We start from the raw sequence: 70,258 nt of genomic DNA, 5'->3' as shown, positions 1-70,258 counted from the left end.
AGCCTGGGGGCCCAGGGGAGGGGCTGAAGCAAGCTGGGACACTCCTGCTTCGCCCGGGTGTCAGCCCTGTGCCCAGGGGAGTGAGCTGCGGGCCCAGAGCAGCTTGCGACCCACGCAGCCGGCGTTAGCCTTGGGGACCACGTGGGCATTTGTGAGAGAGGTCCGGGCCCGTGCCCCCCCGCCCCGTGCAGTCCCACAGGGGCCCCTGACTCACCCTTCCCCAGCCCTTGCTCAGCGGTCCGGCCCCTCTGGCTCCCCTGAGTCTGCGCTTGGCCCCTTGCGGGTGGGGTGGGCGAGGAGCCTCGGCTGTCCCTGCCTCGTGGCCCACCCAGGGCGCCGCCGCCTCTGCAGCAGTAGCAGGACCTACTGCCAGCTTCTCAGTTCCTGTCTCGGCCATTTTCAGGCCCTTGAAGACTTTTGCCACTTTTCTGACTTTTTTTTTTTTTTACCACATAAGGGCTTTTTCAACCCCAAAGCACATCAGATGCAGGATGGGAAGTGATATTCGACTTTCCGGCTTCCAGCGCACACCCCTGACGCGCGCGGACTGCAGGGCCTGGGTCGGGGCGTCCCTGGGAAGCTCAGCAGGTTCAGCCCCGGCGAGCCCCGCCCGTGCGCGTCCCCGAGAGCCGGAGGCCCCGCCGCGCGCATGCCCAGCCCTCCCTGCGCGCCTGCGCCCTCCCTGCGCCCTCTCCTGGGCCCTGAATGTGCTTGAATGACAGCTTCACTCCAGGGTAACCCGGAACCTTCAGAAGGCCGATTCTGCAAACAAAATGGTGTAGAAAGAGGAAGAAAGCATTAGTGCAACAAAACTCAATTGCGCTTCGTTTTATGTACGATTTATTTACTTTTAAAATATTTATTTTTTCTGTTTTTAGATTTATTTTTCTACTGAAAAATTGTTTAGTTATCTTGAGGTGGAACATAATTCTTCATATGACTTTTCCCATTTAAAAATGTAATTATTTTTAAATATGGCTTTAGGAATAAATTACAGTTGTTAAAATGGAGATACATATTATTTATATTTATGTATTGATTATTGAATGGTATATACGCAAGCAACATACACGTGACTATACCTACGCATCATGAATACACAAACCTCCCTTGTCTCAGGCCATACTTACTCTGGATTAAAGAAGTGGAAAAGTTGGCAAAGTGTCAGAGAACAAGATCAACACATGGAAATCAGTTGTGCGTCTGTATACCAGACAGAAACAATTTAAAACGGAAGTTAAAAGTACAATACCATTTGCAATAACATACAAAACAATAAAATACCTCGTAATAAATGTAACTTGGGAGGCAGAAGACTTGTACTATGAAAACAGAAAAACAATGCCAAAATAAATTAAAACCTGTATAAATGGAAAGACACCCTCGTGTATAGTTTGGAAGATTTAATTCTAATTGATTATAATATCTGTAGTATTCTTGGGTTATATATGATATTTTGATATCTGTTTAAAATGTGTAATGATAAAGTTAGGGTAATTGGGATACCCATGACCTCATACATTTTTTATTCTCTGTATTGAGAACATTACAATTCTTCTAGCTATTTTGATATGTACAATAAACTATTAAGCATAATTTTCCTACTATACTGCATGTGATAGCTCATTCCTTCTGACTGTATTTTTGTACTCCTTAACCAGCTTCCCTTCATCTTCCTCTCCACCATTCCACCCCAGTATCTGGCATCCGCCATCGTGCTCTCAACATCCACAAGACCCACTGTTTTAGCTCCCACATATGAATGAAAACATGCAATATTTGTCTTTCTGTATTATGCTTATTTTACATAACAGAATGATCTTCAGATCTATCCATCCTGCTGCAAATGACAGGATTTAATTCCTTTTTATGGCTGACTAGTATTCCATTGTGTGCATATACAATATTTTCTTTGTCCTTTCGCCTATTGATGAACACTTAGATTGATTCGATGTCTTGGCTATTGTGAGTAGTGTTGTAATAAACATGAGAGGGCCGATGTCTCTTTGATATACTGATTTCCTTTCTGTCAGATGCATACCCAGCAGTAAGATTGCTGGACCATACCAAACGTAGTTCTAGTTTAGTTTTTTGAGGAACCCCCATACTGTTTTCCCTAGTGGGTGTACTACTTTACATCCCTACCAACAGTGTATGAGTGTTCCTTTTTTTCCACCTTCTCATCAGCATTTGCTATTTTTTGTCTTTGTGATAATTCTAAATGGGGTCAGATAATATCTTCTTGTGGTTTTGAATTGCATTTCTATAATGACTAGTGATGTTGAGCCTTTTTTCATGTACGTGTTGGCCATTTCTTTTGAGAAATGTCTATTAGGTCTTTTGCCCAGTTTTTAATTGGGTTGTTTGAGTTTCTCATATATTCTGGTTACTAATCCCTTGTTGGATGGGTAGTTTGCAAATATTTTCTCCCATTCTGTGGGTTGTCTCTTCACTTCGTTGATTGTTTCCTTTGCTGTGTAGAAGCTTTCTGGCTTGATATAATACTATTTTTCTATTTTTGTTATAGTTGTCTGTAATGTTGAGGTCTTACCAAAAAATCTTTACCCAGATCAGTGTCCTGGAATGTTTCTCCGTATTATTTTTTAGTAGTAGTTCTATCGTTTTGGGTCTTGCATTGAAGTCTTTAATCCATTTTGATTTGATGTATGTATATGGTAAAAGAGGGGGGTCTTGATTCATTTTTTTCTGTATGTCTAACTTTCCTGGCAGTATTTATCAAAGAGACTGTCCATTCCCCAGTGTATGTTCTTGATGTCTTTGCCAAAAATGAGTTGGCTGTAAGTACGTGGATTTATTTCTGAATTCATTGTTTTATTCCATTGGTCCACATGTCTGTTTTAGTGTTGGTACTGTGCTGTTCTGGTTACTATACATTTGTAGCAAAATTTGAAATCAGGCAGTGTGATGTCTTCAGCTTTGTTCTTTTTTCTCAGGATGGCTTTAGCTATTTGGAGTCTTTTGTGGTTTCCTACACTTTTAGGAATGCTTTTTTCTGTTTCTGTGAATAACATCATTGGTATTTTTCTAGAGATTACATTGAATCTATTGATCACTTTGGGTGATTTACATTATTCATTCTTCTAATCCATGAGCATGGGATATCTTTCCATTTGTGTCTGTGTACCCCCTTCTTCTCTTTCATCAGTGTTTTATAGTTTTCCTTGCAGAGATCTTTTACTTCCTTGGTTAAACATATTCCTAGGTATGTTTTTTGTACCTACTGTAAATGAGATTACTTTCTTGATTTCCTTTTTAGATTGATCTCTGTTAATGTATATAAATGCTATTGATTTTTATATGATCATTTTTTATTCTGAAACTTTATTGAGTTAATTTATTGGTTCTGATTTGTGTGTGTGTGTGTGTGTGTGTGTGTGTGTGTAGTCTTTAGGTTTTTCTAACTATAAGATTGTGTCATCTGCAAACAAGGATAATGTGATGTTTTCCTTTTCCAGTGTGGATACCCTTACTTTCTTTCTCTTGTCTAATTGCTCTGGCCAGGACTTTGAGTACTATATTGAATAAAAGTGGTGAAAACAGACATCCTTGCCTTGTTCTGATCTTAGTGAAAAGCCTTTCCATTTTTCCTTGTTTAGTATGATATTAAATGTGGGTGTATCATATATGGACTTCCTTGTGTTGAAGTACATTCCTTCTATACCTTATTTATTGAGAGTTTTTTAAAAATCAGAATGGATGTTGAATTTGATTAAATACCTTTCAACATCTATTGAAATGATCATATGGTTTTTGTCCTTAATTCTGTTGATTGTTATGTCATGCATATTGATTTGCACACGTTGAACCATCCTTACATCCCTGGAATGAATCCCACTTTATTACAGTGAATGATCTTTTTAATGTGTTGTTAAATTCAGTTTGCTAGTATTTTGTTGAGAATTTTTGCATCCATGTGTATTAGGGTTATTGGCCTATAGTTTGTGTGTGTGTGTGTGTGTGTGTGTGTGTCCTTGTCTGATTCTGGCATCAGGGTAATGCTGGCCTTATAGAATGAGTTTGAAAGCATTTCCTCCTCTTCAATTTTTTGAAATAGTTTTAGTAGAATTGGTATTACTTCCTACTTAAGTGTTTGATGAATTGAGCAGTGAATCCATCAAGTCTTGAGGTTTTTTTTTTTGATGGGAGATTTTTCATTAGTGCTTTAATGTTGTTACTTATTATTGGTGATTTCTTCATGGTTCAATATTTGTGGGTTGTATGTGTGCAGAAATTTATTCACTTCTTATCATTGTTTTCCAATTTGTTGGCATGTAGTTGTTTAGTTTCTAATTATCTTTAGAATTTCTGTGGAATAAGTTGTGATGTTTCCTTTTTTATCTCTGCTTTTATTTATTTGGATTTTCTCTCTTTTTCACTGGGTCTGGCTAAGGGTGTTGATTTTGTATATCTTTTCAAAAAACTAACATTTTGTTTTGTTGATATATTGTATTTTTTAGTTTCAATTTTATTTATTTCTTTTCTGTACTTCATTATATCTTTCTTTCTATTAATTTTGCTTTTGGTTTATTCTTACTTCTCTAGTTCCTGCAGTGCATTGTTAAGTTGTTTATTTTAAGTCTTTCTACTTTTCTGATATAGATATTTATTGCTATGAAGTTCCCTCTTAAAAGTATCCCATAGCTTTTGATGTGGTGTATTTCCATTTTTGTTTGTTTTAATAAATTTTGTAATTTCTTTCTTAATTTCTTTATTGATCCATTAGTCATTCATGAGCATGTTGTTTAATTTCCACATATTTGTACAGTTTTGAAAGTTCCTCTTATTATTGATTTCTAGCTTTATTCCTTGTGGTCAGAAAAGATACTTGATATGATTTCAATTGTTTTAAATTTCCTGAGACTTGTTTTATTGCCTAACATGTGGTCTATCCTGAAGAATGTTCCATATGCTGAGGAGAAGAATATAAGTTCTGCAGCAGTTGGATAAGATATTCTGTAATAGTCTGTTAGGTCCATTTGATCTAGAGTGTAATTTAACTCCAATGTTTCTTCGCTGGTTTTCTGCCTGGATGATTTGTCCCCTGTTGAAAGTGGGTGTTGAACTATCCTACTATTATTGTATTGCAATCTATGTCTCCCTTTAGTTCTATTGGTATTTGCTTTATATATTTGCACGCTGTGGTGTTGAGTGCTTATTTATTTCCTCTTGCTGAATTGATAAATTTCCTTTATCATAATTTTCTTTGTCTCTTTCTACAGTTTTTGACTTAAGATCTATTTTATCTGATATGAGTACAGTTACTCCTGCCCTTTTTTGGCTTGCATTTGCATGAAATATCTTTTTTATTCTTTCACTCTCAGTCTATGTGTGACTTTATAGACATAATGAGTTTCTTGAAGGCAGCACATAGCTGATTTTTCTTTTGAAGAAAAGTCATTCAGCCACTCTATGTCTTTGAATTGAATAATTATTCCATTTACATTCAATGTTATTATTCATAGGTAAGGACTTTCAACTACCATTTTCTTACTTGTTTTCTAGTTGTTTTGTAACTCTTCTTTTCCTTTCTTCTTTTTTTTTTCTGCCTTCCTTTGTGGTTAAGTGGTTTCTTCTGGTTGTATGTTTTAACTCATTGAATTTTATTTTTAGTGTACCTATTATAGACTTTGGCTTTGTGGTTACCATGATTCTTACAAAAAGCATTCTATAATTATAAGTAGTTATTTAAAATTGATACCAACTTAACTTTGATGACAAATGAAAAGAAAGAAATAACCAGGAAAACCTGTATGCATTAACTCCCTTCTCCCACTACATTTTAAATCTTGATGTCACAATTCATATTTTTAATATTGTCAATTTCTCAAATATTGTTGTATTCATTTTTACTTCAATTGCTTTTCCTTTTAGTCTTCTTAGTAAATACACAAATAGTTTACACACCATGATTACCATATTAGTGTAGCAATCACATTAGCATTATTTTCTTTCAGTTTTAAAAACCCTTTCTAGCATTTCCTGTAGAACATGTTTGGTAGCAATAAATTTTCTCAGCTTTTGTTTTTCTGGTCAAATTTTTATCTCCCCTTCATTTTTAAAGAGCATATTTGCTGGGTGTAGTATTCCTGGTTGACAGTATTTTTTCTTCAGCACTCTGAATATATTGTCCCATTCCCTTCCTACCTGTAAAGTTTCTGCTGAAAAGTTTGCTGCTAGGCATATTGGATCTTCCTTACATGCCATTTCCTACACTTCTGTCACTTTCAAGAGCTTATCTTTGTTTTTGACCTTGGAGTGTACTTGTAGCATGTTTTGGAGTATTTTTAATTTGGTGGAACCTGACTGGTGACTTTGACCTTCCTATACCTGGATATTCATATCTTTCTCCAGATTTTGAAAGTTTTCTATTATTATTAATAATTAATAATGATAATTATTATTGTAAGACAGGATCTCACTGTTGCCTAGGCTGGAGTACAGTGGAGAGATCCTGGCTTACTGCAGCCTTACTATCCCAGGTTCAAGGGATCTTTCTACCTCAGCTTCCTGAATAGCTGGAAGTACAGGCATAAACCGTCATGCCTGGCTAATTTTTAAAAAAATTACTGGAGACACAAGAACTCACTTGTGTTGTCTAAGGTGGCCTCAAACTCCCGGGCTTAAGTGATTTTCCTGCCTCGGCCTTGCAAACTCTTGGGATTATAGGCATGAGTGACTGCACCCAGCCTTATGTTTTTGCGTAAGGTTTCTACCCTTTTTTATTTTTCAGTTTTCTCTTTATCTTCAATAACCTGAATATTTGATTTTTGCATGTCATCCCATAGAACCTATAAAGCTTTCTTCATTCCATTTCACCTTTTCCTTCTCTTTTCTTTCCTTTTTTTCCCTCAAACTGTTATTCTTCAAGCTCACTGATTCTTTCTTCTCTTTGGTCAATTTCTGTTATTGATACTGTTTATTTCATTTCTCATATTATTCATTGTTATTTTCTGCACAGGATTTCTGTTTGATTTTTCCCAAAATTTATTTCAATCTCTCTGTTAAATTTCTCTGATAAATTTCTGAATTGATACTTTGTATTTTCTTGAAGTTCATCAAACTTTCTTAAAACTACTATTTTGACTTAATTGTCTGAGAGATTACATATCTCCATCATTTTAGGGTTGATCTCTGGCACCTTAATCTGTCAGTTTGGTGAAGTCACATTTTTTTGAATGTCCTTGATGCTTATGGATATGTGGTAATGTCAGCACATTGAAAGATTAGGTATTTATTTTAGTCTTCACAGTCTGGCTTTGTTTGTGCCTGTCCTTCTTCTAAATAGAAAAAGTATATTCTAAGTAGATTGACTGTTGAGTTCCCTGAGCCTGTGACCACTGCAGCCATATTTGCACTAGAAGACACTCTAAGTCTAGGCTTGCTACAAGTCTTGTAAAGACTCTGAGGTTGACATGGCTTTCCACCTGAGATTAACTTGGGGAAAACCCAGGGAATGTACTTGGGCTGTGTGGGAATGCTGGCCAGGAAGCTGAGTCCAGAAGGCTGTGTCAATGGCCCAGATGGATGTGCCACCCAACAGGTCTCTGCACAGTTGGGCTGGGTTCCCAAGTGCAGCAAGAGTGGCTGAAATTGAGACTGGGTCCCCTAGAAATCTGCTGTTGGAAGAAGGCTTATGGGTCTTTCACATTGGCTCAGGTGGGTATGTATCTCCCAGGCAGTTCTTGCACAGATAAAAATCATTCCATAACTGCAGCAGAAGGGGCTGGAGCTGGGAATGGGCCCCTTTGGAATCTGTTGTGGCACAGAGGTTGGAGAGCCTGATCTTGGTTTAGAGTGATGCATGTTGCCTAGCAAGTTCCCGCATCAATGAGATGGCTCACCAACTATAGCAGGAGGGGCCAGAGCTGAGCCTGGGCCCCCTGAGGATCTGCCGTGGAATGCAGGCTGGAGAGCCTGGTGTCAGTGGCTCAGAGGGGTGCACATTTCCCTGCAGGTCTCAGTATAGATGGGCTAGTTCTCTGATTGTATCAGAAGGGGCCAAGCTGAGACTGGGTCCCCTGAGGATCTGCTGTGGCATGCGGGCTGGAGAGTCTGGTCTCATTGCCTCAGAAGGGTGCAAATCTCCCTGCAGGTCTCAGTATAGATGGGATCGTTCTCTAATTGTAGCAGAGGGGGCCAGAGCTGAGACCGGGTCACCTAAGGATCTGCTGTGGGAGAGAGGTTGGCAATCCTATCAGGCAGTCTCAGACACCCGGGCTGCCACAGATGGGTGAATCTCTCTCTGGGTCCTTGTGCAAGCAGCTCTGAGCTGGCGCCTCAGCTTGGGCGCACTGGGACTGAAGCACAGGGAAGCTGTCAGGTTCACCACTGAGACTGATGTTAGCAGGCAGATGAGCCCTTCTGCCAAGACCCTAGTGTGTGTGATTCCTTCCAGACCCCTTGGCAGGTGGTTTGGATTACAGCCTCAAGGCCAAAATGGGGCCGTAGCCAAACCCCTTGGAAGACTGAGTCATTTCTGGGTTTGAGCCTGGGAGCAAGTTCAGCAGACCAGCCACCCGAGAGTGGGTCTGAACTCTTAAAATGACCCTCCACAGTGTTGGGCTCCAAACTCCTACCTGAATCCTGAGGCTCCAGCAGAGACTTGACTGTGGATGCATGCAGAATTCTTATTGTGGGAGGATATGAGCTAGTTACCTTCTATTTTGCTTTATTGGTGACATCACCTACTTAATATTGTAAAGATGGTAATACTGCCCCACAGTAATCCACAGATTCAGTACAATGGCTCTCAAAATTCCGATGGTTGGGTGGTTTTTGGCAGTATTAGAAAAAATTATACTCAGATTCATATGTAATTACAATGTCTTCTAAAAATTCAAAACAAGATTGAAAAAGAAGAACAAAGTTGGAGGATTTACACTTCTTGATTTCAAAACTTACTACAAAGCTACCATAATCAAATAGTGTAGCATGGACATACAGATAAACACATAGACCAATGAAGCATAACTGAGAGTCCAGAAAGAAACACATATATGTATAGTGAATTGATTTCAACGGAGTCTTAAGACCATTGAATGAGGAAGGAGCAGGCTCTTCCACAGGTGGCCCTGGGACAACTGGATCTCTACATACAAAAGAAAGAAATGGTTCCTACCTCACATTCTATACACAAATCAACTTAGAAATGTATTGGTGACCTACTGTAAGGGCTAATACTATGAAACTCTTCGATAAAACATAGGGGTAAATTTTCGAGGCCTTAGATTCAGCAGTGGATTCTTAGATATGCCACTGAAAGCATGAGCAATGACAAACAAAACTAGATAAATTGGTCTCTATTAAAATAAAATTAAAACCTTTTGTGTAATCTCATAAGTAAACTATTTACTTATGAAAGTAAAAAGATGTATGACTCAATGGGATGAATATTTGCAAATTATATATTTTATAAGTGTCTAGTGTCTCAACAACTAAAAGACAAAGAACTCAACTCAAAAATAGTCAGTGGATTTGAATAGACATTTCCCCAAAGAAGTTATACAAATGGCCAAAGATAACATGAAAAAACCCTCGACCTCATCAGTCATTAGGGAAATGAAAATGAAAACCACATTGGGGTGCCACCTGCCATTCACTGGAATGGTGATAATAATAATTAAAAAGGGAAGTATTAGTGAGAAATTGGAACCTCCATACATCACTGTTGGTGGGAATGTAAAATGGTGCAGCTGCCCTGGAAAACAGCTTCACATTTCCTCAAAAAGTTAAGTGTGGAATTACCACATGATCCCAAAGTTTCACTCTTAGGGATATATAACCAAAATAACTGAAAACAGATCTACAAACATAGTTTCATACCTGAATGTCCATAGCAGCATTATTCACAGTAGCCCAAACATGTAAACAACCCAAATGTTCATCCATGGATAAATGGCTAAGCACAATGTGGCATGTACATACAGCAACATTTTGCTCATCTGTAAAAAGTAATTTAATACTGATACAGCTACAACATGGATAATCTCCTAAAACATTGTGCAAAGTGAAAGAAGCCAAACACAAAGGTCACAATAGATATAATTCTGTTTATATGAAATATACAGAAAATGTATATCCATAGAGACAGAATGCTGATTGGCATTTGCTGGGGCTGGGGGCAGGGGAAAATGAGGGTGACTGCTAATTGGGTACAAGATTTTTTTCTGGGGTGATGAATATGCTTGGTGATAGTTTAACAACATTGTGAATGTACTAAGTGCCATTGAATTGCATACTTTAAAATTGTTAATTTTGTATTATGTGAATTTCACTTTAATAAGAAAAAAAAGAGGCTGGTGTGGTGGCTCACGCCTGTAATCCCAGCACTTTGGGGAGCCAAGTTGGGTGGATCACCTGAGGTCAGGAGTTTGAGACCAGCCTGTCCAACATGGTGAAACACCATGTCTACTAAAAATACAAAAAAAATTAGCCGGGTCTGGTGGCAGACACCTGTAATCCCAGCTACTTAGGAGGCTGAGGCAGGATAATTGCTTGAACCCAGGAGGTGGAGGTTGCAGTGAGCCGAGATCGCACCACTGCACTCCAGACTGGGCGACGGAGTGAGACTCCATCTCAAAAAAAAAAAAAAAAAAAGAAAGAAAGAAAAAAATGGGAAGCAATCGTAACTATAGTAAACACTCAGTAAATGAAATTGTCAGACTAATAAACTGACCTTAAGACATTTCTTTTTCTTTCAGCAAAGGCCTAAGCCTTTAGGCCTAAACATATCATCTTATACATATAAAATTAACAGTTTCTGAGAACCTAGTGTACAGAGCAGTGACTACATCTCATACTAATGTATAATGCATTGAATATTTAAAATTTGCGGAGAGTAGATCTTGTATTCTCACCACATGCATGCACACGCACACAGTAACTATGTAAGGTGATGAACACATTAAGCAGCTGGACTGGGGTCAACATCTCACAGTGTATACGTATAGAACCATCACATTGTACACCTTGAATGCAAACAATTTTCATTTACCAATGGATATGGTTTGGATCTGTGTCCCCGCCCAAATCTCATGTCGAATTGTAATCCTCAGTGTTGGAGGTGGGGCCTGGTGAGAGGTGAATGGTTCATGGGGGGTGGAGCCCTCATGAATGGGTTAGTGCCATCCCCTGGGTGCTGTTTTTGTGATAGTGAGTTCTCGTGAGATCTGGTTGTTTAAAAGTGTGTGATACCTCCCTTTCCCTCCTTCCTCCTGCTCCAGCCATGTATGATGGGCTGACTTCCCCTTCGCCTTCTGTCATAATTGTAAGTCTCCTGAGGCCTCCCCAGAAGTTGAGCAGCATCATGCTTCCTGCATAGCCTGCAGAACCATGAGCCAATGCAACCTCTTCTTTATAAGCTACCCAGTCTCAAGCATTTCTTTATAGCAGTGTGAGATCAGCCTCAAACACCAAGTATCCCTCAATACAGCTGAGAAACCAGGGTAAGCATGTGGACCACGGCAGACCAGGCCGTGAGAAGTCCCGAGTCTCCCCCAGGTCCACCTGTTCTAACACCTGCTGCTCTCCGGTGGTGACACAGACGTGGAGGGAAGACTACACTCTGGAGTGGGGCAGCCATGTGTGATGTCAGCTTCACCACGCCACCCACACTCTAACTTATGTTCACTGAGCCTCACTGCTCCCGTCTCTAAGATGGGAACGCACTGTCTGCCTCCCTGAGTTTCCACGAGGCCAAATGAGGCTGTGTATTTAATGCACGCGTGTGCACAGCACAGAGTTTCCCACACGTGTGTGTTCTTTTCCCTCCCCTCTGCTTTTGTGCACAGACAAGTTTCAAGAGGCAGAGGAGAAGCAGCGGCGGGAGGCCTGCGCTGGAGGCGGAGCAGTACAGGTGGCTGCCTGAGTCTGCTGCCTCTGTTTGCGAAGGAAGCGCTAGAAAAGTAGCTAAGGAGAAAATTGTAGGCTGAGGATCTTCATTCTGAGCGATGTTGGGCCTCCTGTGGCCTCCCCTAAATTTTCCCAGGGCCCCCTCTGCTAGGCCCTCTGCAGTTCCCATCGGGGGTCTGCGCCGTGCGACTAAAGGTATGGACTCGTCACATTCTCACGGAGATTCTCCACCCGCTGCCAGGCTCCCGGGATGCTCCATACTGGATTATTCTATATACAGTGCCTTTTGTTTTTCTGGCTGGTGATTCCATTGCTTTCATTGTTTCTTGAAGGGGTCATGATCTTAAAATTTCTAAAAACTGTTGTATTGGACAGAATGTTTCTTGACATACCATAGCGCTTCGTGTGTGTATGTGTGTGTCCGTATATTCAGTGACTGAAGGCTGTGTGTCCAGCCCTGAGTAGATGCTACATGCCCATTACATTTTTAAATCATTCCTGTGTTCACTACCTATTTGTGGGTCTCACATGAGGAAGCTGGGGCTCAGAATCGTGGAGGCCCTGTCTGAGGTCCCTCAGCCCGTGCCCAGCTGTGGCAGCACAGGGATTCTGGACCTCACAGCCCACAGGGATTCTGGACCTTGCCGTGGGTGCTGTGTTGTGTGTCTCATCCAACAGCGCAGACCAGATGTGCTGAGGACGTTCTGCCGGAGAGCAAGCTCAGGAGCATCTGGAGTTTTCTTATGAGGAATTCCACCATCTTGCCAGTTTGGATTTTGGGAAGCGGCTCTTTCCTGCCAGAGTAATCATGCTTTCTTTTGATGAGGAATGAGGGTGGGAACTACCAAGCTGGCTTTTGGGATGGATGGTGTTGTTGGCCAGGGCTCCCGGGCTGTGTGTCCAGAGGGCTGTTTGATGGCTTCACCATCTGCCCGTCTCCTTCCTGGCCTCTCGGGAGCGGAGTGGGGCTTCGTGGCTTCACTGGAGGAGAATGTGCTTGCCCCAGCTGGAATCCTGGCATGTCTAAACGTTAGTGCATCTTATACCACCCAAAGCTTAGCTCAGTTCAATTGTCGCCTGGGTAGGTGATGATTACACATCCTCTGTGTACCTGGGGAGGCTGATGGCATGAGGGTAGGACTCCTGCCCGAGGTAGGGATGTGTAAATTCCAGGGTGTCCGCTGCCTGGCTTTTGGGTGCCTCCAGGTTCTCACGTGTGGAGTGAGGATGCCCATTTCAGCACCTGACTGAGTGTTTTGATGCCAGAATGACGGGACATGGGTGAAGCTCTTTGCAGATTCCCTCACACATAATATGCAGTCAGTGAAATTTAATTATTATTTTTTATTTGCAGAGAAGTATGTTATTGACCTCACCTTTGAGGAAATGTGAAGCTTTTTGGGAGCGTGTATCGTGTTGAGGCTGGTGAGCATAGGGGGCCACGTTCCTCAGTCTGGCCCAGCCACTGACTGCTTGTGTGTCCCTGGGAAAGTCACTAGCTTCCCCTGAGCTTCAATTTCCTCATCTGTGATACAGCAGGAATAATATATTCCTCATGGGGCTATTGTAAGAATTAAATTAATTCAATAGAAGAAACAAAATGGCTAATTTGAGGTGTTTTGGAGTAGCTATTAGATGAATAATAAAATGGCTAGCGGGAGCTAGAGGGTGGGCAGAGGGGTTTGGGGGAGGGAGCTGTGCATAGAACCCCCCTTGGAGAGGGCGATGGAGAGTGGGGGCAGGAAAGCGCCCACCCAGGGAGAGTTGCATTGAAGACGCAAGGCAGGGTCCAGCTATGGGGAGTTGGAAAAATGCTTCCCAGAGGAATGGGAACTGACACAGAGTCACGTGTGCCCGGAGCTTGGGCCCTACTCACGCTTGCCCCTAACCCAGTCCATCAACCGTGTATAGAGCCTGGGATCTCAGCCTGCAGGTAATGAGCAGGTGAAGACGCTTCCCTCAAAATACATGATGGCGCAGGAGGAAGAGATGGCTGCACTGACCGGGCTGTCTATGGGGACTTCTACCCCTGGTGTCCCCTCACCAGCATCGGGAGGCAGGTCTGGTGCAGCCTGCACCAGGGTGATTCTAAGGGTGGAGATGAGCAGTATTTACCAGACCCCCCAGACGGCCCCAAGGGGAGCAGAGGCCACAAGCTTGGCCTCGTGGCTTTGCAATTGCATAGGGTCAGCACACTCACGGGGAATGCAGAAAGGATCCGTGGGATCTTGAAGGGGAAAACTGTCTCCTTGAGACATGTCCCAGCCCAACATCTGCACCCCTGAGGCTGAGAGGAAAAGAGCAGAGGACACATGTTCCTGACGTGGCATGAAAGCAAAGGTCTTGGTTGTAATTCTGGAACACAAGCGTCTCCAAGGAATACTCAGGAATATTCACCTGCCCTAAAGCATTTCCCTCAAAGAGAGGGAGCAGACGTTCAAAGGTGATTGACCGTTCATCGACAGAACTTTCTGTCCTTACATGCTTTCAACATGTGATTTACCTTAGCATCAACAAAGCTACAAGCAGAGAAAAGGCACATTGATTCTGCCCCAAATCAAAAGATGTCAAAAGCAGAATACATGGTCATTTTCATCTTGACCATCACATTTCGTGTTTCTGTGTGTGTGTACACAAGTACTTGTGAAGGTTCATGTAAACCTGCTTATGAGGAAAATTGTAGACTCAGATTACAAGCATCTTTGCACATCACATGTACTCCAGAAATACGTACAATCATTGATCACCAATAAAAAAAATTTAAGCCAGGCATAGCGGTTCACATGGTGGCACTTTGGGAGGCCAAGGCAGGAGGACTGCTTGAGTCCAGCAGTTACAGACAAGGCTGGGCAACATAGTGAGACCCTGTCTCTACACAAAATTTAAAAAATAATTAGCCAGGCATGGTGGTGAGCACCTGTAGTCCCAGCTACTTGAGAGGCTGAAGCAGGAGGATTGCTTGTGCCTGAGAGGTCAAAGCTTCAGTGAGCCATGATTGCACCAATGCTTTCCAGCCTCTGTGACAGAGAGAGACTCTATTTCATAAAAACAAAATTAAAAAAAAATTTGTATAGAATTTCTAAAATAATTAAAAGTAAGCAAGAAGAGTCAGGAGCAAAGATCACCAGACGCTCAGTTTTCTTGTGAAACAACTTTGCATAGACGACGTATATCAGTTGTAGGCTGCTTATTCACAAGTGAAACTCACAAATAGCCTTTCATACTGTAGCCTCTTTATTGTTTGTTTTTTAACTTTTATTTTAGGTTCAGGGATTCAAGTGCAGATTCATATAGGTTAATTGTATGTCACATGGGTTTGATGTACTGATTACTTAGTCACCCAGGTAATGGGCACAGCACCTGATACGTAGTTTTTTGATTCTCACCCTCCTCTCACGCTCCCCTTCAAGTAGGCCTCAGTGTGTGTTGTTCACCTCTATGTGTCCATGTGTTCTCATTATTTAGCTCCCACTTATAAGTGAGAACCTGTGGTATTTGGTTTTCTGTTCATGTGTTAGTTTGCTAAGGACAGTGGCCTCCAGCTCCATCACGCTGCTGCAGAAGACATGCCCTTGTACTTCACTATGGCTGCGTGGTATTCCATGGTGTGTGTGCACCACATTTTCTTTAGCGTCGTATTCCATGGTGTGTGTGCACATTTTCTTTAGCATCATATTCCATGGTGTGTGTGCACCACATTTTCTTTAGCGTCATATTCCATGGTGTGTGTGCACCACGTTTTCTTTAGCGTCATATTCCATGGTGTGTGTGCACATTTTCTTTAGCATCATATTCCATGGTGTGTGTGCACCACATTTTCTTTAGCGTCATATTCCATGGTGTGTGTGCACATTTTCTTTAGCATCGTATTCCATGGTGTGTGTGCACATTTTCTTTAGCGTTGTATTCCATGGTGTGTGTGCAACACATTTTCTTTAGCGTCATATTCCATGGTGTGTGTGCACATTTTCTTTAGCGTCGTATTCCATGGTGTGTGTGTGCACATTTTCTTTAGCATCGTATTCCATGGTGTGTGTGCACATTTTCTTTAGCGTCGTATTCCATGGTGTGTGTGCACATTTTCTTTAGCATCATATTCCATGGTGTGTGTGTGCACATTTTCTTTAGCATCGTATTCCATGGTGTGTGTGCACATTTTCTTTAGCGTCGTATTCCATGGTGTGTGTGCACATTTTCTTTAGCATCCTATTCCATGGTGTGTGTGTGCACATTTTCTTTAGCGTCGTATTCCATGGTGTGTGTGTGCACATTTTCTTTAGCATCGTATTCCATGGTGTGTGTGCACATTTTCTTTAGCGTGGTATTCCATGGTGTGTGTGCACATTTTCTTTAGCGTCGTATTCCATGGTGTGTGTGCACATTTTCTTTAGCATCATATTCCATGGTGTGTGTGTGCACATTTTCTTTAGCATCGTATTCCATGGTGTGTGTGCACATTTTCTTTAGCGTCGTATTCCATGGTGTGTGTGCACATTTTCTTTAGCATCCTATTCCATGGTGTGTGTGTGCACATTTTCTTTAGCGTGGTATTCCATGGTGTGTGTGCACATTTTCTTTAGCGTGGTATTCCATGGTGTGTGTGCACATTTTCTTTAGCGTCGTATTCCATGGTGTGTGTGTGCACATTTTCTTTAGCGTGGTATTCCATGGTGTGTGTGCACATTTTCTTTAGCGTGGTATTCCATGGTGTGTGTGCACATTTTCTTTAGCGTGGTATTCCATGGTGTGTGTGCACATTTTCTTTAGCGTGGTATTCCATGGTGTGTGTGCACATTTTCTTTAGCGTCGTATTCCATGGTGTGTGTGTACCACATTTTCTTTAGCATTGTATTCCATGGTGTGTGTGCACCACATTTTCTTTATCCAGTCCACCGGTGATGGGCATTTAGGTTGACGCCATGTTTGCTATTGTGAACAGTGCTGCAATGAACACATGGGTACATGTGTCTTTCTGGTAGAATAATTTATATTCCTTTGGGTATATACCCAGTAATGAGATTGCTGGGTTGAATGGTTAAGTTCTTTGAGAAACCACTAAATTGCTTTCCATAACATCTGAACTAAGTTACATTCCCACCTGCGGTATGTACATGTCCTCTTCTCTCTGCAACTGTACCGGCACCTGTTATTTTTTGGCTTTTTAAAAATAGCCATCCTCAATCATTAAAAAGTCAGGAAACAACAGGTGCTGGAGAGGATGTGGAGAAATAGGAATGCTTTTACACTGTTGGTGGTACTGTAAACTAGTTCAACCATTGTGGAAGTCAGTGTGGCGATTCCTCAGGGATCTAGAACTAGAAATACCATTTGACCCAGCCATCCCACTACTGGGTATATACCCAAAGGACTATAAATCATGCTGCTATAAAGACACATGCACACGTATGTTTATTGTGGCACTATTCACAATAGCAAAGACTTGGAACCAACCCAAATGTCCAACAGTGATAGACTGGATTAAGAAAATGTGGCACATATACACCATGGAATACTATGCAGCCATAAAAAATGATGAGTTCATGTCCTTTGTAGGGACATGGATGAAACTGGAAGTCATCATTCTCAGTAAACTATCACAAGAACAAAAAGCCAAACACTGCATATTCTCACTCATAGGTGGGAAATGAACAATGAGAACACATGGACACAGGAAGGGGAACATCACACTCTGGGGACTGTTGTGGGGTGGGGGGAGGGGGGAGGGATAGCATTGGGAGATATACCTAATGCTAGATGACGAGTTAGTGGGTGCAGCGCATCAGCATGTCACACGTATACATATGTAACTAACCTGCACATTGTGCACATGTACCCTAAAACTTAAAGTATAATAATAATAAAAAATAAAAATAAAAATAAAAATAGCCACCCTGCCTCATGCGAGTCAACTCAAGATAGATTAAAGGCTTAAATATAAAACCTATAGCTATAAAAACCCTGGAATATAACCTAGGAAATACCATTCTGCACAAAGTCCCTGGCAAAGATTTCATGACAAACATGCCAAAAGCAACTCCAACAAAAACAAAAATTGACAAATGGGACCTAGTTAAACTAAAGAGCTTCTGCATGACAAAACAAACTATCAACAAAGTAGACAGACAACCTACAGAATGGGAGAAAATTTTTGCAGACCATGTCTGATAAAGGTCTAATATTCAGAATCTATAAAAAACTTATAAGCTAAAAGTAACCACATTAAAAAGTGGGCAAAGGCCATGAACAGACACTTTTCAAAAGAAGACATACATATGGTCAACAAACATGAAAAAAAGTTCAACATCACTGATCATTAGAGAAATGCAAATCAAAACCACAGTGAGATACCATAACCTCTTTATAATAAAAACTTTCATTACACTTTCAGCAGGAATAAAGCTAGGCCACGGGTGTTTGGAAAGGATACATTCCAGGCCTCGGTAGCGTGCACGGCACTTTCCCCTTACCTTAGGCAGTCAGGCATCTTGAGGCCCCTGTCTCTTGCCAGACCCAGGGAGAGGTGGGAGGAGCACAGACAGGAGCCTCTAAGAAGGAACAAAATGTGGGACCCTTGGAGAATTTGCTTAGGATAAACCAGTGTAGGGTGGATGAGCTCAACCATCACAAAGGCAACTCCCATGCAATAACCTCTGAATGGGACACTAAAGAGTTTAAGAAACACCCAAATCTTAAAATGTCCTGGGTGTAACTTTCCAATGGAATGCACTTTCAAAACTTAAATATGCTCCATTGTAGCTGACTCGGGAAAAAAACAAAACAAAACAAAACTGTGTTACTGGAAAAAGGATGGCCTGCCCTAGGGCTGAGGGCTAGGGGGAGGTGGAGAGTGAGGGTCCGAGCCCAGCTGCAGGGGAGAGGGCTTCCCATAAGGCCCATGAGCATCTGTGTGGGAGTGCTCTCTCGGGCCTGGATGATCATGGTTTCATGTTGATGAAAGTATGATAATTATAGCCTTGATAATAATACAATTAGTTTCGTTGTGTTTATTCTCTAACTATGAAGAAAACTTTCATTGGGCTTTGTCTTAAAGCAGAGCATTGGATCTGAGCTTGAGGTCAAGTCATTTTTTTTTTGGAGGTGACCCCAGGAAGCTGAACCCGGGAGCAGGGAACCTACAAGAGAGATTTAAAGTGTACATTATTGAGTTGGTTACTGCTGTGGGCAACTGAAGCTCAATTTTCCCAGGATCCTGTTGAGGAACCAGGAAGAAATGTTCATCTGAAGGAGTCTGAGGCATTTATTCATCAGCCCACCTCCCACTCCCTCACCCTCCATGCCTTTAATTGCCCATAATTCTGGGCTGCCTCCACCTGTAGGTTTAGAAAATGTGAGAAACACAGTGTTTACTTGAGGTAGGATGCCGTCAAGAGTGATAGGAATGTCCATTGTCACTGTAGCTCACACCAGAGCTCGTCAAAAAAGACACAGTCCAGGGAACTAAGAGTGTCTGCGATAGGCAGACTCTCCTGGAAAGGGAGACAGCTCTGATGGGGGCTCCAACCTGAGTCAGGGCAGAGCACATTTGTGCATCTACATCCTGGTTTCCAACCAGTTCTCCTCCAAGAGTGGTTGGTGCTCAGCAAAGACCTCTGAGTGGACATCTAGGACTACAATGATGTGATCAGGTGCTGAGAATGTTCTCTGGTCTCTAAGCTGTGTTTCTCCCACTTTCATCCAAAAGAGCTAGAATCGAATGTACCTAACTTAGAAGAGTCTTCCGAGAGGGTCACCATTTTGAATTCAAGATGGCATCTCATATCACGGATTGAGATTCCCTGGAGAGCACAGAATCTGTTTTGCCAAAAAGATTACCCAGTTGTTGGAAGGGGCTCTGCGTGATTTGTTGAGGAACACTGACCACCAGAATAAGGGAACAGGAATTGATTACAGGCAGCAAGAATGACGCTGGAATGGGTGTCTGTGCAGCTCCTGCCATCTTTCCCGCTGTGCACAGCTCCTTTTGCATCTGTACTCCTCTCCTCTCCTTTGGAGCAGTGTCCTTCTTGCAATTCTTCAGCATTTCTTCATTGGCAGAGTCCGCAGGTTCCCCACTGGGATGAGCCAGGGAAGAGATCTCTTTACCTCCTGCTTCTCTTTGCATAGAAGCCAACAAAATTGGGATTTGAGGAGAGACTGTTCTGTCTGGAGATAAGAATGTTAATGGCACCTCAGGAGAGCGTGTTTCCCAGGGACTGCTGAGCACAGATGCTGAGAACTGGAGTTGTAGAAAAAGGGGTAGAGGAGAGGTTAGGGAGGTCCGTATGCACCACCTGCCCTGAAAAAGTTCATCATGAAAGATGGAGGCAATACAGAGTGGGCTTGGGGAAGCAAAGGCATAAAGCCCATTCATTATACAGGAAGATGGGGAGATGGGAAGAGGAGTGGGCAGAGGAGAATTCAAAGGAGCGGAAGGTGGAAAGAGAGGGAGAGAAACAAGGGAAGCTGGGAAAAGGAGTGGACAGAGGAGAATTCAAAGAGCGGAAGGTGGAAAGAGAGGGAGAAAAACACTTCTCTGATTCTGAGGCCATGATCAAGGGTTTGGTCACCAGGGTTCGGTTTTAGGAAAAACAGACATGTCATCTTCTGAGCTGCTGCTGCTGAGGAGAGAATTGGGGTCCAATGGCAGAGGGAGCTCATTGAAAGGAAGAAGCAGGCACTGGAAGGACATTCCAGATGCACCAAGAGCAGTGACTTCAGTCCGCTCTGGACACATCTTCCAGCCGAGAAAAGGTGGCGTCCCAATGCGCAGCCATGATTATCTCCTCCTAGGACGACACAGATCATGATTATCTCCTCCCAGGGTTAGGTGGAGCCATGATTATATACCCTAGGATTACGCAGGGCCATGATTATCTACCCCAACGATTACACAGGGTCATCAATATCTACCCCAAGGATCACACGGGGCCATGATTATCTCCCCCAGAATCACATGGGGCCATGATTGTCTCCCCCCAGGATCACACGGGGCCATGATTGTCTCCCCCAGGATCACACGGTGTCGTGATTATCTCCCCCCAGGATCACACGGGGCCATGATTATCTCCCCCAGGATCACACGGTGTCATGATTATCTCCCCCCAGGATCACACGGGGCCATGATTATCTCCCCCAGGATCACACGGGGTCACGATTATCTCCCCCAGGATCACACGGGGCCATGATTATCTCCCCCAGGATCACACAGAGCCATGATTGTCTCCCCCCAGGATCACACGGGGCCATGATTGTCTCCCCCAGGATCACACAGTGTCGTGATTATCTCCCCCCAGGATCACACGGGGCCATGATTATCTGCCCCAGGATCACACAGGGCCATGATTATCTCCCCCAGGATCACACAGGGCCATGATTATCTCCCCCAGGATCACACGAGGCCATGATTATCTCTTCCCGGGATCACACGGTGTCACGATTGCCTCCCCCAGGATCACACGGGGCCATGATTATCTCTTCCCGGGATCACATGGTGTCACGATTGCCTCCCCCAGGATCACGCAGTGTCATGATTATCTCCCCCCGGGATCACATGGTATCACAATTGCCTCCCCCAGGATCACGCGGTGTCATGATTATCTCCCCCCAGGATCACACGGGGCCATGATTATCTCCCCCGGGATCACACGGGGCCATGATTAACTCCCCCCATGATCACACGGTGTCACGATTGTCTCCCCCAGGATCACATGGGGCCATGATTATCTCCCCCAGGATCATGCGGTGTCATTATTATCTCCCCCCAGGATCACACGGTGCCACGATTGTCTCCCCCAGGATCACGCGGTGTCATGATTATCTCCCCCCAGGATCACACGGTGTCGTGATTATCTCCCCCCAGGATCACACGGGGCCATGATTATCTCCCCCCAGGATCACACGGTGTCAGGATTATCTCTTCCCGGGATCACACGGTGTCACAATTGCCTCCCCCAGGATCACACGGTGTCATGATTATCTCCCCCCAGGATCACATGGTGTCACGATTGCCTCCCCCAGGATCACACGGTGTCATGATTATCTCCCCCCAGGATCACACGGTGTCGTGATTATCTCCCCCCAGGATCACACAGGGCCATGATTGTCTCCCCCAGGATCACACGGTGTCGTGATTATCTCCCCCCAGGATCACACGGTGTCATGATTATCTCCCCCAGGATCACACGGTGTCACGATTGTCTCCCCCAGGATCACACGGGGCCATGATTATCTCCCCCAGGATCACACGGGGCCATGATTATCTCCCCCAGGATCACACGGTGTCATGATTATCTTCCCCCGGGATCACACGGTGTCACGATTATCTCCCCCAGGATCACACGGTGTCACGATTGTCTCCCCCCGGGATCACACGGTGTCGTGATTATCTCCCCCCAGGATCACACGGTGTCATGATTATCTCCCCCCAGGATCACACGGTGTCACGATTGTCTCCCCCAGGATCACACGGGGCCATGATTATCTCCCCCAGGATCACACGGTGTCATGATTATCTCCCCCCAGGATCACACGGTGTCACGATTGCCTCCCCCAGGATCACGCGGTGTCATGATTATCTCCCCCCAGGATCACACGTTGTCGTGATTATCTCCCCCCAGGATCACACGGGGCCATGATTGTCTCCCCCAGGATCACACGGTGTCGTGATTATCTCCCCCTAGGATCACACGGTGTCATGATTATCTCCCCCAGGATCACACGGTGTCACGATTGTCTCCCCCCGGGATCACACGGTGTCGTGATTATCTCCCCCAGGATCACACGGTGTCACGATTGTCTCCCCCCAGGATCACACGGTGTCACGATTATCTCCCCCCAGGATCACACGGTGTCACGATTGTCTCCCCCCAGGATCACACGGTGTTACGATTATCTCCCCCCGGGATCACACGGTGTCATGATTATCTCCCCCCGGGATCACACGGGGCCATGATTATCTCCCCCAGGATCACACGGGGCCATGATTATCTCCCCCAGGATCACACGGGGCCATGATTATCTCCCCCCAGGATCACACGGGGCCATGATTATCTCCCCCCAGGATCACACGGGGCCATGATTATCTCCCCCAGGATCACACGGGGCCATGATTATCTCCCCCAGGATCACACGGGGCCATGATTATCTCCCCCCAGGATCACACGGGGCCATGATTATCTCCCCCCAGGATCACACGGTGTCACGATTGCCTCCCCCAGGATCGTGCGGTGTCATGATTATCTCCCCCCAGGATCACACGGTGTCACGATTGCCTCCCCCAGGATCGTGCGGTGTCATGATTATCTCCCCCCAGGATCACACGGTGTCATGATTGCCTCCCCCAGGATCACGCGGTGTCATGATTATCTTCCCCAGGATCACACGGGGCCATGATTATCTCCCCCAGGATCACACGGTGTCGTGATTATCTCCCCCCAGGATCACACGGGGCCATGATTATCTCCCCCAGGATCACGCGGTGTCATGATTATCTCCCCCAGGATCACACGGTGTCATGATTATCTCCCCCAGGATCACATGGTGTCATGATTATCTCCCCCCGGATCACACGGTGTCATGATTGTCTCCCCCCGGGATCACACGGGGCCATGATTATCTCCCCCCAGGATCACACGGGGCCATGATTATCTCCCCTGGGATCACACGGGGCCATGATTATCTCCCCCAGGATCACACGGTGTCACGATTGTCTCCCCCCGGGTTCACATGGGGCCGTGATTATCTCCCCCAGGATCACACGGGGCCATGATTATCTCCTCCTAGGTTTATGCAGGGTTGGGGCAGGGTCAATGTCAGAAATAAAAATGGAGCAAAAGGGGGTTTCCAGCCAGGCCTTCAAAACTAATAGGAAATTTGATACCAGAGATCATCAGTCATTGGTTTAGAATCTTTGTAACTTTTCTGTCTCAATATCCTATTTGTTTATTGTGTTTAACAGTAAAATGATGTAAAGAAAAATTGCTATCAAAATATATTCCAGATGAAATGAAATTATATTTGAAGCATCAGTCATATATAAAAAGAAAAACAACCTATCTCGCTACTTTATGTTCTTACTTAACTCTAACAACAAATGAGCTGGTGCAGGTCAGTGGAATTACTGTCTTCTGCAAGCAAAGGCCCTAAGAGGAGGCGTAGAGGCCGAGTGAATGGTATAAGGTCTTAAAGCAAGTCGGTGAGGGGTCAGGATCCTTAACTTTGGTCCCTGACTCTTAGGCAGCTGTTACAACCTTTTCCTTAAAAAATCATTCGTGCACGAATGAAAGTGAATGTTTGTACAAGGCAGGCACTATTATGTAATGAGAGGCACAGGGTTGGGACACGCGCTGTAGGTCTGTGTGACTCCAAATCATTCAGCTCTCTGGAAACTCAGTTTTCTCATCTGTGCTTCAGGTCTGCAGAGACAGGGTGAGAATTTCAGGAGGCCCACAGTGGGTGACCAGTGTGATGGCTTTTCTGTCCTCCCTTTGCTGAATTCCTCTTGGTATGCGAACAACTCCACACTGACTGTTATCAGGGCCACATTGGGGTTTCAGAGACCATATCTACTGTTTTATGGCCAGAAGTAGAAATTTTTGAGTTATGTTAGGTCCATTTTAGTTGTAGCCACTTTTGTGTAGCTTTTTTTGAGTTTGGGTTTCTCTTATAGTTTAATATGCTGCAAGTTTTACACATTTTAATAACATTAAGTTATGCAGTATTAAACTTTTCATAGTGTTCTGCATATTTTCTTTTAGTTTTAAAATTGAAATAGTCTTCAACATTTTAAATCCAGAATTCTTATTCAGGAAAAGCTCCAAACCCAGAAATAACTATTACATTTTGTGCCAACACATGAAATAAAAATATTTCTTTGAAAAAAATTAGCAAATCATTTGTGGTTCTCTTAATGGCTAGTAAGAATATGTCTAGCTTTTACTTGATTATGAAATGGAAAATTGCAACACTTACCTTAAATAAGTAATATAAATTTTGCCAGACACTAAGATCCCAAATTTCCCAGAAAAGCTCGATAACGATGACCCAAGGCAGGAAGAACTCAGATTCCTACGGTTGGGCTGCTTTTGGCTGCAAACAGGGCTCCCACAGGCATGTCTGGCGCGGCGCTGAGGTCCACTGATGGGGGAGAGGGAACTGCCCGGGGGAAGGGCCGGGAGGTGCAGGGCTTTGTTTGGGACTGGTGCAAATCAGGGCCCGGGAGACATTGGGCAGGACCAGAGCATTCATGTCTGAGCTTCAGGGCTTGGGAAGCTGGAGATGGGGCAGCCCCAGGCTTGATGCTCAGCCTGTCCTAGGAAGCCTTGCTGTGTGTGTGGGAGGGTGGGGTTGAGTATTACGAAGGTGGATGAATCCCACAGTGAGGGAGTAACTGCATGTAGCCTTAGAAAATATTTTGAAGTCAAATAATCATGAAAATGTATTAATTCACTCACTCAACCGTTCGGCCATATTTTGTTCATGCCTGTGGCATCCCAGAGACTCTCTAGGTAGGGGGCTGTGGTGTTGACAATGCAGGCTAAGGCCCTGCCTGGTGGCTCTGAGGCTCACAGGTCCTGAGGAGCGAGGAGGATGTGAATAGAGTAGGGATGAATTCAGGGCTCAGGATTTGGTACTTTCTCCAGAAACTCTTTTACAGAGAAGCATTCCAACATTTGGCAAACAACGACAACATTCGACAACCACAAGGGAAGGCCACACAGGAGCGTGGTGCTCAGGCTTGGGGGCGTAATGGGTCCCACAGAGCTGCTTTTATTAACAATAAGGAATTTGACACCCCCGTGTTTGCCCATGAGAAGCAGAATATTGTCTGATGTGCTGAGTATCACACACATATTTTGATCCTCTTAACTAATTATTTGAATAGTGAAGCCCAGAAAAGGAAAGGAGTAAATAAATTCCACCTCGCAAAAAATACAATTTTGCAGTTTACAAAGTGTTCCAGTGAAGCTATGGGATCCCAGATCAACTCCTGCACCCCTGCGCTCCCTAGCCCAGGAGCTGATGCTCTGCCCAGCACACCCCACCCGCGGCTCAGCTGCCATTGTGAGTGTCTCTTTGTCCTCGGTGATGAGTGCAGCGCCTGCCTTTCTGTGTAAGCTACGCTGAAGTGCCCAGTAGGATTTCTGTGAGAGGGAAATATGCAAAACCCCACTGATGTCTATTCCCAGTGATCGAGAATGAAAAAGGCTCACTGTTTTTCTGTTGCACAAGTTTTTCTGTCACCTTAATTGATGTGTGTCTAGTGTAACATTTCCAACGGACAAAAAATACGGGAAACGTTGCACTTTCTTCCTTCTAGCCTCACAATGTATACCACGTGCTACTGTGAAACAGAACTTCTGTGAAAGGACTCCTGGCTGGGCGTGGTGGCTCATGTCTATAATCCCAGCACTTTGGGAGGCTGAGGCGGGTGGATCACCTGAGGTTAGGAGTTCAAGACCAGCCTGACCAATATGGTGAAACTCAGTCTCTACTAAAAATACAAAAATCAGCCAGGTGTGGTGGTGCATACCTGTTATCCCAGCTACTTAGGAGGCTGAGACAGGAGAATTATTTGAACCTGGGAGGTGGAGGTTGCAGTGAGCTGAGATGGCACCACTGCACTCCAGCCTGGGTGACACAATGAGACTCCATCTCCAAAAAAAAAAAAGTCTGTGAAAGGACTCCTAAGCAGGTGCTCAAGGAAAACAAGCTCACCCCTTACTTTGCAGCTGCTGAGTGAGTCAGAGACTCACACCATTGTCTGAGCCTCTGGTTTAAAAGCTGAGGTTTACCGTGAATTATGACATCATCAGAGTCCATGTGGTTTTGATATTTATAAGTAAAATTCTCAAAATGTGAGCTTCCTTGGTGTCATGCTTTGCTGCCGCTGGGGACCCTTGTGGGTAGCACTGCAGGGAACAGCTGCAAACCCACTGCTCACCTGTCTCCAGACTGAGCTGTCAGTCTTCCTCCAGCATTCTCCCACCCTCCCCTCCCATCCAGCCAGTCTCCAAGGACTCCTGGGACACCGGGGCTCAGTTTCCTTCCCTCCAACCCCATGGCCACTCTGCAGCTTGGGCCAGAGGCAGTGGGCTTCCCACTCCCAGGCCTACTTCCCTCCATTCTCTACCAGCAGCTGGAGGGATCTTCTGAAAACAAAGCTCTGAGTGTCTTCTCACCTCCTCAAAACCCTTCAAAACCCTTCCTTCAAAACCTCATGTGACTCAGAGAGCACCCATAGCGGCCCCAACACCCCGGCAGCACCTCCTCACTCGCTGTTGCTGGAGGCAGCCTCACCAGCAGGCCTCTTTCATCTCCCTGAGTGTCCAGAGACTCCCCCTTGCCCCATGCTGTCTGCTCTGGATGGTGGAGGCTCTTCCCTCCCCAGAGCTCTCCTCTGTGTGGATGTTGGGCAGCTGTGGGAAGCACCAGCCATGTGCTGTCCATGGCTGGTGGCCTTCTACTGGGGACAGAGATGGGGGACAGGGGGACGAAGGACAGTGACAGGGGGACGGGGAGCGGGGGGACAGAGTGACAGCCTGCCCGCAGCTTTGCAGTCATTTGCAGGGTTCACATTTGCTCGACTCTTTTTACTTTTTAAATCTTTTTTAAGTGCATGGCTGTGTTGGGTTCACAATTATTTGAATAAACAATCGTTCAATTAGTTTAGTTTTATCCAGTTGTTACCTGTCAGTGGATATGTGATCTAACACAAGCTTATACAAGAAGAATTTGCTCTTTGTTACTGTGTTAACAGTATTTCTTCTACTTATAAATAGATTAATCCAGTAAAATGTAGAGAGGTTAGAGAGAGAGCTGAAACTAAGGTCTGCTGAGTGTTTAACTTGAACACGCTCTTATTTGGTGGCTACTTTTAAACAACTCCAGAAATTTAATAAATTACTCTGGATAAAAGGTTGCTTCCTGTTTCTGAGGAGCTGTCCCTCTTTAGATCAACATTTAAACTTACATTAAGATGTATACTTCTTGGGGTAATTTAAAGTTGAGCTGAGATTCTCTTCTGGATAAGCAGGATCACCAGGTCGGGATGGCTTTTCTCCGCTCTTGGTTCTGCTCACGTTTTGCCACATTGGAGAGTTTGTTCTTGCAACTGTCCATAAGTAACTTGTCTGCTTTTAGAGGTTTTAGCTAAATTTCTCTTCATAAAATCATTCTAGCAAATTTATTATGCAAATGGTATAAGGGATTAGCTTTGCTTTTTTTGTACTTTAAGTTATTCTGTCATCTTTCTCTTACAGTACGTGCCCCGTAGCACCTAAATAAATTTCTATCTCTTATACCTTTTGTTGTGAATACATGTTTTGGTCTAAATACATATAATTGCTAAGTTTTGTTGATTTGGGACTAGTTTGTGTTCAGAGTGCTGGAGTCAATGTGAAGTCTCCCGGGTGTGAGCAGGTGCCGTGCAGAGGCTGCACTGGGCTTCCCCGGACCTGCTCTCCAGGACGCCCACCTCGTCAGGCTCACCCCCACCACACCTGAGCTTCTGTCTGTGGAGGTGGTTGAGGCGGCTGGTGGGTGGCGTGTGTGTGGTCATGGCCCTGTTCAGTTACGCTGTCTGTTCTTAACTTCTGCCACATCCTCCTTTGGCCTTTAATTTCGTAAAGGTTGTTGTGGGTGGAATGTTCTGTGGTCCATTTCTTTCCACCTCAGAGCTACCCCTGGACCTGACGTTTTTGTGTAAATGCTGGTGCTCACTCTGCGGCCGTCGTAGGGTTTGCTGAAGATGGTGGCGTGTGGCCGGGTCAGCAGCAGCCGGTGGGGGCTTCGGGGTTTGTTGATGGCGCAGTGGGCTCCTCCGAGGAAGCGAAGTGCTGCCCTCAGTCCCAGGGGCTGCTGGCGGCACTCGGGCCGGTGACTGCTCATTTTATTGAGCTCATGGCGAGGGCGTAGTGCGGTTTATTGAGCTCAGGGCGAGGCGTATGGGGTAGCTGACCGCAGCCTGGGTCTTAGCTATCATGCTCAGAACACACTAAAGTCACTTTCACAGTTTGTTTTTATTTTAGCGGTAGCTTTTCATGGCTTAGTTGGGGTTTAACTTTATTTGTGTATAATCTTAAGCACGCTTTACACTGGGCTTTATTAATTTGGGTTAAGCCTATGGCCACGGTGGCCGGCACGAAATTTACCAACCCTGAGGGAAATGACTGTAGCTTCTCACACTTCTGCTTTACCACCACATCTCTACCTCCGCTGTTTCCCGCAGGGCTGTGGCTGAGTGGGGAGCTAGGAGCTGCTCCTGAGTGACCCTAAGGCCCGTTGCTTTGGGTCTCCTGCGAACCTAGAGGCCTCTGTGCAGGAACACAGGTACCTGGATGCGTGGCCTCGCAAAGAACTCATGAGGAGGCCAAGACCAGGCTGTGTGCTGATGGTGTTGCATGAACTCAGGCTTGGTCAGTGCCTGGCTTCAGTGATGTCAACGTGTACTCAGAGGAGAAATTGCTGCGCTTCGGTTCTATGTGAGTATCCTGGGCTTTCTTAGTAATCATAGTAAGAAACAAAACAAGTTTTAGTCCAAAAAGCCTAATTTTGAGTGAATTTTTCTGGCAAAGCAGGCTGTGGTCTGTAGGGGCCCAGCTCTGACGTCACAGCAGGTGACACAGGTCAGAAGCAGCCTCCTTGGAATGGCCTCAGCGTGCTGGGGCCGCCTCCCTGCCACCTCGCTTGGCCGGGCATCACCACGGCACACAGTGAGGGACCTTCTGATCCCGGTGGCAAGGGCCGTGTCTCCAGCCTGCCCCTGTGGCCAACCCTGTGCAGCTCTTTTTTTCTTTTCTTTTTTTTTTTCTTTTTTTTGAGATGGAGTCTCGTTCTGTCGCCCAGGCTGGAGTTCTGTGGTGCGATCTGGGCTCACTGCAAGCTCCGCCTCCCGGGTTCACGCCATTCTCCTGCCTCAGCCTCCCTAGTAGCTGGGACTACAGGCTTCTGCCACCACGCCCGGCTAATTTTTTGTATTTTTAGTAGAGACGGGGTTTCACTATGTTAGCCAGGATGGTCTCGATCTCCTGACCTCGTGATCCGCCTGCCTCGGCCTCCCAAAGTGCCGGGATTACAGGCGTGAGCCACGGCGCCCGGCCCTGTGCACCTCTTTCATTTCAGGTTTCCAGTGCATTGAAACAGTCTCTGACACCACCCTGGAGAGAGCAGAAGCCACGCTGGAGTGACCGGCCCTCTCGGACCACAGGGGTGGACATAGCGGTGGCTGTGGCAGGCTCAGGTGGCCACCTCCCCATTCACCCCACGTGCTCCCCGTGGCCTCTCTCTGGCACTATTAACAGCACTAACCCCACGAGTGGGGAGGGTCCCTGCGAGTACAGAAGCCCCTCCGCACCGTTCAGCATGGACAGCCAGTCCGGTACAGCCCCATTGGTAAGAGGCTTGGGAATAAAGGGTGATACCGGGGGGTGGGGGGCTGAGGGTCTCTGACCTCTGTGGGGACGCAGTGGGTGCCACAGTGATGGACACGTCCAGCTGGGCCTGCCGGCTGTGGGACACCCTAAGGCATCATGAGGTTGCTAGTTTTGGCAACAGAGAGGAGAATTTCTGGAAATGGGGTGCCGTAGAAGAAAAGTAGACTGGGCTTGGTCCTCACAAAGGAATTGTCGACTGTTCCTGGTAGAATTTTAACCCTTATATCTGGGAAAGGGAACAAGGAAAGATAAAATCTCCTAACTGGTCAGGCGACTGCCTGGATGGACTGCTAGGGTTGGTTTTTCGGTCTCAAATGTCCCTGAAGAAGTTAGGGGGTTGGTGTTGACAGAGCCCCTGCTGCTGGCATGAGCTGGGTATCCTGATCCCTGGTTAGAAGCTGTTTCTGTTGAATGATATCCCAGAACTATTAATTCTGGAAGCTTGAAAACCACTTATGTAATGTCTTCAGAGCAATATTAAGGGCTGGTCTCCACAGGAGAAATCTGGGCCACAGTTACACAGGATCCCACCCTGTTTCCAGGGAGCATTTGCCTTTTAGCATTTGTTAAGAAGAAATTACAGTTTATAGCTTGAAAAATATAAGGATGGCGAATGAGATCAATGGGATATTTCAGCTTTTCTCCGATTCTCTGTGAATCCTTTCCTTGTCAGTTTCCTGTGAATCCCGGGAAACTTTCCTGAGAAAATAAAATTAATACACAAGATAGACACATAAAATTAACGCATAAATTAACACATATGGAGATATTTATGAAGCATAGAGAAAACTTTATTGCCTGAGGCACGTGCTCCAGAAATGTGATGCGGACTAAACAGAAAGACAGAATGCCGTCTGAAAGGCCGCCTCCACGTTTAACAACTGGCCTTTGATGAAGAAAGATCTTCCAGAACGTAAATTTGCCTGGTATTAATTAATAGGAAGAGTTAATAAGACAATATAGAAGATCATGAATGCCAAATTTTGCTGATTGTAGCACGATAAAACTTTCTCATTGTAGCAGTAAATAAAAAGTGTAGCATCAGGAGAAATTCAGAGCTGGGTTTAGATGAAAGAAAATGTCATCAATAGCATGTCCCAGGATGGAGCCTTTCAAGCCAATTATGTAAAATTCTCTTGTAGAAAGTTAATGTTTATTCATCCATATTATACGCGTTCTTTATTAATTTTATTTTGATGGGATAACAGGTAAGATAAACAGTGCCTTTTCAGATGTCCTCATAACTAGAAGCCTTGGACAAGGGTTCTCTTCTTTCTCATCACACACCATTGTAATAGTGTGATCATCTGGGCACATCTCCTCTGGAAAGGTGGAAAAGATAAGCTTGCCTTAAAACACTCATTTCCCAAATGGCATGTTTTTACCCTCTGTGGTTTGGATCGGGTTGCTGGGAGGGGGAAGTTCTTATAGGTGAGTGTCACGGACAGGAACGTCAATATCAGGAATATTTGTTAGCCACATAGAAATAATTTTCATCACTTCCACATATATTATTTTATGTCATCAGTAGTTTCTGTTAATTTTATCAGGTATTATCATCAAATACAGTAGGTGATTAAAGAGGGTGCAGCCATCTACCTGGGATGCCCGGTGAGGCTCAGCATTCACCCAGACTCACAGGACTTGCGAGGCGGTGCAGGATGGCAGGCAGGCTGCCTTCACATCTGGGCTCTTCCTCAGCGTGATCCACCCCACATCTCACTGAAGCCACGGAACACAAGACACCAACCTACGGACTCGTCAGCTGGAGGTTAATCTAGTGAGAAACACCATCTGTGGCCATTGACTAGAGACAGAATTCAAAGATCCTCTGCAAGGAGTTGCTCTTTGGAATTTGTCTAAACGCTGCAGAGCCCATTCCTGTTTTAGATGACAGGTCTGTTAGCATCAAGGCCCTTAGATCTGGGAGAGGGACCTAAACCTCAGTGTAGGCAGAGCGAACTCGGGACAGCAGCGATGCTGCTTTTATCTCCCCTGATTTGCTGCTATTAGGGAAGGGCTTTCCATCTTGCAGGCACAAGTTAAAAATCACTACCAACCTTTTTTCAATAAAATTCAAAATTACTTTTCACTGTTTCCACAGACTTTACAAAGCCACTTTGTAAGACTGACAACAAACAATAGCTTTTAAAATAGTTTTGGCCCTGATGTGGTTTGGCTCTGTGTCCCCATCCAAATCTCATCTTAAATTGTATTCCCATAATTCCCAAGTGTTGCAGGAGGGACCCAGTGGGAGATAATTCCATCATGGGGGTGGTTTCCCCCATACCGTTCTTCTGGTAGTGAATAAGTCTCACAAGAGCTGATGGTTTTATGAAGGGTTTCCACATTTGCATCTTCCTCATTTTCTCTTGCCGCCGCCACATAAGAAGTGCCTTTCACCTCTCATCATGATTCTGTGGCCTCCCCAGCCACGTGGAACTGTAAGTCCAATTAAACCTCTTTTTCTTCCCAGTCTAGGGTATGTTTTTATCAGCAGCATGAAAACAGACTAATAGAGTAAATTGGAACCAGCAGAGTGGGGCGTTGCTGAAAAGATACTCGAAAATGTGTAAGTGACTTTGGAACTGGGTAACAGGCAGAAGTTGGAGCAGTTGGGAGGGCTCAGACGAAGACAGAAAAATGCGGGACAGTTTGGAACTTCCTGGAGACTTGTTGAATGGCTTTGACAAAAATACTGATAATGATATGGACAGTGAAATCCAGGCTGAGGTGGTCTCAGATGGAGATGAGGAACTTGTTGGGAACTGGAGCAAAGGTGACCTTTGTTATGTTTTAGCAAAGAGACTGGTGGCATTTTGCTCCTGCCTGAGAGATTTCTGGAACTTTGAACTTGAGAGAGCTGATGTAGGGTATCTAGGAGAAGAAATTTCTAAGCAGCAAAGCATTCAAGAGGTGACTTGGGTGCTTTTAAAGGCATTCAGGTTTTTTTTAATCTATCATTTTATTTTATTTTATTTGTAATTTTTTTTATTATAGTTTAAGTTCTAGGGTACATGTGCACAACATGCAGGTTCGTTACATATGTATACATGTGCCATGTTGGTGTGCTGCACCCATTAACTCGTCATTTACATTAGGTATTTCTCTTAATGCTATCCCTCCTCCCTCCCCCCACTCCATGACAGGCCCCAGTGTGTGATATTCCCCACCCTGTGTCCAAGTGTTCTCACTGTTCAGTTCTCACCTATGAGTGAGAACATGTGGTGTTTGGTTTTCTGTCCTTGTGACAGTTTGCTCAGAATGATGGTTTCTAGCTTCATCCATGTCCCTACAAAGGACATGAACTCATCCTTTTTATGGCTGCATAGTATTCCATGGTGTATATGTGCCACATTTTCTTAATCCAGTCTATCACTGATGGACATTTGGGTTGGTTCCAAGTCTTTACTGTTGTGAATAGTGCTGCAGTAAACATACGTATGCATGTGTCTTTAGAGCAGCATGATTTATAATCCTTTGGGTATATGCCCAGTAATGGGATGACTGGGTCAAATGGCATTTCTAGTTCTAGATCCTTGAGCAATTGCCACACTGTCTTCCACAATGGTTGAACTAGTTTACAGTCCCACCAACAGTGTAAAAGCGTTCCTATTTCTCCACATCCTCTCCAGCACCTGTTGTTTCCTGACTTTTTAATGATCGCCATTCTGGCTGGTGTGAGATGGCATCTCATTGTGGTTTTGATTTGCATTTCTCTGATGGCCAGTGATGATGAGCATTTTTTCATGTGTCTGTTGGCTGCATAAATGTCTTCTTTTGAGAAGTGTCTGTTCATATCCTTTGCCCACTTTTTGATGGGGTTGTTTGATTTTTTTCTTGTAAATTTGTTTAAGTTCTTTGTAGATTCTGGACATTAGTCCTTTGTCAGATAGGTAGATTGCAAAAGTTTTCTTCTATTCTGTAGGTTGCCTATTCACTCTGATAGTAGTTTCTTTTGCTGTGCAGAAGCTCTTTAGTTTAATTAGATCCCATTTGTCAATTTTGGCTTTTGTTGTGATTTCTTTTGGTGTTTTAGTCATGAAGTCCTTGCCCATGGCTGTGTCCTGAATGGTATTTCCTAGGTTTTCTTCTAGGGTTTTTATGGTTTTAGGTCTAACATGTAAGTCTTTAATCCATCTTGAATTAATTTTTGTGTAAGGTGTAAGGAAGGGATCCAGTTTCAGCTTTCTACATATGGCTAGCCAGTTTTCCCAGCACCATTTATTAAATAGGGAATCCTTTCCCCACTTTTTGCTTTTGTCAAGTTTGTCAAAGATCAGATGGTTGTAGATGTGTGGTATTGTTTCCAAGGGCTCTATTCTGCTCCATTGGTCTATATATCTGTTTTGGTACCAGTACCATGCTGTTTCGGTTACTGTAGTAAATGCGTTCAGTTTTAAAAGGGAAACAGAGCATAAAAGTTCAGAAAATTTGCAGCCTGACAATGTGATAGAAAAGAAAATCCCATTTTCTGAGGAGAAATTCAAGCCAGCTGTGATACTTGTATAAATAACCAGAAGTCTAATGTTAATCTTCAAGACAATAGGGAAAATGTCTCCAGGGCAGGTCAGAGACCTTTGCGGCAGCCACTTCCATCACAGACCCAGAGATCTAAGAGGAAAAAATGGTTTTGTGGGCACTGAGCTGTGTGCAGCCTAGGGACTTGATGCCCTGTGTCCCAGCTGCTCCAGCCATGGCTGAAAGGGGCCAATGGACAGCTTGGGCCGTGGCTTCAGAGGATAGAAGCCCCAAGCCTTGGCAGCTTCCACATGGTGTTGAGCCTGCAGGTGCACAGAAGTCAAGAATTGAGGTTTGGGAACCTCCACCTGGATTTCAGAAGATGTATGGAAATGCCTGGATGCCCATGCAAAACGTTGCTGTAGGGGCGGGGCCCTCATGGAGAACCTCTGCCAGGGCAGTGCAGAAGGGAGATGTGGGGCCAGAGCCCCCACACAGAGTCCCTACTGGGGCACTTCCTGGTGGAGCAGTGAGAAGAGGGCCACCATCTTCCAACCCCAGAATGGTAGATCCACTGGCAGCTTGCACTGTGAGCCTGGAAAAGCCACAGTCACTCAATGCCAGACCATGAAAGCAGCTGGAAGGAGGCTGTATCCTGCAAAGCCACAGGGGCAGAGCTGCCCAAGACCATGGGAACCTCCCTCTTGCATCAGCATGACCTGTATGTGAGACCTGGAGTCAAAGGAGATCATTTTGGAACTTTAAAATTTGACTGTCCCACTGGATTTCAGACTTGCATGGGCCCTGAACCCCTTTGTTTTGGCCAATTTCTCCCCTTTGGAACTGCTGTGTTTACCCAATACATTTACCCCAATTGTATCTAGGAAGGAACTAGCTTGCTTTGGATTTTACAGACTCATAAGTGGAAGGGACTTGCCTTCTCTCACATGAGACTTTGCATGGTGGATTTTGGGTTAATGCTGAAATGAGTTAAGACTTTGGGGGACTGACTGTTGGGAAGGCATGATTGGTTTTGAAATGTGAGGACATGAGATTTGGAGGGGCCAGGGAAAGAATGGTATTGTTTGGTTCTGTGTCCGCACCCAAATCTCATCTTGAATTGAACTCCCATAATTTCCACATGTTGTGGGAGGGACCTGGTAGGAGATAATTTGAATCATGGGGGCAGTTTCCCCCATACTGTTCTTGTTATAGTTAATAAGTCTCAGAAGATCTGATGGTTTTATCAGGGGTTTCTACTTTTGCTCCTTCCTAGTTTTTCTCTTGCTTCTACCATGTAAGAAGTGCCTTTCACCTCCCGCCATGATTATGAGACTTCCCCGGCCATGTGGAACTGTTAAGTCCAATTAAACATCTTTTTTTTCTTAGTCCCAGGTATGTCTTTATCAGCAGCATGAAAACGGACTAACACAGCCCTAACAGAGCATGTGCTGTTTTTATCCAGTTGACAAATGCACACCCCAGGCGTTTCAGGGGACTGAAGCATTAGAACCTGTGCAGTGTGTGTTTATTTGTTGTTGCCCACGTTTGGGCCTGGCACTGGCACCGGGGAGAGGATAATCCACTTTTACCCACAACCTTCCCAGGGCTCCCTCACCGAGTGCCAGCAACGGACATAGCTAAGCCCCAACTTCTCTGCCCAGGGAACCAGCCCTCGGCACCCACTGTGCTCCAGGACCTCTCAGCAGGAGGTGCTTCAAGTTGAAGGGGTCACTTGTCCTGTCCCTGCTTCAGTGGAAGTCAGATTAAAATGTATACCAGAAGGACATAGAATATCTACCTGGGACGAGAGGCCCCAAAAAAGAATGAAAAACCAAAACCAAAACAAAAGGAACCTGTGTCATTGGGTATTTAGAGTTGACCACATGGCTTTTGCTGGCCTGTGTCTCATGCTTGGGAGCCCTCAGCTCTGTGGATGCGACAGCTTCAGGGTGTGACCCAGGTCTTATTACTGCTGGGTGTTAGGAAGCAGTGATGGCTTCCTCCAAAAACAAAGACTTCCTATAATTTCTTCCTATGTGTGACGTGGAAACCCAATGTCTATATTTTCTATCAGTTACAAAAAAATCACTATTTTGAGATCCTGACTAAATCTTTACCAACAATGTAAAGAAGGACTTAATTCTTGTTTAGAAACCAAAAATCTACCCAAATAACCAATTTCCAAATTACATGGGTCTAGTTGTTTTGTCTTGGTTTGCTTTAAGAGGATAATTTTTCCACATCTATCAAGAAGTCTGATATACAGTAGGTGATTAATAAATGTTTGTTGAATAAATGAATGAATGAGAGTGTGATATATACTGTTAGAGACATTGTATTTTGTCAGTATCAATGATATTTATGATACAAGGCAAGGCATTTTACTTCTGCCTTTAGAGATGAATTTAATTTATTGTGTATTACCATCATATTTATAAAGCCCCTTTCCATCTCTGTGTAGGGCAACTCAACACTCTTTATCAAGAGCAATCTGTGAATTTTGAAGAAAGAACAGACATCAGAAAAAGGAAATCTCCATCTAAAGATAAATTCACCTAAAATTGCCTAGAACATGATGAAAACTCATGCTTTGCTCGCTGGCTATAAGCATTTCTCTTGGGGTGGTTGCACATTTTACTTTCTGGCTTCCCACCCGCTAGGATGCATGCCACACTGAACTTAAATTCCGTGACTAACTGCCATGCACAGATGTCCTGGAGACGAATACACACCAGAAAATATGCCAAGTATCAAATTCACACAAAACATTATAGAACTAGCAAATATTTGCTGCTTTTGGCTGTGTTGGAAATTATCTTCTGTGAGATAAATCTTTTGGCTAAAATATGATTTTTAAAGATTCTCAAATGTTCGAGTCTTCATTTCTGCATTAATTAAATTAAGATGGAGCCAGCGTCTCTGAGAAAGGTCACAAGCTCTTAACTCACGAGGTTGCTCCGAAGTATCTCACTCTGTTTTTACTCATCCTCCTGCGTGGCAAGGAAGAGAAAGAGCCAATAAATAAATGAAATAAACGAACAGTCCTTCAGCCTCAGGCCCAGAACGGAGGTCTCAAGCTCGGTAGAAAATGGGCTGACCAAGAAACCAAGACATGGTGTCTGAAGCACATGGACACCTACAAACAAGAGGCCTGTTCTTTCCCACTGGCCCACAGGGGCCCCAAAGTCTCGCATTTAGACTTTAGGCTCTTTCCTCTTTGTTAAACATATATTGTTGTATTGGTCTTAGAGTTTTATTTTGCTCTCTACGAAGACAATGCCTGTAACCACCTGTTGTATGTAACAGAATGCCACAGTTACTAAAATATGCAAAAATTACTAGACGCAGAAAGGTGAAATTAAAAATCCGTATTGTAGTGGCCACTAAAAAGAAGTCCTACTTCTATCTCCCATTTGCATTAACCCATTTGTGTATTTATTAACTCATTTGCCTGACAGGTAGCGCACATTTCCTGTGTGCCTTCAAAGCTGTGTCATCTCAATTCCCTTCTTCTCCAATTTGACTGAGGGGCTCTTCTAACCCTTCAGCACCCGACTCCGTTCTTGTTGAAACACGGCCCGCCACTCTCGGCAGTCCCTGTGTTGAATGGTGGAGCAGCCAAAGTGGGTTCCGAGAGCCCGCTGCAGCCCCCCACCCACCAGCCCCCTCCTCCTGGCCCTCAGAGGCCCGGCCTGTCCTGCTTCAGTGCAGGGACCCCAAAGCCTCTTCCCTCCGACGGGACACCTCCAGTTACCCCCCTTTTCCTGTGTGTTCCTTTCTCCTGGGGTTTGTCCTCTCCCAGAGCATAGGCAAGCTCCAGCCTCTTCTGCTTCTGAAACCTCTCCTGGACCCTGCAGCCTCCTCCCTCTGACCCTGTCCCTGCCATACTGCTTCCGGCAGCTCCTGCAGGCGTCCCCTTGGTCACGCTTTCCAGATGTTCCCCCAACTTCTGCCCACACAGGGCTGAGGCTTCACTGGAGCTCGGGGACGCCCCACAGAGATTCCTGCTGCTTCCTCTCAAGGCCTGGGCACCTCCCATGACTTCGGGGACAGAGTTCCTCCTGCCTCCCAGACAACCCGCTCTTTCCTGCGCAGGGCTCGGTGCCCTGCAGTTAGTACTTCTTTGTACTCCACTGGCCTCTTTGCAGCGAGCTCCTTTCTTCAGCCTCCACTCTGCATGGCGAGTGGCTGTCGGCACAGGATGCCCACAGGCAGATCCCTCTCAAGCCAACGCCAAGCCCCCCTCCCCTTGGAATAAGCCCATCTTCCCACACCTTATTCCCACCCACCACCGTCAACTGGGGGGTGTCAGTCACCCCAGCCTCCACCAGGCCCCACATCCTGATGACTTCATTTTGAAAATTTATTTTTAAAGTTTTCATATTTAAATTTTAAACTAATAACTTTGTAATTAGGGATAAAACTCAAAACCATAAACAAAGCAAAATTAAATTATCCCAATTTTACCACCCAGAAAACACTAATGCCAATGTTCAATAAGCATTATCACAAACCTCTCCATGAATGGGAAAGAATAAAAGAAGGAAAAACACATTTAAAAATGTGATTATACCATAAATGCTAAAATATAACGAAGTACAGAATTTAATTTTAAATGAATTTGACCAATAAAACAGGGACCTGGACTATAAATAAAGGAGAACTGTCAGAGTTCAGACACATTTTCAATTACAAAAGAAATGAGAGCTCCCAAAATACAGCTCTAAAGTTCGTCAAAATATTAACAAAAATGTGAAGAAGATGGAACTTTTTAAAACCCGTGGTTCAGGTTTAGGTCACACTTAGGGCCCCTGGTTCCGAATCGGAAAATCAGCATCTGTGGACGTTCTTTTATCCCCTCTTCCCTAAGCTCAGGTTGTGTACACGTTTCCAATACATTTCCTATGATCGACATTTTTTATCTTAGTTCTATATTTAAATGGCTTCAGTTGTTTTTCTGTAGTTCAATCTATTTTGACGCACTTCCTGTTTCTGACCTCTTCATTCAGGTTGTTCTCATTCGTGGCTGGATCACACCAGCAAGAAGGATTTTAAAGGACAACTCCTTGGGGCCGTCCAACACTGAAAACGCCTGACCGCTGCTGTCTTTGTGCTTGCAGAAAATCACGGTGGGCACAAAATTGTAGACACGATTTCGAGAGCGTGAGAGCTACTGTTCACGAATCCAGGGCCAGCGTGGTGACCGTCTTCCTTTCAAGCACCTGGCTTGGTACCTAAAATGTTCCTTTTTTTTTTTTTTTTTTTTGAAATTCAATAACTTCATCAGAACAGGCGTTGATGTAGACAGATCTCCATCTTTTTGGTTTTTTGAGTGAGTTTTTGCTCTGTAGGCTGAATTCTTTGGAATTTAGTTCTGAAATCACCCTATTGTTGAGTATTCGTTTCCTAGCCATCTGCTGCTGTCTGTCTTTCTCTGCAACCTTGGTGGGTCTGACGAGCAAGAAGAGTGTGGGCAGCAAAGCCTCGGGGAAAGCCCAGAGCAGCAGAGCAGGGGTGGAAGGAGCAGAGCGGTAGGGGCGGAAGGAGCCGCGGGGCAGGGGCGGAAGGAGCAGCGGGGCAGAGCAGGGGCGGTGGGAGCAGCAGGGCAGGGGCGGTAGGAGCAGCGGGGCAGAGCAGGGGCGGTGGGAGCAGCAGGGCAGGGGTGGAAGGACCAGCAGAGCAGAGCAGGGGCGGAAGGTGGCGGTGGGGAGAGGGGGATGTAGAGCGAGGGGCTGGGGCGGCTGTAGGGGAAACCTAGGGGCATGTTTATCATTGGTAAGAGTAGGGGGAGCAGAACTTGAAACATTTATACAGTAGTTTTTAGCTGATGGAGGAAGGAAGATAATTTCGTGTCACATTCCTGAAAGCTATTCAAAATGGAATCTCACATCACATCTGAGACAGTAAACAAACGTTCACCATGGAATAGAATTTGAAACAAGAAATACAAATAGCTTCCTTTATGGAATACCTACTGCATGTCTGGCCATGTACCAAGTGTTCTGCAACATTTATGTTATTTAAACTGCCCAGTACTTCCATTGCTTCTCCTTTACAGATGGGGAAACTGAGTCATCAGGGAGGTGATTAGCGTGCAGAGGGTCACATTGCTGGTAACTGGAAGGGCCTGGATTTGACCACAGGTGTTTTATGACAACTCCAAAGACAAAAAATCAATACATATAGTTTCAACAAAAAGAAAATAAACAATCTAATTTTAGTATTCATCACTGATAAAATGAAATGTTTTGAGAAAAACAAAGCAATGAGAAGAATCTGAGACAGAAACATAGAGGTTCTGCCTTGCACTCACCTGGGGCTCTGGAGTGAGATGAGACCGGGCCAGAGCCCCTACCAGCTGTGTGGCCTTAGGGAGCCTCTGTAATGATTAAAGTCATCCAAGTAAGAACTCCACCAACACCCAGAGGGCACTTGCCAGGTGCCAGGCCCCAGGCTGTGGGCTTTAGTCCTGTCATTGTTACCCCACTTTCTCCCCAGGTACTGAACATGCCAACCTCACGGGTTAGTTGAGAGAAGTGTGTGGGTATTCCCGGTCAAACACTCAGCCTAGGGCCAGCCGCTACCAGCATTCTCCTCCGATGACTGCAGGGACGTGGTTCATATCCATAAAACCAAAAGGTGAGGCCCATGTTTGAGTTTTCACAAGACGTACACACCCCATGTCCCTGTGTCTCCAGTGGTGGAGATGCAAAAGCATGCTTCTAAACACACCCGCCCTCAGGTGACACGGAGACGTGGGCCTCCCCATCTGGAGGTGCGGACAGATCCCACAGTTGGGTAGAGACGCTTGGGTTGGAGGAGCTGGGCCTGGTGTTAGAGCAGCTGGGGTTCTGGAAGCGTTGCCACTGTCCAGGGAGAAGACGTGGAGAAAACCGAGGCCACCCGAGACTGAACCTGGGGAACGAGTACATAACGGAGGCGCCAGGTGGAGGGCAGGCGACAGCGGAGGCTGGGGCGGTGGACGGGAATCAGGAGGGTCAGGGTGCTCAGAGGACATCCTTGCTTAGGGGGAGCCACAGGATTTGCCAGGAATAAGTGGAAAGTAAAAACCATACCCCTTTCTAACAGGGTGTGCGTGCTGCTGAGAGACTGACTATCTGTCACTCCCCAGCACAATTTGGTAGTAAGAATTGAAGTCTTTTTCACCTTTCACAGCATCAAACAACACTGAATTATTAAGGTGACGGGGTTTCCAGATGGTTCTGTGAGAGATAATGTAATTCAACCAAAATGGAGGCCCACCCTTCACGAACTCAGCTGGTGAGTGCAGATGAGAGAATCGCAGGCTCGGGCTTGGGGCTGGTCACGGAGGATCCCGTGGCCTACACCCCAGTTTCAGCAGCTCCTAAAGTAAAAATGTGCTTGAGGAGAGCCCGCCTGTCTTTGGGGAAGCACAGTGGAACTCTGGAGGCTGGATGCTGGCTGTCGCCTCAGTCACTCTCTGTGGTACCATCCTCAGCAATTTGCTTAACTCCTCCGAGGCACAGTTTTTCATCTGCCATGTGGGGCTAGAGTGCTCCCCCACAAATGAAGCAATGCACGCAGAAGTCTCTGCTGGCTTCAAGAGCCAAGCAACTCTTAAATCCTCTCACTAGTAAAAACCTTTTATAAACAAGATATTTTAAAATAATTCAGTAGTTGGTCTTCACTGAATACTATTTATTTTCTCATTTATCCAACGGGAGAACATGTTTTTGAAAGATTATAAAAGGTCGCAGTGCAGTATTGAAAGCAAATGGCAAGATGATGTATTTTCAGGAGATTATAAAATAATTTGAGCTTTTAAAATATAAAGTATAGGCCTGAACCTAAAAGTATAATTTGGCCAGACAGAATTGCGGGGGGTTTGCCTACTCATCCGGCATTTTGCAACATGAAACCAACCTCCCTCTGTTTCCTGCCCTCTCGGCCCCGTGGCCACACCAATGGTGCAGGCTGCCACGCCTGCCTTGCCTGGGCTGACTTCACAGCAGGAGAATGTGCCTCCGTGTCCTCTGCAACGGGCCTCCAGGGCACAGCCTCCGGGAACACCAGGAGCTTGAGGCACAACAGTTACGGGCAACTCAAAATGCTCGCCAGTCTGACATCGGGTGACCCCACCGATGTCACGGCACCCACTCTCTTCCAAGTGACCCTTGGCAATTAATTTTTCCAGTACTCATCCGTCCAAAATCAATACAAAGCAAAAAATAAGACCTTTAACCTTAAAATGCCATTAAGCTTCTATTATCCTAATCTCCACTCTCAGACTCCTAGAAGGCGGCCATGTGTCTGCCCTGCCTCCTCACACCTGCTTACCCCTTACCTTGCTACGGGACCTGGTGTTCACCCTGCCCTTCTAACACAGTCTCTACAGCCTTGTCAAGGTGTAGTCCACTGACAGGCAGCATCAGTGCCATCTGGAAGCTTTTATACAAAAAAATCCAAAACCCAGTGCTTCCCAGACCTCCGGAGTCTGCCTTCACATGCAGGATGTTTGCGTGACCTGTAGGCAAACTAACATTTGGAAAGTATTGTCCAAGAACATGAATAACCTCTCAGTCACCAAACACAACGGTGTTTTCTGAAGCTGTCTCAAGTCATTTGTTTTGTTTTGTTTTGTTTTCGAGATGGAGTCTCGCCCTGTTGCCCAGGCTGAATTGCAATGGCATGATCTCGACTCACTGCAACCTCTGCCTCCCAGGTTCAAGCAATTCTCCTGCCTCTGCCTCCCGAGTAGCTGAGATTACAGGTGCCTGCCACCACGCCCGGCTAATTTTTGTATTTTTTGTAGAGACGGCGTTTCACCATGTTGGCCAGGCTGGTCTCGAACTCCTGACCTCAGGTGATCCACCTGCCTCAGCCTCCCAAAGTGCTGGGATTGCAGGTGTGAGCCACCACGCCCGGCCTCTCCTCGAGTCATCTGTCGTTTGCAGGACTGGCCTGTGAGTGGCCGTCATATTTGTGAGTTGTCGCCTCCTGAAGCTCCCCGTCCTTTCTGGTCTACTTTTCTCAGTGTGCTGCTGCATTGCACGCTCTGTTGCTAAACATCTACTTATTCCTCCTCTCCAATTCTATTTTTTTCTATTTTCTATTTTCTATTTTTTTCAGTTAATAATAAAATAATAAAATCAAAAGCTTCCACAATTGTCCAAGGGCATTTGACTTCTAAACCACTGCCTCTTACTCTGCCGCCTGTCCCAGCTGCCCACAAGATGTCTCACCCGGAGGCTGTTGGCAGCGCAGGCTCAGCATTTCCCACATGGAAAGACCCCGTTCCCATTCCATCACCTGTGTGAAAGGTAAAGACCCCCATTCCCGTTCCATCGCCTACGTGAAACGGAAAGACCCTGTTCCCGTTCCATCGCCTTCCTGCCTGAAGTCACCGAGCTTCCTAACCCCCCATTCTGCTGAAGGGCTCCCGCATTCTGGCCTGGAAACGCTGTCTCGTTCCCTGCATTTGCTTGAGTCCTTGGCTTGGTCACTCGTAGGGGCATTTTCTCCACGAGCCTGGGTATAAACCTCTGCAGGAAGCCCCTTCCCAGCCCCCACCTGGATCACATCTCTGTAACTCGCTGTGTTTCCATTCTGTCTGTAACATGAGCACAGAAATAGGTATGGGACCCTCATTTGATGCTCAAAGAAGAACATATAACTGGAAAACTTGTCAAATGCTAAGTATTTTACACTTTCATTCCTGGTGTACTGTGAGATGTTTCTGTCTCTGCTGCCGCCACCGAGTTCACGTGTTTCTGGGCGGCTCGGTGCATCCCACGGGCTGCTCACTGGGGCCCACCATGCAGGGGTTGATTCTGTTGTACCAGATCACAGAGGACAGGGATGGAGCACCCCTCATCCTCATGCATCTTCAGTTCTCACCACGGAGTCCCACATCGCATTGACCACTCTGGAAACTCAGCACCCAGCAGTGTCTGTAGATAGAGACTTTCCCGAGCCGGGATGTTTACAGCAGGGAGCAAAGCAGAGGGGTCTCTGTTCCCATGTAGATGAAATCTAGTGAGGGGGGATGCGGCAAACATGCATGTAAAGTTGAGAAATCTCAAAAGTAAAAAACTCCATGAAGAAAGTAAAATACAGTGACTTGCTGGAGGGTGAGGGCAGCCAGGGCCCTGGTGGAGGCTGCAGGGAGAAGGTGTCGGAATGAACACCAAGCTCTGGGGAGGAGCCAGGAGAGGACGAGAGGAGGATGGTGAACCAGACAGGGCAGGGCCTTGAGAGGGAGCGGAAGGAGGAGGGTGGGAAGAGCAATGAGGACAGGGAATGGCAAGGGAGGAGGGTGGGAAGAGCAATGGGGGAGGGAAGGGCAAGGGCAGGCCTCAGGATGGGAGCTGGAGCGTGTTCAGGAACCAAATTAGAAAGACCTGCCTGGAGGTGCCAGGGGGGCCCGAGCCAGAGCACGTTGGCCTCTGAGCAGTTCTTACTCCGAGTCAAAGTACCACTTGCTTCCTCAGGCTGAGTGCGAGCCCTTGGTCAGTCGTCCCGGATTTGGATGTGCCGGGAGCGCCTGGATTTGGATGTGCGGGGAGCGCCTGGATTTGGGAACTGGCCCCCCACCACTGTTTTCTCAGTCCTCCAAGAGTGGCTGATGTGGGAGGATGCTCAGCGAGAGCTTTCTGGACACCAGCAGGTGTGGGGCAGTGTGGACTGTGGGGTAGGAGGGGTGGGGGGGCAGGGAAGCCAGGAGTGGGCACTCAGGGCTGAGATGCGCTGGGACACACACACCCAAGTGTGTGCAGATGTGTTTAAACTCGATCCCCACCAGGTTCGACATGTTCCTCCACGTCTCCTGTCTCTAACACTTCTTGTGTTCGTGAAAACCAGCCCCTGTAACCTCTGGAACTGCTGAGATGCAGCCTGCTTCCAGACAGTGCCATAAAGACATTCCCCGTGTGCCCACGACGTTCTCTTAGTGACGTGTGACACCTGTGACACAGCATCCTCACACTTAGTAGCCACAGAGCAGTTGAGGCTGGACTTGGCTTGTTCCGGCCCTGGGTAGAATATCCTCCTATTACCTGCTGCCCGGAGCCCAGGTTCTGTCCCGGGTGTGGCTGTGACTCTGTCATGGTGAGCAGGGACTGAAGATGGGTGTGACTTGAAAGAGGTGGGAAGTTTGCCAGGAAATCCGCCCATCACATCATCAAGTCACTCCCGTCCAGGCTGCTCAGGCCTGTCCACAGCGCTCGTCGGAAAGGGACACTCCGGGCTGTCTGTGTCCCCTTCCTCCCCCGCTCTCTCCTCATTTGCACGCTTTTCTCTCCTCCCCACGTCCGTTCTCTCTTGGTTCTCCCTCTCTGTTTCTTGGCCAGCTTTCTTCTTGCCTTTTCCATTAAACTTTTACAAATTCCTCCCCTCCCTTTCCTCGTACTTTATCCATTCATGACATGAAACTGCAGAATGGTGGCATATTCTGTATTTTTCAACAAAGTTTAAAGAGGCAGCTTTTAAATTTAAAATTAAATTATTGGGTGTTTTATTTTTCTCAAGGGAGAGAAAAAGCTGCATTCAGTGGTGTTTGGTAAGACGTCTCTTATGACTCTGCCCCCACCCTCCACCGTGCTCTGGGGGCCTGTGGGGGTCTGGAGTGCGCGCGTCTCCCCATCCGAGAACCACAGGGCACCAGAATCTATAGGGAAAGTGCTTTCCGGCCCAGGGATGTGTACGTAGTTCTGCACATTTTTGCTGTCTCTGGGAGACAGGCCTAATGATCCACTCGGTAGATGCTGGCAGCCCTCACGCTATGGAGAAAGCATATCGTGCTCAGTGGACTGAGCTTTCCCGGCCAGCGCCCTGGGAATGCAGCCCCAATGGAAACTCCTGTGAGAATTGTCCGCACTTTTCTCTGTCTCCTTATTTTGTTTAGCGTCGTTTGCTTACCCTTTAACTATTTAAGACTAGATGATGACAAAATTTTGATAAGTTCAAGGTATACTTTGCCAATGGTGCAAGCAAAATCGCACTCACCACCCTCAGTGCCCCGAATATCTACATTTTCGCCCAGCTAATAATTAGTTTTGAGAAAATTTAGATAACTTGGTTCTCCCATTTCCTTTCTCAGACTTTTATAATTCACTTAAGCACTCCTTTTAATAGATCGCTTTTCAAATATTCTCCTGATAAAGCAGAGCTCCCTGCGGCCCCAGGTCAGCAGGCAAGTCCCTCGCAGCGGGATCCGCGCCTGCCTGGCGCCGCCGCCGCCCTGGGCGCACGCAGCAATTTCACTGTGGGCTCTCCGTCCTGGCGCAGCTGTTGCTTTGGACTTAGTTTTTGCTTAAACTTTCAATTTTCTACTTGCCTATGGTAACATATCATTATTCACCACCTTATGATTTCTAGTTTGTTCAAATTTTTTGTGAGGTAGCTCAATTTTGACGCTGTGTTTAGGACCCTGGGGGGACAGGGTTGCACCCTCAGAAGACCGCCTGCCCCGCGCAAGGCTGGGTGCCTGCAGGCGCCCTGCCGCCCACGGAGATGATGCAGTCCCTGGGGCATCCAGGCCGCCCCGTCCAGAGCGTTTTATCAGTTCGTGGGTCAGACGAGGAAATGCTTATGACGTGACTGGAAAGCCATGGAATGAAGCCGAGCTCCCTTCGGAAGGGAAAGCTGGGAAGAAAAGTGACAGGCAGCTGGGAAAGAGCTTGGGAAATGCCACGTCCTAAGCGTAGAGAAGGGGCCACCTGAGAACCAGCCTGAGGCTGGGTGGTCTCCGTGGCAAGACCCAGGAGGCCTGGGGGTTCTTCAACAGCCCCTCAGGGAGCCCGTGCCAGCCGTGCCGAAGCGTGACCAGGGGATAGTGAGCACCCCGCGAAGCCGTTCTGGTGGGAGAGACACCCCGACCCCGTGGCCTCATCTGCTGACAGTCAAGCCTCCAGCCCGGAGATGCGGCAGGGCCTGCTGGCGGCACAGAACCGCTGGGGTGCCGCCCGGATCCCAGGCCGTGGCCCCACGCTGGGCCTCGTCTAGGGGGCTCTTCCTCATCAGCTACCTCATGGGGCCCCTCCTAGTAGCTGAAAGTGAAGGTGATTCATCTACATGGGTCTGCGGATCTGCCTTAATACATGCAGTGAAACACACTCCTAAGTCAGGTGTCAGAACTATTCCTAGATTTAACTCCCGGGATGTGCAGCATGGCTAATCGACATGATCCTTTTTCTGAAGGCCCGAGCTGCCCAAAACCTGGCCCTCCAAAACCTGGCCCTCCTGCTAAGATGGGGTTGCACCCGCGGGGTGACTCCACCGTCATCTCTGCTCCGCATCTGCTTAGGGCTGCGTGTGTGCCGGCGCTGCACTGAGACGCCACACACCGATGTCGCTTCATCCCCCACACTCGCGTGCACAGGTGAGGAGTGAAGGTGCCGGTGGCCGTACACTGTGCCCAGGCATTGCCTCGCGTCAGGGAGCCCGGGGCCGGGCACGGTGCGCAGAGCCCCGGGATTCCACGCTGCTCTTAGGAAGCCCGCCTGCTGGGGCCGCAGTGGAGCTCAGCCTCCGTCCGGTGTGAGGCCTTGGGCCGCCACTCCTTGGAACTGTCTCAGGGCAGTTCCATCATCAAGGGATGCCGAGTGATGATGGCGCCCCAGGCGTGTGTCTTTCTAGAAGGGAAAGCACATCCACATGAAGTCATGTCCACGGCATGCTCTCAAGAAGCATTGCTGGGCCCTCTGCTGCCCTGCCTGGGAGCGCTTCTGTGAGCCCTGGCTGGGCTGGGCTGCTGTCCTGCCGTCATTTGCCCTGTCCTCCCTGGACCCAGCCCTCATGTTCAGGCCCCTGAGATGTCCAGAGCAGGGCTATTTCTGCTGATTGCAGCCCTGTTTCTGATTCCTGGGCCTTGTTGTGATGAACTGAAATAGACAATCCAACCTGGAAACCTCTGCAGTCTTCCTGACCAATCAACTAGACTAGAGCTCCAATCCAGGGATTATCCGTTCTCTTCCCCTACTTCCCCATTCTGGGATGATTTTCTTCTCTAACATCTTATAGGAGGCAAAGTTACAAACAAAAATACTTCCACCAAGAACTCTCTTACTTTCCCCTTTTTTCAGCTTTCCTAGGGGACATGCCCGCCCTCTGCACCAGCCCACCTCATGAACAGAGGCAGAAGTGTTTCTGCTGTATGGTAAAATCCTGTGGTGTGTGCAATGCAGGGATCTTCTCAAAGTCACTGTCCCCCTAGAAACTGCAAATCAGTCACTCCATCCCTTACAGGGCATGGACAGAAAGCAAGTTCTCTAAAGCCAGGCAAAGCAGAAAGCTCTAGAAACAGACCAGGAGACAAGACGCCTAGATAAACCTGCTACTCAGGTTGCTGGCTAAGAGGGTCACTGCTAGTAGGAAAAGGGAATCATCGTCTCTATGTCGCTAAGTGCTCATCTTCATGATCTCCAAACCTCCCGTATTCAAATTCACAGGGAAACAGAAGCAGGTTTGTAGGCACAGTTTCAAGCTCTCTGGTCCAGACATAGCTCTAAGGCCTACCCAGGACAGTGTGTGCAGAAGATGTCCTGGTGGCAAAGCCGCGGCACACAGGGAAGTGCCTCTGTGATGAAGACACTGCTAGAGCACGACCCACAGCCATGGGTGCCAGAGCCACTGAAAACAGCACACCTGCTGCCGGCAGGGGACGCCTCAGTGGATAAGGAGAAGACGGATTTCAGTTTTACATTGATTGCTATCTCACGCTGACTGTGAAAGGCTTTCCATGCCATAGAGAGCATCCCCACTGCCCACAGGCTCAGGAGAGATGTCAGGGGCTTCACCAGACAGTGCCTGGCAAGGCAGGTGATGATGACTCCCTTTGAGGGCCACAGCGGGTGCGGTCGGTCACTAGCACACAGTGGCCAGGCTCTCGTGCACTCTAAGCCATCACCCTTTCAATGGCCTCAATGCAAGTTCCTGTGTAATTCAAGGATGAAGTGCAGGAGGAGCCTTTGACCCACCTGCACTGTGTCAGAGGAAGAGGAGCTTCTGCATAGAGGAGTCAGTTCCCAGCAGGCAGACTTGGCAAGCTTTACAATCTAGGACTAAAAGCCACACACACACAAGGAATATGCAGTCAGGAGTTTTAAAAGAAAAACATTTGTATCCAAAGACACAAGTGAAATAAGACACTGACTATTCAGCCCCCTAAATTTCATTCTACAGTTGGAAATGTACAAAGCAAACCTGGCTCATTATATACAAAATTTATCGTCTGTGAACTTTGGGTACAATCCCACTACCAAAGGCATTCCACTGGACCTGGATTGAGTACGTCTCTATCTCTTAAGTATTAACCTAAGAAATTGTGGATACACCCCACACCTAACAGAATCAACCAAGAGAAGGGGCTTTGGTGACAAAAAGGGAGCTCACAATGAGGACAGCTGCCTTCAGCACCCACAGATCTTTGGCTAGCCTGAGCACTGCCTCAGGGCATAGCAGGAAAACGCTGGCAGGTTGCAGAGCCCAGCTGTCCACCCCATCACCATGGACGGCCCCATATGTAGGCAGATTTGAGAGGGGTGGATCAGAACTCACCAACAAACTCTTCATGGCATGAATATTGGAAAAGGTACTTCTAATTCTGTGAAAGAAAAAAGTTCTAGAATCCTCCTAAGTTAACATGTGCTGATAATATGCAAGTGACTGTTGAACTCATACCGCCCGTGTATATATAACATAGAAAAGTAAATCATCATCATCATCATAACTTAGAATGCTTACTTCCAAAATATGAGCACTACTCATTTCTGTTAATATAAGGCCATCATTAGCAGAAAATTCATTTTTGTTATTTTTTTAAAATAAAGATTTAAACTGAGATTTCCCTCATGATTTAAACCAGGGGTTCCCAATCCTGGGACCATGACTAGTACTGGTCCGTAGCTTGTGAGGAACTGGGCCCCAGAGCAGGGGGTGAGCAGCAGGTGAGCAAAGCTTCATCTGTATTGACAGCCACTCCCCATGGTTCAAGTTACCCCTTGAGCTCCACCTCCTGTCAGATCAGCGGCAGCATCAGATTCTCACAGGAGCTCAAATCCTATTGTGAACTTTGCATGCGAGGGATTTAGGTTACGTGCTCCTCATGAGAATCTAATGCCTGATGATCTGTCACTGTCTCTCATCACCTTCAGATGAGACCATCTCATTGCAGGAAAACAAGCTCAGGGCTCCCACTGATTCTACATGATGGTGAGCTGTATCATTATTTCATTATATATTACAGTGTAATAATAATAGAAATAAAGTGCACAACAAATATAATGCACTTGGGCTGGGTGCGGTGGCTCATGCCTGTAATCCCAGCACTTTGGGAGGCAGGTGGATCGCCTGAGTTCAGGAGTTTGAGACCAGCCTGGCCAATATATGGTGAAACATTGTGCCTACTAAAAGTATAAAAATTAGCTGGGCATGGTGGCAGGCACCTGTAGTCCCAGCTGCTTGGGAGGCTGAGGCATGAGAATCGCTTGAACCCGGGAGGCAGAGGTTGCAGCGAGCCAAGATTGTGACACTGCACTCCAGCCTGGGCAACAAGAGTGAAACTGTCTCAAAAAAAAACAAACTAATTAATTAATTAATGTAATGCACTTGAATCATCAAGAAACCATCCCCACTGCCCCCACTGCCCCCACTGCCAGTTGATGGAAAAATTGTCTTCCATGGAACTGGTCCCTGGTACCATAAAGGTTGGGGACTGCTGATTTAACCAACACAATATATTAAAAAGGCAGACCCCTATTTCTGGCCTGAGGCCTCTTCTGTTTCTGGAGGCAGCATCCTTGGCTGGGTAAACGCAGCTTCCCCAAAGGCAGCCACATCCTGATGCCTCTGAAGATATCAGCAGAACAGGAAAACTGAGCACTCAGCCCAGTTCCTGCCTCTCAGTGGGCAGTTCCCACCCCCTGGCCAGCAGTTCCCACCTCTCAGTGCACAGTTCCCACCTCTCAGTGCACAGTTCCCACCCCCTGGCCAGTAGTTCCCACCCCTCAGCAGGTAGTTCCCACCCCCTGGCCAGCAGTTCCCACCTCTCAGTGCACAGTTCCCACCTCTCAGTGCATAGTTCCCACCCCCGGGCCAGTAGTTCCCACCCCTCAGCAGGTAGTTCCCACCCCCCGGCCAGCAGTTCCCACCTCTCAGTGCATAGTTCCTACCTCTCAGTGCATAGTTCCCACCCCCGGGCCAGTAGTTCCCACCCCTCAGCAGGTAGTTCCCACCCCCTGGTCAGCAGTTCCCACCTCTCAGTGCGCAGTTCCCACTCCCCGGCCAGCAGTTCCCACCCCCTGGTCAGCAGTTCCCACCTCTCAGTGCGCAGTTCCCACTCTCCGGCCAGCAGTTCCCACCTCCTGGTCAGCAGTTCCCACCTCTCAGTGCCCAGTTCCCACTCCCCAGCCAGTAGTTCCCACCCCTCAGCAGGCGGTTCCCACCCCTCGGCCAGCAGTTCCCACCCCCCCGGCCAGCAGTTCCCACCTCTCAGTGCATAGTTCCTACCTGTCAGTGAGCAGTCCAGTGCCACATGTCATCCACAGGACACAGCCCTGCAAGGGTCAGGACTTTGGCCCGGGGCACCCAGGCCTGGGCAGTGTCTCCTCAGGGCAGCCCATCCCTACAGTGAGAGACTCTTACAGACCCTGCCACTTGGTCATTTTGCTCCTCCATTTTTCCCCATGACTCACAACAGCATGGACGCATGTGCAAGTGTCAGTGATCTCAGAACTCGGTGACGAGTCAGTAAAGTCCATGTAGTTTTCTCTTTTGGAAAGCATTATGCCCTTCCTGCTTATGCTGTCAGGGGCTGTCCTCTGTGCTGCCGTGACTCAGGTTTGCCATTTCATGATTTTCCCCCTTTGTGAGAACCAACCCCTCCCAGAAAGGAGCCTGGGAACTGCATGGCCTGGGGCGTGGCCTCCCCACGGAGGTGCCCCAGCCACAGCACCAGCCCCTCCGGGCGGAGGAGAACAACAAGGTCTATGGGTCTATGTATTGCTGGTGCCAAACAATAAGAAAAACCAACAAAACACTGAACTTGGTCCACAGACAACACCCGCGTCCACGTGGTGGGTGGCGCTGGCTCCGTCAGAGGATGGGAAGATGAGAAGTGCTTGTCGCAGGCCTGGAGATGGGGACCACCCAGGCATGCAGGGGATGCTGCCTCTCCTCCATCCAACAACAAGCCTGCGTGTGCCCAGCCCCCTCTGGTACACGCATTGCTCCCCATCCTCGGCATTGATCAATTGAAAATAAGACCTTGGAAGAACCCCTTGCAAAGCTGACATTGTACGAGCCAAGGCAGGTAATAAAGCGTAGATACAGTGAGTGAGGGGGCGGATGGCATGACAAGTCAGAGGGTGATGCCTGCGGCGGGGATGCACTGAGAATAGAGAGGGCAGGTGCGGGGCTGGAGACACACTCCCGAGAGGGAGATGGGAGAGAGGGCACCTCGTGGATCCCGAGGAAGGCTGAAGACAGGAGAAGGGAGGGGTCGCACACGTTAAACGCTGCCAAAAGGCCAGGAGAGATTAAGACAGAAATGAATCACTGGACTCGGCCAGGCTGCAGTTATTGACAACAGTGGGAAGAGCAGGTTTGGCGCCGCGGTGCCTGCATTTGGGGTGGCGAGAGCGTGAAGGAGGACCTGGCCGTGGGGTCAGCTGCACAGGCCAGGAGCTCGAGGGTGGTGGCTGGCAGAAAGTGCAGTCCAAAGTACTCTGTTTTGTTTTGATTGTGTTTTAAAATGGGACAAATAACAGCATGTGTGTTTGCTGATGGGGAGAATCCAGGAGAAAAATAGTGAAGTTGAGGGTGAGCAGAGCTGTGCTGGCAGAAAGCTGCACATGGGGTGGGTAGGCCAGGCCACGGACTGGCTCTGCAGGGCGGGGATGTGCATCGTGGTCCCCAGTGTGGAGGGCAGGGCCCTGGATACAGGGGCCGGGGCACCCGTGGACAGGGCAGGGGGAGAAGACCGAGACTTCCTTTAGATCACCCCCACCTTGCCAGGGACCAGGAGAGAGCAAGGCTGGTGCTCAGCGGGAGGGTGAGGCCCGAGCTGGTGCAGGTTGAGAAGAGGGAGAAGGCACCAGTGTCAGCCAGGAGATGGGTAGGAGACCATGAGGGAGGCGCATGAGGCTGGCTGGTGGCATGATGCGACCTGCTGGACTGTCTCTGTGGGTGGTTTTGAGATTTTTACCAGTGATGACCAGTTGTGTAATTGCACACAGAGATGGAAGAGAATAAGATTTAACCAAGCAAGTTCAATAAACAGAAATCCAAAAATGGTGAGATTGCAGGCAAGGCAGTGTTAAAAATGATTTGTCATGGAATTCAAATATGTAAGGTGGAGAGTTTGGACACCTGGAGGATGGGAGACTGACCCCAAAACAGTGATAGGATCAATGGGTTAGAGCTGGCAGCAGGGACAGCAGATTGTATGAACCCCTTTCCCAGAGGGTGAGTGGGGAGGACAGGAGGAGGTCGCCAAAGCATGGGTGCAGAGGCTGAGCTTATGGGGGCTGTGCTGAGGATGAGGCAGCCCTGCAGTGGAGCCGAGGAGGCTGGAGGACAGGGTGCCAGGCTGAGGGCCTGAGGCCAGGCTTCGAGAGAGATGGGGTGCAGACAGGGAAGCCACCAGGAGATTACGCAAGTCAGCACTGAGTGGTCCCATAAGTTCTTAGGCTCTCCAGTTTATGGCTTTAGCAGAAATGGAACTCCCTTCCCCTCACAGTGAGCCTCACAGGGTCGGGGGAAGACGGGGGATCCCAAAGATAACGTCTGCTACGAACTCAATTGCATCCTCCCCAGGCCCTACGTTGAAGCCCTAATCCCCACGGTGACTGCATTTGGAGAAGGACCTTCAGCACGTGATGGAGGGTAAGTGAGGTCACCAGGCTGGGGCCCTCATCTGCTGGGGATCCTTCTAAGAAGCAGAAGAGGCACCGGGGTGAGTGAGCACCGAGGAAAGCCAGGCGGGCATGCAGCCAGGGGCGGCCATCTGCAGCCAGGAGGAGATCCTTCCCCAGGAACCAGCCCTGCCCACACCTCGACCCCCAGCTTCCAGTTGCCAGGGCTGTGTCGAAAGGCCCTTGTGTGGTTGAAGCCGCCCAGTCTTCAGCATTTTGTTATGGCAGCTCCAGAAGACGAAGCCCGTTCTCCTCTATCCCTGACTTGAAGGTCCCTCACTCAGATTCTCTAATCAGTTTGGATGATGAATTACTCACTCCCAACCTGGGATTCAGGCCACACTGTTCAGATGACCTGGGTTTGAAGAAAGGGATGTCCTCAAAGCCGTATGACCTGGGTGGTGTGAGCATTGAGGGGGGCTTCCCTGCCATGAAACACAGCAGTCACCCCTCTGCCTTGAAGGCAGCACCCTGCAGATGCACCTGCCCCAGCTTCAGCACCAGCCAGGGCTGGATTTGCATCCCGCCTCTTCTACTGTGACATTTGAAAACATGGCTTTCCCCTCTCAACTGTAAAATCTGGAAAACAGAAGGGCCTGCACGTTAGCCTGCTGCGAGGATCACGTGAGAGGCTGAGGAAGCCCCCGTCAGGTGCAGGGCCTGGAACTCGGCCAATTCCTGCTCCTCTGGGCCAGGTTCGGTGGTGTGGCAAAGGGTCCAGCAACACAGGCTCCCCCGGAACCCATGGGGAATTCTTGCCACGTTGCTGTCCCGTGAAGGGCAGCTGCTGCTGTGGCTGCTGAGCCGGCAGGCGTCTCCGTTCCATCAGGTCACTCCACCCAGGTCCCTGCTGCTCTGACATCCTTCCGGGCATGGTCCTCATTGGGTCAAAGCTGCCCGCCACAGCAGCAGGTCCAAATTCCAGTCCACGGGGAGACAGTATTGCTGAGGATTCACTATTTGTAACTCATTTTGCAGCACGAGACCAATGTCTCTTTACACTCTTCTTTGCCCGGCCTTCCGAATGGCTGCCCAGTCTCATTTCCCCAATCATGACGCGTGAGCTCTGAGGCTGGGGATGCTACCCTGCTAGCACTCAGGCATTGAGGAGAAGGAAGGGTCTCGCCACAAGGAAAGTCCATCTTGGCAGGCATGTTTAGTCAATGTTACATTCCTGTTTCTTACACATTTTTTAAAGTCAGGGACTTGCTGGGCTGTGTCCCAGAACACAAGCATTTTCTTCACAAAACTACCCTTTCCTTGGAGTTTCGCTGGGATGTGTTCTCCCGTGGAAATGATGCCGTGGGGGTGGCTTGGTCCTGTCAAGTTCTTACAAAAGCCGCCTTGGCCAAGTGCAACTGGAGCCTCCTCCTCTGCCCCAAGTGGTTGTGGAGGTAGTGAAGGAAGAGGCGATACCAGCGGGCTGTGTTGTATTTGCTGTGTTGTCATGCATTGTGGGAGGCTTCACAGACTTGTGTAAAACCAATCAGTGGCCCCTCAGGGAGCCGGTGCCAGCTGTGCCGAAGCGTGACCAGGGGATAGTGAGCACCCCACGAAGCCATTCTGGTGGGAGAGACACCCCAACCCATGGCCTCATCTGCTGACAGTCAGGGCTCCAGCCCGGAGATGCGGCAGGGCCTGCTGGCGGCACAGAACTGCTGGGGTGTCGTCCAGATCCCAAGGCCGTGGCCCCACGCTGGGCCTGGTCTCGGGGGCTCTTCCTCATCAGCTACCTCATCGGGCCCCTGCTACTAGTGAAGGGGATTAATCTACGTGGATCTGTGCATCTGCCTTAATATCATGCAAGAAAACACATTCTTGAGTCAGATGTCAGAACTATTCCTACATTTAACTCTGGGGATGTGGAGCATGGCTAATCAACGTCATCCTTTTCGTGAAGGACTGAGATGCCCAAATCCTGGCCCTCCTGCTGGACTTTCATTTTAAAGAACAATAAAATTAATGTTAACTTCTAGCAGCTTCCAAGCTCTGGTAAGGTGATCCAACCCCAAATCCCAGTAGTCACTATTGGAATACGGTGAACCTCTCTCTTTGAAGCCTGGCTTGGCCGTGTGTCACTCCCAGTGGACGGAATGCACTGTCTCTGGTAAAGGGGCGTCTCCCATCTCTGCAGGTTTTCAAACACAGGCTAAGGACGTGTCAGAGATACTTTGACGGCGTTAACAGTTCTAGTGAGCTGTGTGCCAAGACAGCCTGGAAAGTTCAGGGGTTCCCGTGCCCTTTTGGGTATAGTTTGCAAACTCTTATGGGCACCCACCAGGAATAAAGGATCCCCAATATCATCCATGGCTTATGGCTGGAAATCCCAAACACATCTACAAAATGGTGACATTGCCGAATAATCTGTCACCCTGGGGAGTTGCCACAAGGAAAAACCCAAGCCGCCCTGTAGCAAGATGGTCAGCAGAACAATCGCTGAAGGCTGACACGGGGTTTGGAGTGTTACAAACCACACTTGGACTTCTAGGCTGCGATTTTAACTGCCCCTCATCTGAATTCAAGCTTACTTTGTTTTGCATTGTTGAAGCTGATGCCTATGCTTTTCTTCTTCCTTTGCAGCGGCCCCGGAGAGGGTCAGCGAGGGGCCTCCACTGTCTGAGTCCGCTCCTGGCAACGCCTGCTCTCTGCACTCAGAGGCCCGGTCCCGGCAGCTGCCACGTTGCTCAGAAGTTCTGGCAGGGGGAGCCTGAAACCCCTGTCTGCTGGCGACACTCCCGGAGCGGCAGGAAATCTCTACATTTTATTTTTTTTCTTAACAGACAAAAGTATTTGACTCCAGAATGATTTCCAGGAATTACAGTATGAGAACTTGGTCTTTGAGATTTTTATTTTCTTCTTAAAAAAATAAAAATGAAATCAAAGCGGAAGACACTGGCTGAGCAGACAGCACACTAGCACATTCCACTTCGCAACAAAACCTGCGTGTTTTCTGCCCGGTCTACCTCAGACAGGGACGGTGGGCTTAATAGCCTTTCCTGTGGAAGGAGTTCAGGGCGGGAGGGAATTGCTGGGGTAGGAGGGGCAGGCAGAACCTGGAAACTGCGCCCCATTCTTTCTTCTCGGAACTCCATTGCCAGAGGGCTTGGAGTGCTTCTCGGCGATTTGGCATCTGCTTCTCCTCTGCCCCTCGTTCAGAGTTCTCATTGCAAGAAAAGCAGGGAAAAGGTTCAAAAAACCCTTCAGACTTGGAGCCGTTCCTCGGTGATAATTGAACCACCAAACAGAGGTGCTGGCAGGGCCATGGCGAGAGGCACCTCTAGGAAATCTCACACAACCCACACTGCTCCCCTCTCCTGCATGGCAGTGACCCTCCCATAAAAGGGTACAGCCTGTTGTGCCAGCTTTGCAACTGGGATCATTGCAGTCTCTGGCTTTTTGACTCCAGGCGGGCTCCGTGCCCTCCGGGGCCTCTTCTTCCTTGTCAGGCCAGTGGGGGCCACAGAGGCCTCATTGGCTTCCTATGAATATTAAATGGGATTCTCTGTGGGGGAAGCTTCCATAAGGCAGGAAGGGGTCCCCGGTTGTTGGCTATTAGTGTTATTTTCTTTTAAATCATCTGTGCTCCTTCAAAGACGACATAAGAAGCTTGTGTCCTGGCGTTGCAGAAATCTCTGGCTGTAGGGATTAAACCTACATGTCTTCCTGATGGGGTGGTGAGGACGTAAACAGTGAATAGTGCCAGCCACAGGGAGCATTGCAGAGAGTAACCAAGCGTGTGATAAACATGCTGTCATATGCGTGTAAATGGCCAAGAGACCACTGCTTTTGCCTGAGTGACCTCCGCAAGGACACAGAAATAAAATATACAAAAAAGTTGGCACTGAGTGGTCTAGAATCTTCCATCTCTGTTTTTTCTTGGTAGAAACTAGCCTCAAAGAAAACATGTGCTTCAGGTTGACAAGATCTCCAGTCTACCAAGCCTATCTGTCCCTGAGAATTGGTTATCTATTGCAGCATAACCATTCACCTCCAACTTTAGCAGATTAAACAACCCTTTCTCATCTCACACAGTTTCTGGGCTCAGAAGTTGAGAAGCAGCCTAGCTGGCTGACTAGCTGGCTGAGGCTCAGGGAGTCCCTTGGGTCTGCAGTTATCTGAAGACTGCATGGGACTGGAGGTGAGGCTTCCAAGCGCACTCCTGCGGTCATCAGAAACCTCAGCTTCCCAAGTGAGTGATCCAGGAGGGCAAGGATTTGCCTGGCAGGAAGCTGCGGCCACTTGTGGCCTGGTCTCAGAAGCCCACACCCCCCTTTTGCCATATTCTGAGCACACAGACCCCAGCATGAGGCAGGCAGGCTGGAGCAGGGAGAGCCACAGCAGGCCAGGACCTGGGAAGACTGTCTTGGACGCCGGCCGTCACTCCCAGATAGCACTATGTGGCTGATTGCATCAAACGACCATCCATGCCTTTCCTGCTTCAAGGATGTGAATCACAAGCCTGGTGAGGAGCCTCTGAAACCTAGAGGGAGGGGTGTGTGTACAGCACCCTGGGAGCCTGTTACCAACAAAGGAAAACGAACCACGGATGCCAGGTCATTCCCAGCAGCAGATAGACATGTGATTTCACCCATCTTAAAACAAAACAGAACAGATTCTCCCAACCCATGCTGTCAGTAAGCTACGTCCCCATTGCTCTGCACCCACTCCCATCAGCCGTCACCCCACCGTTTAGTCCACACCACTCTGTGTCTGTGGGGGCAGCACTTGGGTGATCCCGGCGGTGCCTCTCGGTCCCCTTCCACAGGCCTGTCATCACACAGGGAAACTCCGACAGCGTCTTCAGCTCACTCCTTGTTCTTCACTTGGCCTCTAGGGTCCCGCTGTTTGGTTCTCAGCTGCCTCTGCTAATCCCTCTGTTCCCAGCTTCTGAATATCGAAGGAACCACAGACTCATTCCCGGATTCACTCCTCTTCTCTGTCCACATGGCTTTAAACACCATCCTCATGCCACTGACTCCAAAATTCATACCTCAGGTTCAGACCACTCCCCGACCCCAAAACTCACATAGGGTCTGTCCACCGAACCTCTCCTCTCAGTAGACATGGATAATTCAAAATGTCCAAACTGAGCTCTTGATCTCCCTTTCCAGTCCGTCCTCACCTGCAGCCACCCCACCTCAGGTGAGGGCAATGCCGTCCTTTCTGTTGCTTAGGCCGAAAACCTTGAAGAGCCCCTGAATTCTCCCTTATCTTATACATCACATCCAGTCCGTCCAATTACCCTCCCAGTGCATGTCCAGACACACCTCCTTCCCTCCTTGGTGACGCCCTGGTGGAGCCGCCATCACTGCCCACCTGAGTGAGTGCAGTGGCTCTCCCATGGCTGTCGTCTTCCTCTCCTTCCTCTCCATGGGGAGTTCCTTCCATCATGAAGGCTGTGCCACCCTGGCTCCTCGCTCCCCCTTGAACACACTCATGGGTGTTCCTGCCTAGAGGCCTCGGCACCGCTTTCCCCTCTTCCTGGAACTCTGTCCGCTGGGATCACCACCTGCCTAATTTCCCCATCTGTTCCTCGGTTTATACAAAAACCACCTCCCAACAACTTAGTTCATGGTAAAGGCACCACCTGCCCTGTTCACCCTGCACCCTGGACCACTGGTCTTGCTCAATTTTTCTCTTCGCTGATGCATCTCTCATCATTCTCTAATGAACTGGGTCATTTATGGCCTTTATATCTGTTTTTTTGCAATCTTTCCCTTTCTGGTTCATTAAAATATCGGTCCCTGTAAGGGCAGGGTTTTTTCCCCTTTTTTCTTTTCCACTGTCATGTTCCCCAAACCTACCACAATGCCTGGCACGTAGTAGGTGTTCAGTAAATATCCAGTGCATGAATTCCCTCACGGATGAGGGAAGCATGATAGTTTGAGGGCGCTATAACAGGGGCCTACATGAATTAATTGTACTAGTTATTGCCTATTATAGAGATATTTTCATACTAAGTTGGCTCCTTTAAAAATGTTTCAGTTAACTCTCTTGGCATTTAACTTCATCATTCCGGGAGAGTGAGAGTCAAGGCACCAGCTGGACGGTGCTGAGAGCGAGCGGTGAGCGTACAGAGGAGCGCTTCTGCTCTTGCTTAGCACGCATTTTTAATGTCAACACCCTTTTATATTAAAAATATATTTTCGAGAAAGCTGGTAGAGTACTGAAATCTCCCCAGCATCCACAATGTATCAACTACCAATTTGGAAGTCTTGAAGGAACAGCTTTCTGCCACAGAAATGCAATCCCTTTGCGGTGGCCTGTTTCTTCAGCAACCTCCAAACCAGCAGGGTGTGTTTTCTCATGACTTTCCCGCAAGGTAAAATATACCACTGTGAGCCTACTGTTTCAACGGTCAGACTGTTCCCATGAGGATGCTAGCCTTTCCATGGCTACTCGCACCGTTTCAGACACGGGGGATGCATTCGGAGCATATTTTAGGCCTTCCCTTTTATAGAAAGCATGGTAAACCAAAAAGTTTTACTGAAAGTGTAATCTCTGATCATCATGGTACAACACTCAATTATAGGTTTTAATGGCTTTCTTTGTTGTTTATACATCCATACAAATTCCATTAAACTTCGTGTTTGAAGATGATGTTTCCCAATAGGTAAAAGAACAAGGTATTTACCAAGTTGACTTTGACTTGTAAGTGATTCTTAGAATACCACTGGGCTCTATACACAGCTGCAATTTTTCACATTGTGGTGGCATCTAGGACTTCCACAACTCAATAGCAAAAAGGAAAATAAAAGCACAGCCAAAAAAAAAAAATTAAAATGGTCAAAGGGCTTGAAACATACATATCTCTAAAGATGACATTTAAATGGACAACAAACATGTGAAAAGACACTCAACATTATTAATAATCAGGGAAATTTAAATCAAAGTCACAATGAGATATCACCGCACCTGTGAGGATGGCTAAAAAAACACAAAACTAGAAGACAAGTGTGGGTTGATGATGTGGAGCAACTGTACCCCTGTGCACTGTTGGTGGGAATGCAAAGTGCTGGAGCTGCTCTGGGAAAGAGTGGAGGTGCCTCAAAACATTAAGAATAGAACTCTCCAAGGATCCAGCAATCTCACTTCTGAGCATATATCCAAAGGCACTGACGTGAAGATCTCAAAGGGGAGCTGCACTCCCTTGCTTATTACAGCGTTATTCACGATAGCCAAGGCGTTGATGCAACTTCAATGTCCACTGATGAATGTATGGTAAAGACAATGTGGTATGCATGTAGAATGGAATATTATTCAGCCTTTAAAATGAAGGAAATCCTGCCATTTGCAACCACGTGGATAAACCCTGAGGATGTTATACTGAGTGAAATAGGCCAGACGCAGAAGGACAAATACTGCTTGATAGATACCATGTATGTAATGAATTTAAAACAATGAAACTTACAGAAGCAGAGAGTAGAAGGGTGGTTGCCAGGGGCTGGGAGGAGAGGGAAACAGGGAGGTGTTAATGAAAGATGAAGAAGCCCTAGAACTCTACAGTTCAGCACAGAGCATGCAGTGAAGTGTGCTTATTGCCAACATCATCATCATCATCATCATCATCATCATCATCATCGAGTGGGAAGAGACTTTTGGAAGTAATAGAAAGGCTTAGGCCATGATTGTAGTGATGGCTTCAAAGCTGCCTACTTATTTCCAAACCCATTAAGTTGTATACATTGAATATGCGGTTTTTATATGTCAACTACACCTCAGTAAAGCACTTTGGGGGAGAAAACAATTGAGTTTACTGAAATTTATGAGTTTATTCACGTGTTAATTCTGAAAATAATTTAACATTTTTATGAATAAAATAATGCATTGTGTTCTGGTCAGAAATGAAGTCCTCATTCTTGTGCTAGATTTGTATCTGTGTCAGTATTCGGAGATTTTTTTAAATTACAGAAAACCTATTTTTATAATTACATTTTCTTAGATCCAGTATTCAAATACTGACACATAAAGAATGGGACACATATAAGCAATCTTCAGATGTGCCACCACTATTATTAAAATGCACAGGAATAATTCAAGATGTTGAAGGAACACAATAAAACATATTCAACCAGGTGATCTTCTCTGGACAAACTGCTTAAGGAAGTGTTCTAGCAAAATAATTACTTAAACTTAAGAAAGACAAAAACCAACAACAGCCACATGGCTGTGCACAAAGCCATGAGGATGGTGGGTATGCCTCACACCTGGAACATGATCTGTGTAAACTAGAACAGGATTGAGTGCTTTCCAAAATGAATTTCTTCAAAGGCAATGGACACAAGAAAAAAGAAGGAAACTGTTTTCAATCACACCATTGCTAGGGAGAGGGACGATTGAAGGAAGCGATGCTAGGGAAGGGATGATCAAAGGAAGCAGTCTTCAAGCTCTTTGCTCATGAATGTAAAAGACTGCACATTTGTAAGTAGGTATCTAAATTTTTCTCCAAAGTTTAAATAGTTGCAAACAATATCATTGACGTGTCAAGTAAAATTGCCACACCAGTTTCAAATACATACAGGGGCATTGAAATACCACGTCTGCTTTACACCAGAATCATCCACATGAAAAAATACCAGGAAAAGCTTTTTAACAGTCAAAATGTTAAATTATTACACATTTCTTGAATTTGCAACTCCCTTCTATTTTTCTAATTATTATTTTTAACCTTACATAATAAATTTTAGAATAGAAACATTTGAGGGATCACTCTATCATACTCCTCTTCAACACAAATATGTAATTGAGAAATATAACTTAAAATGATGTCATTAAGACTGCATATTTTTAAAGTTTCTGATTGTGTTAGTACTATTGTTTTAATGCTTAACTTGTTAAAACAACATAAAAATTACATATTTTAAGAGTATTAAATATAAAAGCAAAACTTGATGAAAACACATCCTTAATTATACAGGTAAAGTTCCTTTCTTGATCAGTTCATGTTACCTACTGCTGTAACTAGAAAAGACTGCAAATCAATTACCCTCTTATTATTCATTCTTGTGTGTGTGTAAATATCGACATATTTTGTTCAAATACTGAGTGGATCAGAATCAGAATGTGGTTATAGTGTTTATCTATGTGATGATGATGAAGTAGTTCCTGCTGGGAATGACTCTAAACATGAACAACATTTTATTTATTTTATTTTACTTTATGTATTTATTTATTTTATTTTAAGGTCTGGAGTACATGCACAGGACATGCAGGCTTGTTGCATAGGTAAATGTGTGCCATGGTGATTTGCTGGACCCATCAACCCATCACCTAGGTATTAAGCCCAGCATGCGTTAGCTGTTTTTCCTGATGCTCTCCCTCCTTCCATACCCCCCAACAGGCCCCAGTGTGTGTTGTTCCTCTCCCTGTGTCTATATATGTACAACATTTTCTAAAGAGCTGTTGGAAGATTCTGGAGAACAACCAGAGTAGCCATAACTGGAAAAGCCAGAGAGAAGGAAATTACACAAGGCTGGACCCAACTTTCTCTTCCAGTTTGGCCAATTGTGGGTGCTTGGAGCACAGCAGCTGAGGGTAAGAAGATCAGAACTCTCAGCATCTCCCACAGATGAGGAGGTGAAGGCTGGAGAGTAGAGTGGCCTCAGTGGCAGGACTTGCGGGATGACATCCTGGAGAACAGAGACTCTCTCTACTAACTTAATATCCTGGAGAAAGTAGACTCTCTCTACTAATTTTAATATCCTGGAGAATAGAGACTCTCTCTACTAATTTTTATCCTGGTGAACAGAGACTCTCTCTACTAATTTCAATATCCTGGAGAACAGAGACTGTCTCTATTAATTTTAATGTTCTGGAGAACAGAGAATCTCTCTACTAATTTTAACATCTTGGAGAACAGAGACTCTGTCTACTAATTTTAATATCTTGGAGAACAGAGACTCTCTCCACTAATTTTCTTTTGGAGGCTTATAACAATTCCTAAACTTCAGGGAATTAAAGAGAAAAAAACATTCAAGAACTGGTATCTGAAACTCTGTAAATCTAAGGAGAGATTTCCATATTCTTAAGGTGTTGAATGGAAAATATTGAAGTTTAATTTCCATCAAAAGGGATACTAGTAATAGCCAAAGTAAATCTAGTCAATTTTATACTTTCACCTGAGATCCCTGAATGACTATTTCCTAGGAGTAAAAGAAAACACAAATTGTACCAATCATCAAAAAGGGCAAAGCAGAAGGGATTTCTATTATTCATGCTAACAAAGCATCTAGAACTGTGGGGAAATTGGCCCCACAGCCTTAAAACAGTTTAATCTCTGATATAATAAAGGTAATTTGTGACTACTCAAAACTGCATAGAAAATTAGTTTTTCTCTGGAGCAAGATAATATTCTCCAAAGCTTCTATAATTTTTCATAAGATAGTGTCAATATTCAAACAAAAGTTACCAGCCATAGTAGAAAACAAATTTAAATTATAGTAAATGAGGGGAAAAAAACAAAAAATGGACAAGAGCAACAAACTCACTGGTAATCTAGATAAAAGAGTTATCAGAAAATGACATTGAAATAATCAAAATATGCATAAGAAAACTGGTGATATTATGGGGAATTACATGAGAGAACTGAAACCCATTAATTAATATTATAGAACTGAAAATTAACTGAAATCAAGAACTGAAACCAATAAATGGATTTAATAGCAATGAGATGGAGTTGAAAAGAGTATTGATGAATTGGAAAACAGGCAAGAAGAAAATATCTGGAAGGAAACACAGAGTTTAAAAAAAAAAGATTGGAATGTATACAAAAATAAACTAGGAGAAATGGAGAAAAAGTCTAAACAGTATTGACTGCAGACCCAAAAAGAGAGGAGAGAAAAAAATGTGACAAAAACTACTAGAACTATTGGCCAAGTAGTTTCTAAAACTGCTAAATCCATCATTCCAAAGATCCAAGACATGTAGGCAGATAGATAAATAAGTCACACCTACTCACATTAATGTAAAGCTTTTGAAAGCTAAAGACAAAAAAAAAATCTTTCTACCAGAGGAAAACTGAAAGACTATGTGAGCAATAATAAGAATGGTAACTGACATTTAAGAAGAATGGGTGTTTGGAGACACTGGAATGTGATATTTAAAATGCTGAAAGAAATAACTAATACTAAAAATATTCTTCAAAAACAAAAGTCATAATTTTTAGGTAAACAAATACTTAGAAAACTTTTAGCAGCACAGCTGCACTACGAGGATGACCAGAAAGTCTGTAGGAAGAAGGCAAATGATCCCACAGAAATACCAAATAGGAAACAGAGCAAGCATAGAGTTAAAAAAAAAATGTGGATTCTATCAAATGGGAATAATACAGTTTTGATGATGTTAAGATCAAATAGAGCTGGGTGTGGTGTTGTGCACCTATAATCCAAGCTACTCAGGAGGCCGAGGCTGGAGGATCACTTGAGGCCAGAAGTTCAAGACCAGCCCTGGTAACATACTGAGATCCCCATCTTTAAAAAAATAATAAGATAAAACAAAAAGATCAAATGCAATGGAAACACATTTCAAACAGCAGAAACAAGAGGTGTTTGTGGTAGGTGGTTAGCACAGCTGACTTCCAAAAAGCACAAAGAGCAAAGAGGACTGATCATGCTAGTGTTCTAAGGTCCTTCATCATTTGGAAGTGGGAGCGGTAATAACATCAGCGAGAAATAAATCAGGAATGGGTGTGTTAATCTTTAAAATGCCATTAAGAGAAGAGTGAAAACATAATTAGAATAGAAACACTTGATTAATGCAAAAATAATTAAAGAAATAAGAAAAATGAATTAAGACCAGATGTCACACATTAAAAATGAAATATAAAAGAGTAGACTCACATCCAAATATATTGTAATGGTATGAAAATATGGATGAACTTAGTGTGCCAGTTAACCAATAATATTGCTGAATTGGATTAAAATAACAAAATGTAACTACACGCTCTTTACAGGAGACATACTTTATGTAAAAGGACACAGAAAAAGCAGGGAAATGTATCATCAAAGACAGAAAATTTCTAGCATTAGTAATTAAGGAAGTTTTTGTAATGAAAACAAAGAGCCATACACAGAAGATATACCAATTCTTAATCTAAATAAAATTTAGATTTTAATCTAATAAAATATTAGTGCACCTAAAAAATAACCTCAAGATATATAAAACAAAAATGGGAAAAAACCGAAGGAGAAATAGATAAGCCCACAACCATGTTGGAATAATCCAATATACTTTAGTAACAGAAAGGTAAAACAGACCAACTACACATCAGTGATAACACAGAAGAGATGAAAAACTAGATTGACAAAATTGACCTAATAAGCAAACCCAGTGTCCCAGTCCATTCAGCCGTTAAAGGGCAATAGATTGGGTGGCTTATAAACAACAGAGACTTATTTCTCATTGTCTTGCGAACACAAAATATTTGAGACAGATCTCAGTCAATTTAGAAAATTTATTTTGCCAAGGTTACAGACACACACATGACACAGCCTCAGAAGTCTGCTCAGAAAGATGGTTTCCAGCTTCATCCATGTCCCTACAAAGGACATGAACTCATCCTTTTTTATGGCTGCATGGTATTCCATGGTGTATATGTGCCACATTTTCTTATTCCAGTCTATCATTGATGGACATTTGGGTTGGTTCCAAGTCTTTGCTATTGTGAATAGTGCAATAAACATACGTGTGCATGTGTTTTTATAGTAGTATGTTTTATAATCCTTTGGGTATATACCCAGTAAAGGGATCACTGGGTCAAATGGTTTTTCTAGTTCCAGATCCTTGAGGAATCACCACACTGTCTTCCATAATGGTTGAACTAGTTTACACTCCCACCAACAGCATAAAAGTGTTCCTATTTCTCCATATCCTCTCCAGCATGTATTGTTTCCTGACTTTTTAATGATCGCCATTAAAATCCTGACTTTTTAATGATCATTTAATGATCGCTTGAGATGGTATCTCATTGTGGTTTTGATTTGCATTTCTCTGATGACCAGTGATGATGAGCATTTTTTCATATGCCTTTTGGTTGCATAAATGTATTCTTTTGAGAAGAGTCTGTTCATATCCTTTGCCCACTTTTTGATGGGGTTGTTTTTTTCATGCCAATTTGTTTAAGTTCTTTGTAGATTCTGGATATTAGCCTTTTGTCAGATGGGTAGATTGCAAAGATTTTCTCCCATTCTGTAACAGCAAAAGAAACTATCATCAGAGTGAGCAGGTACTCAGTTTTTAGTATGTACTCAGTGAACGTTTGTTAGATGAGTCAGCAGGAGAATCCTTTATGTTGTCTAGTGCGAATTTCCTGCAATGGCCCACCCTCCTTTGCCTCAGGCTTCCATTCTGACTTCATCTTCTGTGGGCCTTCAGTTAGGAACTGCTCTAATATTAATACCTTCTAAACTGCAAATACTATGCAAGGTTAGCTTGGGAAGGATGGTGTCTTACATGTATTGACTCTTGGACCATCCGCCTCTTTGACTGCTTGTCTGTATGCGCATTTGTCGACATCGCAGCTTCAGATCCTCCATTGCATCCTAAGTGGTCAGGCCACAAGTTGGTTTTATACATTTTTAGGGAGGCATAAGGCATCAATACATGTGAAATGTACATTGGTTTGGTTGGGAAAGGCAGGATAACTGGAAGCAGGGGCTTCCAGGTTATAGGCGATTCAAAGGTTTTCTGATTGGCAATTGGTCGAAAGAGTTATTGTCTAAACCTGGAATTAATATAAAAGAATGTCTGGGTTAAGATAAGGGGTTGTGGAAACCAAGGTTTTATGAAGAAGTTGAAGCTTCCAGGTAGCAGGCTTCAGAGAGAATAGATTGTAAATGTTTCTTATCAGACTTAAAGAGTTTGTTCTACCAGCAATTCCAAAAGAGAGGAGGGTATGATAAGGCACGTCTGACTCTCTCTTCCCATCATGGCCTGAACTAGTTTTTCAAGTTATCTTCCGAGTGGCCTTGGCCGAGAGGAGGGGTCCATTCGGATGGTTGAGGCTTAGAATTTTACTTTCGTTTTCCACATCCCTCTGGCTCTCAGCCTCTACCTTGGTGGGCCTCATTACCTGAGCTGGGTGGGGGATGAAATGAGCTTGGAAAGACTGGGCTGGTTTTGAGAGAAATGATAGAAAGTGTCAGGCTTTGCCGTGGACTTTCTGGAGGCTATGGAGAGGGGAAAGGACAAGGGGTAGGAACGGAGCTTCAAACTTGAGAATGCAGAGAATCCAGAGCATGAGCCCTGAGTGTGTGTGGACACCAAGAAGGGGGAGGGATGTTAGTTCACTTTCCCGCAGCTGATAAAGACATACTTGAGACTGGGAAGAAAAAGAGGTTTAATTGGACTTACAGCTCCACACAGCTGGGGAGGCCTCTGAATCATGATGGGAGGCGAAAGGCACTTCTTACATGGCGGCAGCAAGAGAAAATGACGCAGAAGCAAAAGCAGAAACCCCTGATAAACCCATCAGATCTCGTGAGACTTACTTATATCATGAGAACAACACAGGAAAGACCAGCCCCGTGATTCAATTACCTCCGCCTTGGTCTCTCCCAAAACATGTGGGAATTCTGGGAGATACAATTCAAGTTGAGATTTGAATGGGGACACAGCCAAACCACATCAGGGGGTCTGTTTGTGGGTAAAGCATAGGCGTCTCTGACCGCTGAGACACAGCCTCCGGAGCAGCCACAGACACAAGGCAGAACCTGCTGCCATATGCAGTTGGCGTGGAAAGGAACACACGGATGCTGCATTTAATAACTGTTGTGTTTCTGTGGACGGTGAAGGCACGCAAGGCTCCAGCTTGTTTTGAAGACTGAATTTTAGAATCCCTTGACCACGCATTCCTTTTCTCTAAATCTGAAATCCTTTTCTTTCTGGGTTGCATCCAAAGAGAAACTTGCGATGAATTTTACCATGTGCTGTGCTGACTCCCAGCCATGAAGCACAGGCCGTTGCTGGAGCCACGTGTGCAGATGGCGGCTGATGGGGAAATGAGGAAAGACACTTGCTCCCACCGCAGGGAATAATGCATCTTTGTTATTTCATTTCTGAAAGAAGGAAATTGTTCCACTGTGCTTTGATGAAATAGATGATCCTTTCTTTTTAAAGAGAATGAAATAAACAATTCTGAGGTTAGTTGCTTTAAAAAATCTGTTTATATATCAGTTTCTGCCAAAGACCTTGAAAAAGCGCATTGCTGGTGGTGGTGATGTTTCTCCCCGCCCCTCCCCGTCCCCCGAAAACACATTGTATTCATTATATGGTCTGCATTTTGCCTGGGGTTAAGAATTCACAGGATTTTTCTCTTGAGTCCAATTCAGAATGTATGTTTTAATTCTTCAGAGAATTTATCTCCTGCCTGTGTGGAGGTTTTGAGACATGTAAACATCTCTCCAAATAACCACCACCAGCCTGTGACGGACGCAGCCAGCAGTTATTCCAGGCATGTGGGAGATGGTTGCTGATCCAGCCTTGGAGTCACTGATACCAAAACAGAATGTCTGTGTTGATGGAGAATCTACCATTCAGATTCATGTCTGGAAGGCATTTTTTGATTGTTTCTGTAATTCTGAAATATTTCAGAGACCATAATCC

General features: G+C 46.0%; 2 long non-coding RNA genes across 2 annotated transcripts; both read left to right on the top strand.

Annotated features, from left to right (window-relative positions):
* The first annotated feature begins 32,689 nt into the window (after nt 1-32,689).
* On the top strand, nt 32,690-40,150 carry LOC109027250 (uncharacterized). Its single transcript, XR_002006371.3, has 3 exons — nt 32,690-32,746; nt 36,040-36,158; nt 39,776-40,150. It is a non-coding gene; the product is annotated as an uncharacterized lncRNA (long non-coding RNA).
* Nucleotides 40,151-53,396: 13,246 nt separating this feature from the next.
* LOC109027245 (uncharacterized) lies at nt 53,397-57,603 on the top strand. The gene is made up of 4 exons (XR_008680991.1): nt 53,397-53,564; nt 54,484-54,629; nt 56,559-56,650; nt 57,239-57,603. It is a non-coding gene; the product is annotated as an uncharacterized lncRNA (long non-coding RNA).
* The last annotated feature ends 12,655 nt before the right edge of the window (nt 57,604-70,258 follow it).

This window comes from Gorilla gorilla, chromosome 5 (assembly GCF_029281585.2).
Source record: "Gorilla gorilla gorilla isolate KB3781 chromosome 5, NHGRI_mGorGor1-v2.1_pri, whole genome shotgun sequence".
NCBI lineage: Eukaryota > Metazoa > Chordata > Mammalia > Primates > Hominidae > Gorilla > Gorilla gorilla.
Note: the sequence above shows the minus strand (reverse complement) of the source record. Positions and strands in the feature narration are given on the sequence as shown.